Raw genomic sequence first — 72,089 nt, 5'->3', positions numbered from 1 at the left:
TGCATATTAACCCGCTGCACAGAGGAACCGAAAGTGCCCACGCGTCTATTTTTAAAGCAGGGTGGGGTTTTCTGTTTTCCGTCCTTGTTGTTTGTGCCGTCGCCGGAGATTTCAGAGGAGCCGGTGGGCTCTCATCTGCCCTTTCCCTCCCGGCAACAAGTGCCCCGCTGTAATTATTTCCCTCTGAAGCGGCGCTGCACCTGGAACAGAGGAGAAAGCAGTGGAAATTATGACCGCCAGCTACCGCGGCACTGTCATTACCATTTCCCTCTGTCTTTGCCGCTAAGTTTAGAATGAAATCAATCCAATTTCCTCAGTACGTCAAAAGACTAGTGTCAACTGAATTGGAATGGGTTTTTTTTTTCTCGGTATTGGTCATCACTTCGTAGATGTGCATTTAGACCAAGGGCCGCAACAGGAGAGTCTGAAAGACGTGGGGCCTTGCACCCATACCTTAAGTCGCACTGAATGTCTTTGTAGACATTCAGAATGGAATTGATCACAAAAAACACGTTACATTCAGAGATGAAGACTGCTACAATGTAACATAATAATTACACTACAATAACAACACACTTAAATAAACACCATGACAGCATAACACTTCAAACACTATCATAAAATAACATACCAGAGACAAACACCCTTAAAACAGAACACATTGAAAAAAAATCCACTGTAATATAACATCTAAGGGACAAACACCATCGCAGCACAACACATTAGAGAGATAAACACTTTGCATATAGGATGTCATGGCTACACTCCCTTCTTTTGCATGCTGGGTAATATGCTTTACCCTGTTGGCCATGGCTGTACCTGAAATAGCCCCATCCAATCACAAAGCCATAAATCTGAGACTGGCACCACCTGACAATGATGTAACCTTGGGTAAAGTCACCAACACATGCAGTAGCTGTGCTCAGAGAAGGTCCAGTCCAACAGGGGGCGCTGTGAAGTCCGGTCGCCACCTATGGGAGGCTGTGCTTGCGGGGGCTGTCGAGCTGATTCATTCAGACCCCACCTGAGACCAGGCACCTCCGGCTCCCGATGAGCAGACACGGCCCATTTTCTGCCTAATTAACTCCCTGGTACAGAATCTGGTGTAGAACAAATATTTACCCTCATTTATTCATGAGCCCTTTCTGAGATCTAAATTATTCAGAGGGAGGAGGTGCAGTCTCACCAGGGCTGCCCTTGCCAGTTTAGGAACAGGACTTCAAGCTCTGCCTGATACAGCAGTCTGTCTGTCTGTCTTTCTGTCTATCTGTTTCTCAGTCCACCCACTCATCTGTCTGACTGACTGTCTATCTGTCTGTCTGTATAATTAGCCTGAGGCCGTCCATAATTTCATTAAATAAATATTAGATTTATAATTTGGCATCTGGCACATTCTGCCCCCTCTCTCTAGATGCCAAATTACAAATCTAATATTTATTTAATAAAATTACAGATAGCCTCAGGCAAGGATTCATTTCTATCTTCGGCTCAGTTATCGAAAAAATAAAGGCCAAACTAAGGCTGATGGCCTTTTCTTTGGCTTCAGGTTGCTTGGCTTTGTACGTGCTCTGAGTCAGATTTACCTTTCGCACCTTTTGGCACCTTAATATGGTTTTATCCGCATTCAATGCACATGGGATAATAATCAGCGGAACGGCAGAGATACCGCACCAACCTGTGCAAGGATCTCACATCAATATAAAACCATTTACCAGGCTATGCAACTTTACAGTAAATGCACAGATGGGGAAGATACAAGTTTGGTCTTTCATTCTTTTAGAAGAAGGTTACTAGTAGCTGTAGCAGGCAATGAGAGAGTTAATGTGTTTGTTTCCTTTTTTTATCATACAGCTCTCGCAGTCACCATGCTCAGGGTTATGTTTGACAGGTAGCTTGCTTAACAGTGCCAACATGGGCGTGATGCGTGCACCAACACAAAGCCACACCGAGTGCAGATCGCTAAAACAGTACTGTGTTCAAAAGTTTGTGCGGAGCCACAGAGGGAAGAAACCATTCACTCAGGGTTAGTAACTTGAAATTAGGAGATGGTTTGCAACTACCATTTAGAGGGAAGGTCAAGCTGTGTCTTAGCATAGCCACATAATTGCAGAACTGTAATTTCATGTAAGCAAGAATCCAGCCAGCGCTGCTGTTCCTTTCTAAGCAAAGTCCTCTGAAAGCATATCCAAAATCCACCGCTTTAGGGAAAGGGGCATGCATTTGCAACAGCGCCAAGCTACCTCCCCCAGCAAGGCAAAAGGTTAAATAAAAAGATGGCAATTAAGGGAAAAGAGGACCCTCTTTCGGTTTGTATTCCGACAGGCACTCTCCCAACTCTAACTGTGAGTGGAGAAGCAGAAACAGCTCCCTGTAACCCTGCTGCTTCTTGGTAGACCCTCCGCTTCACGAAACTGTGATATTTTCTCCCATCCTGCGCATTGATGCCGTCGTCAGAGCGGACCTGGTTATGAAGGGGGCCGGGAGAGCGCGGGGCAGCGGTGCGGTGTTCTGGGAAGGGTTCTGGACGATAAATGTTTAATGGGTGTGGGGAGATGTCTGGGAGTCAGAAGGGTTGCGACTCGGCGGTACAGAGACGGCGCACGCTCACCCGTGTTTCCCGGGCCCGGGCTTTTAATCATCGGTGGCTGGGAACATCTCCTCGGCTCTCATAAATATTTCCCGCAGTCAGCCCGAGGCCGCCGTGGAAACCTCTTCCCCCCTCGCGCTCTGAAGCTCAGCTGTTCCGCAGCTGGATTTACGCCGGGCACCGGGCGAGCGAGGGAAAACGCCTCTCACTCTTCTCCAGTGTGGATGGTTGAAAAACACAGACTAACAAACTCAGACCGCGGGGCTGTTGATCGAATTTAGCTGGAGAAAAATACATTTACATTACTGTTACTGCTATCATTTTTAACACAGCTATTTAGCATGAAGGACATTTGGGTATCACATTTAGGATGACAGCCAGTTTGCAAGGATGTAACTGTTTGCAATACTCACCATTGTTACCCATGTCATTTAAGAGACATTTGATGGAATCTTGAATGATATTTCATAAATGACACTCAAAGACATCCAGAGCATGCCGAGCATTTTTTTGCTTGAAGACACCTGGTACCTGACTGCAGAATCATTTGTGTGGATGTGTGCAAGAATTTAATACGTGTGCACCTGTATGCATGGTGGACAGCCTAATAAGAGTGATATAGTTCTATAAGGTGTCATGTTAAAAGCCACATATATATTTGTATATATATATTTTATATATTGCTTTAAAGCATAATCATATGCTCGCTGGTATCGAAAGCAGTATGTAACTGGTGAGCTTTCATAAGCAGCAGAACATTGAATAACAAATGGACCAATCAGGCGGTGACATGGCCCGCGGCGCATGCGCGCCCCACCGGGCCCACCCCCCGCTCCCTCCTCCAGCTGTAATTGCAGCTGGGGGTCGCGTGACCCCGTCCCCGGGCGCAGCGACGCAGGTGTGCGGTCGGAGCTCCGCGGAGCATCCACCGCCCGCCCTTCACTGCAGCTGGCAAACAATGGCTGCGGGGGCCTGCAGAGGAGCGTCATTACCGCGGCGGGCCGCCCCCCCTCCCACTACCCCCCACACACCCCCCTCCCCTCACCACAACCACCAACACCACCGCCAAGGCGGGCGCTGGAGTCCTTCCCGCTCCCAGAGGTACCTCATTAGCACCGTGTAGGCAGCAGCAGCAACGAGCGGCAATCCTCCTGAGCTCCCTCTCCTCTCCTCCTGTCAGGGAAGAGAAAGGCTGCCGTGGTGACGGCTTTTTTTTTGGGGGGGTGGGGTTGGAGGAGTCGGGGGGAGTGTGGGGGGGGCACCGGGGCAACACAAAGCTGTCATAATTATGGTAAATAAATAAGGCAGCCCTGCACGACCTTTCCCCCCTCTGCGTGACCTCACTTCAGCGCCGGCAATATGGCTGCCACTTTATCATCCGAAATAAAGTGTCATGACTAAGGCGTCTAATAATTATGCTTAACATTTGAGTCCTTTAAACAAGAAGAATAATGAATAACAAATTAGATAGAGAAATGTATTTCATATTCCGCGAGGCTGCTTTTATTTTTTTATTCGTTTTTTGAACAGGGCCATTTTTTTCATGTGGCCTCAATCTGAGGAACTACTTAAATTTAATATAAAGGACAATTCTGTTGACGAAGGAATGATTAGAAATTGCTTCATGACAAATTTTCAAGTTCTGGTCAAAGTGCACATGAGGTGAACACAAACTTGTATGTGCATGTCAGTTGAGAAGCTGAGGGAGAAGTGTTTGGCTCAAGACTACAGTGCCTGAACCACACTGGGAATTTCAAATCGCAATTCTCCAGTCTAAAGTGCTTGACCTGATGTCCTAATGCCCATCAGTAGTGAATCATTCTTTCCTAAGCACACTGAAAGGAAGATGTCCTTCAATGCAACATTGTATTAAACAATCAATACTCAACAACAACCTGACTCAGTACTCCCAAAATGGGAATTATATACAATACCTCAATAATTCACATTACTATTTATGGATTTTTCTAAACACAGAACGTTGTATGATTATACTAAAAAAAAAATCAATGGAAGAACCTTGAGCATTACTTTTAATATGGAAATACACTACATAAAGTGCCTGATCAGAGACAGTGAGCTGACTTTTGATGAAGCAAAACACCTCAGTTACATTAGGGTTATTCAGAGGTTATGAATGAACCAATTGATGTATCCTGTTAAGCAAGACAAGTTACATATTGCATTTTGCTGACACTCCAGTCCAACTTACCTAGCAAATATTTTGTGTTTCATATTTCGTCCCTTGATACGGCAGGATATTTACTGAAGCAATTCAGATTAAGTACTTTCTCAAGGACACAGCAGCGGTGGCCTTCCCTGCTGGTGTCCGGTGCCGCAGTCAGTTCCTTCACCAATAAGCCTGCCATACTTGGGCGGCCCATTTCTGAACCAAATGGACACACACCCCTGACCCGCCCCCAACTCCACCCATTTTGTGGCTGTATGAGTGAGCAGAAACTAGGCACCATCACATTATGGACTTTATTGGGACTGAGAAGGGAAAAAGAGATGGTCCTTAAACAGCTGCAGCATACACCATGACACACACAGCTCTCTCAAACTCTGCACATTAGAGACAGCGATCTCTAATGTTACAGAGAGAACTCTAAAACTGTATACATAACAGAGAGCTCTCTCAAGTTCAATTACAGACAGCACTCTCAGTTGCTACAAGCTACAGACAGTGCTCTCAAACACTACATGTTACAGACAGTGCTCTCAAATACTACACGTTAGATACAGTGCTCTCAAACACTACATGTTAGAGACAGCACTCTCAAATGTTACATGTTACAGACAGTGCTCTCAAACACTACACACTAGAGACAGCACTCTCAAATGTTACACATTACAGACAGTGCTCTCAAGTGCTACATGTTATAGACAGCATTCTAAAATGCAACACTTAACAGAGAGTGCTCTCAAATGCACATAATACAGACAGCACTCCCAAATGCTACACATAACAGACAGTACTCTGAAATGTAACACTTTATGGACACCACTCTCAGATGCTATACATTACAGACAGCTCTCTCAAACACTGCGTGTTACAGACAGCTCTCTCAAACGCTACATGTTACAGACAGCGCTCTCAAATGCTACGTATGTTACAGACAGCGCTCTCAGTTCAGAAGGTCACCCTCTCTGGAAGGTGCATCCAAACTGGAGGGTGGAGCATAACACAATGGGCAGACAGCAGCCTCTGGCTCCACCCGCATGTACAAGCCTGGCCTGCTGTGCTGGGAAGCAGAGCAGAAACGGAGCACTGCTAAGCTATGGAGCGCGGTAACTGCAATCCCCTACCATGTGAGTTTTCCTGCCACCAGCACACCCATGAATACACTCCCTGCTGTCCTTTGTGCCTTAAGACCACAGAAGTAGACAGAGAGAGCAGGCGCTCAATATGTTTCAGAGTGTGTGAATTAACATGACCCCCCCCAGTCTCTCTCTCTCCCTCTCTATTTCTCCCCTTCTCCTCTCCTCTCTCTGCCTCTCTCCCCCTTATCGCTGTTTCTCTATCTCTCCTTCTCACTTTCTCTCTGTCTCCCCTCCTCCCTCTCTGTCTCTCTCACTCCCTCCCTCCCTGTCTCTCTCCTCCTCCCCCCGAGCTGTGTCTCCCCCTATTGCTTCCTCTCTCCTCCTCTCTCCTTCTTATCGCTCTTTCTTTCTCCATCTCTGCTTCTCTCTCTCTCTCTATCTCTCTGTCTCTCTGTCTCTGTCTTCTCTCTGCCTCTCTCTCCCACCCTCTCTATCTCTCTCCCTCTCCTCCCCCCAGCTGTCTCTCTCTCCCTCTCTCCCTCCCTCCCTCCCTCTCTCTCCCCGTCCTCGTCCTCGATGTGGGTTAGCTACGGCGGGCGGGCTCACTGCGGCAGCGCTCACAGCGGGGTGCCATGCAAATTGGGCCCGCTTTGCGCCAACCCTCCCGTCGCCGGGGCGAACATAAACGACTGCCGCGGATACAACAACATTTTACGCTGGTAGGGGCCGCTCTTAGGATGCGAGCCACGTTGTAGCAGGAGATGTTCCACAGTGAGAAAGCTTGTCAGGAAAAATAAACAAATAAAATAAAGACCATTTAAATACGCCCCACACCGGCATGCCCAGTCCTCCCCAAAATAACCGAGGTGTCATTCAAAGACCTTGTTACGTAAGACTCACACGGTTGTTGTGCTCACATTGGGGCGGGTGAATTTTCCAAGACAGTTTCTGGGTTCACAAAGATCAGACTGATGAGGGTATTCATGAAGGTGCCATTTAATGTGTCCCAGACCAGCAGAACGATGCAGATGTCAATGTCTGGGCCTACCCTATTACAGCTAAGTAACACCTTCATTTGGAGGAGCATCTCGTTTACGGTTATCGCAGGGCGACAGTGTCTTGCGTCCACCCTAACCATGCTGTATCCCACATAGCATCCCCGGGGGGGAAATGATTCATCCCATTACCGCTCTTTTTCAATGCTAAGAGCTCGTCACTCTGAGAGCTGATTAAAACGCACATAAATCACACATTTCAAACTGATTCCCCCTGCTTGGCCAGAGCCAGTGCATGTCATTAACAACGCATCCTGGACCATCAGACACTGCGTCCCTCAACAGTTAGCATGGACTTTTCTGTAATACAGCCATTTGCCATTTTGCCAAATTCTTCCCTCATAGATTCTGTATTTTCTACTGTATAAGAATATTACAAAATTGACTTACCCATTACAAATATCTACATTCTGTGTTATAAGTATTTCCTTGTTATAATCATACTTGCAACACTTACACCATATTTGGCAATATATGTGATGTCATGGCATACAGTATGTACTACACTACATGCATAAAATTGTACATTGTCCCTTTAAATATGTATATACACATTTGGCAGAGGAACTAATATTTGCACTGTTGTTGCTAAGAAGAACAGATATAGCCACCTTAAAGGCAGTCCATTTGGGTTCCAGTTACAAGCCATTGTGAGAATGATGAGTTTTTTTTCCAGTCCTTAATATCAAGGGACAAAGTACTATATTGAATTCAACTGTATTCATGCAGACCAGAATTTGTCCCTATACAATATATGGTGCATATCTTAGCCTATAGTTAAAATATATTCATTATCTTTCTGTATATTAATGTCAATTACTTGTTTAGAGGCTTAAATACATGACAAAAACAATGACCCACAGGTGCAAAAAGAATGCCCATGTTACAAAGGAGTGTCTCTCTTTAATTAAAAAAATATGAATTTAAAAGACATGCAAATGCAGCAATCCAGTTCCATTATCTTCAAGTGTTTGCTGCATAGACTGCTTAACTGTGAAGAAACATTTTACAATGAATATCAAAACATGAAAAAAAGAAAGAGGGCTGTTATTATTACATTCGTGTAACAGGACCGGATACTGTGATACACAAAATAAAGTGATGGGTGGCTACTTTGAAGTAACTGCTGCTAATTTACAAGGATCAATGAAAAATGGTTTGATGACATCCTTTTTAGATCAATAACCCATCACAGCTCTGATCATAAACCCACACGCAAGTGCACAAACATACGCAGTACATACTGCTGTGGACACACAAATGCAAAAATCGTACACAATATGCACTGCTTGCTAACAGAAACACGTGTTAACGGAACACAAAATCTGTGTTGCTATACCTCGTGGTGACTGCAGAAGCACATTTTGATGGCCACATCTTGTGTCATTCTCTCCAATTCTCACAACGTTTGTCTCCCACAGAAACCCAGATACATTTTTTAAAGAGAGTGTTATGTATATGCTGGGCACAGACGGTGTTTGAGAGCTGTATAGTTAGCACATGCACCCCTTCATTTTAAGTTTCCATCTCTCTGAAAATAACCATGGAATTTAGCAGGGCTCATTGTGAAAAAAAAAAGAAAATGGGAGAAAATCATTACCCTAAATGAAAATACAAGAATCAATGACTAAATGCTTACAGTTTGGTTTGCTATTCCAATGCACAATTCAAACCTTAACAATAGATAGCAACAGTCATGGCCTGCCTGACATTGTAAACACAATCATCATTAGCCTACCTACTGCAACATTATTATGATTGCCTTTTAACTGTAGTGCAATCAACAACTTTAGCCAGTGAACTACAATTGTTTTAAAGAGAGGGTAGTCTGTTATAAATGTAGCTAGCTACCTCTGACCTGTGTTACACAAAGTAAATTGACTATGAATTTTCCAATAATTTAGTGTCTTAAAAAGAATAAAGACAGCTAGCCATTTAACACTACATACAATGAGAAAACAATACTGGGTGTGAAGATAGCAGTTCATTGTTACTTAGTCGTGAATCAACATTTTGTTGGAAGTGGTACAAGGTGCATGTAAGGTGTTGCATGGGTAAAGCATAACAGCAGATTATTTCAGCATTTCAGGGATAAGAATAGCTTTAAATCCATCATTTATCACATCTATATGCTAAATCCAGGGAAGCATACAACTGTCTGGGGAGGTTGTCACTAAGTAAGGAATTGCTTTCCAGGTTAGCTACTCCATCATGTATGTTCCAAATTGTACTGATAATGGGGCACTGTTCATTGCACATTAATAAATACATATATTAATCTATAATCCTTAGTTTACCTCTGTGACCAAAGTGGACATTAATAGGCCTATATGTGACCTCCCTTGTGCATTTGTCATTATGTCTGCTTGATCAGTTGTGAGCAGGGTGACCAGAAAATGTCCCAAACAAATTTAGATGGACTTTGTGGAAAAAAAAAATGGCAAGAAGAAAAATATTAGATATAGGGCTGTTATGCCAACTCTCAGGGGTGGCATAGGTATGCATTGTACTGAGTGTTGCCTTAGTTTGAAACTGAAATTACTTCTTTTTTTTTTTCAGAAATCTTGGAATTCTCTGATAAAGAATTCTCTGGCACCAAAAACTATGGGGCTTTCTCATAGAGCGGATCTGACCTTTGACCCCACTTGTTGTAATATAGATGGCTTTGAGACAGGGCTAAAATGAAATACCTGCTCCAGATACTCAAGAAACGCAATATATCAAAGAGAGCCTATATAAGGCTATGTGATGGGAAACCCTGCAGGACTCGCACAGATGCACCAGGAGCGCACTGGGTTTATAGCATCGCCAGCTTGACATATTGAGTTCACTTATCAGAGAGAAAAATGAGACAAGGCTTTGAGTGGTTGCGCTCATTCTAATTTCCCAATGTGCAATGCACTGCCGGTTGGATGATTCGATTGCCTCGTGTCTCTCGTCTCTCTCCCCTCCTGCCTGAGCATATGAACAAATCCCATTCAAATTATATGGAATCAATCAATAGCGCCATCAGTAATGGTCAGTATCACTCTCTTTTGACTATGCATGTCATTTCATAGAGGCACTTTCTACTGCGTGCTGAAGACAACCTGTACACTCAATTGCAACCAGAATGACGTTTTCTGCTTATTATCCTCAAGACGATTAGCGAAATGCGGTGATGGAAATCAAACGTGGCACATGCAATGCGCGAGAATCCCGGGGCTCGCTCTCCGCAACCCCCGTCCAATCACGGAAGGAGAGAGAACGGGTCGTCCTCGAGGCCCAGCGCACCAAATACCGGCTGACCCGCAAACCGGAACAGAGAAGGCGCCCAGAATGGAGCTGCGCTCCCCCTCGAGTTCAGCGCGAGGAGACTCCCACGGCAATGAGGAGTAATATTAGAGCAGGGATCAAGAGCCCCCCCTTGTTCCCGGCTCACAATTACAGGCAGCGCGAGCGGCGATTACTCTGCAGAGGTCGACGCCGCGGCCCGGTTCTCCCCAGAGAACCTCCGCCAAAGAAGCGGAAGGCCGGATGTGCGGATGTAACGGAGGCAGAGCTAGTCTGTGGCTTTGGGTTCGGGGGAAGTTTATTAATTTGACAAATAATTAGGAGGCTTTTTTTTAAGTATTCATGGCCATCGCAGAGATGAGGTCTCAAAGAAGCTTATGCAAATGTTATAGAGTAGAAAAAGTCATTAAGAGGAAAAAAAACAACTTTCGTTTAAAGCTCTCCTTATCGTTCTTGCCAGCGTGAAGCAGAATGTCTCTATGACCCTATCATCAGCGTGCTGGAATATGCCCCAGACTATTCAACCAAAATAGCAGACCTGATCATTTTTAGACTTCCGAAATCCCAGGGGATTTGTAGGTGTTCATGGTTGTCATCAACAGTAACCAAACCTTGCCAAATTCACCAATGCAATTCTACAAGACCCACGTTCTGTACTCTGCAGGTATTTATATTTATATTATTGTCATTTAGCAGACGCTGTTATCCAGAGTGACTTAGATAAGTCACAGTTTTATCCATTTATACAGCTGGATATTCAGTGAGGCAATTTTGGGTTAAGTATTTTTCCCAAGGGTACAATATCAGTAGGGAACTGAACCAGCAGTCCGATTATGAGCCCTGCTTCTTCCCACTATGTCACACTGCTGCCCATCAGGTAACATCAGTCTCATGTTGATCTTTTTATGAAGTTTCTTGTTGGTGTATGAGCTAAATATTTATGGGTGTCTCTGCAAAAAAAAATATATAGCTAAATGTTTCATTTGCTTTGTCATGACAGTTCAATACTGCCATTTAAATGTACTGTCACTAGCCAAATAAGGGGGAGCTGCAGCTACATGTTTATCTGTGGTGTTTTACCATTTCATTTTATGGTGGTTGACACTGCTAGCCAGCTTCACTTACCCTCGCAGTAGCTATCCAGCTCTGCTTCTTTATAATACAGTTCAGTAGCTGTTGGATTGACTTTTTTTCAATCCAGCAATATATGCAGTGTGATTTGTCCATACAACACTGTATGCCTAGTCAAAAAGCAGCGGGGGATGCTTTTAGGGATGACTGTGTTCACAAATACCTAGCTTTAGAATTCCATAAGCTCTTCATTTTTAGTTACCTTGAATTTCACTCTATGAATAAGGACTCGTCCGTGGCAGCCATTGTGCCAAAAATAAAGGGGAATGTGTCTCTTGTTCAGTCTTTCACCATCCCTGATGAGTTTCCCTAGAGACAGGACTATTTCAGCTATGGAGACTGATAGCAAAATGCCTGTCTTCTCACCACTAAACAAAAGCGCGTGCTGCAAGAACTTTGAGAATTCTGAATTCAGACCAGTTCTCTGGCTTCACACCAAGCAAGGCCTTGAGAAAACATTTTAGCTTTCAATCTGTGACTTTGTTCAATAACAATTTATAATATGATACGGTTATAAATTGAAATGGGTATTCATGGGAACAGTGGAACAGTGGATATTTAAAATTGTATGCAATTTTCTCAGTTTTGTAACCCTACACTCTCCCATCACAACACATTGACTAACATGTATTAATGTTGAAATAAACATAGACAATGTACTGTTTAATGATTTATAATGTATTTATTAAAGCTTAATTAATCATTTATAACCAGACCATGGTATACAGCGCTACCCTTTGATCAAGCTAAGACCAGTTGACCCAGAGCAGCAGAATAGCAGGGAAAAGGCCCCTAGGGCTGTCCACTTTGTGCCTGTCACTAACTCAAGCTCATAACCTAACACGGGGTACCTGTCTTTCCGTCTCACTGGATCTTCATATTGCTGATGCCACATTTAATGGAGAGGCTACCAAACCTTGTAATGGTGAACCTCGTACAAGCAAAGGACCAAGGGCGGAGGTGCAGTCTTCCACATCAAACACAATCCTGTCCTGGAACGATTAACCGCAACGTCTCTGTGCGACTCTTTGATCTGTTCACACTTCCCCTGTGCAGAAACGTGTTTCAGCAGGAGTGAGTGCCACAGAGTGTCCCAACAGGACTGTAAGTTTATTTAAGACTCGCCCATTTCCTTTGTCAAGAGTAGATGTCTTGGTTTTTCCTTCTAAGTTCAATCCAGCTTTTTTTTCCCCATTCATTCCCATTACCACTTGGCTGCCTTGATGGTGAACGAGAGGTTGCATGCAATTGCTGTAATATATTGACATCCAGTGGTTATATCTGGTACTACAGGACCTTGCATTCTTATTTTGTGTGCCACATAAAAGAACATTATGATTGAACATTTTTTGTTTAAAATTTATTAGAAAGGAATTGTTATACTGGGAATCTGGAATTGGTTTGCCTTCTTTCAACAGAGGTCAGTATGACTGCTTCTCTGTATTAATTTTGTCACAAACCTGATAATGTATAACAGAGTGTTAGTGCTCCACTAAAAAGACATATAAATGAAGTGCTACAACAATAATAAAAAAGAAGTAATCTAAGACTACAGGCTATAGTGCTACAACAAGCACAAGGCCACAAGGCATAAAAGACCTGACACAACATAATCAATGTATTAGGACTAGGAGAGGGAACGATTAAAATTAGGGGCTTGATGATGCAGTCAGAGGAGGTGGGAAGAAAAACTACCAGCCACTCTGCTGGTCCAGTATTTGTGAATAGCACATACTACCACATTGGAACCAGAACAGACAGGAGACTGACTGTATGTATTGTACATATTTTATAACTTTGTTTCCTCTCAGACTTAAATCATAATTTTTTCCACTATGGAGACCACTTACTCAGAATATTTTGCCTTGAATTTTAAATGAATTCCCAGTGTAAAAATGATTTATTTATATTTTCTCCACTTCTTTCCCACTGTCTAGACATTGTTTTCAGTTTATGTTCCTTCAGTTCTCACTCAACTGATTGCAATTGGCTTATCTAAAATTGAAGACCATGTAGTTAGAGAGGTTTGATTTTGAAAATGGTCACTTAGCCCAAGGGTAAGTGGTGTCAGCTACAAAATTAATACTACAAACTCTGGCAAGATTCATACAAAAAAGTGATATAGACATGGATGGCCTCATTTGATTAGGTAACAAACTCACCCATTCTTAGAGTCTAATCTTAATAATCTTAAAATAATAATCTTAATTAATCCTAATAATCTTAAAGATTATTAGGATCTTTTGTTAGTTCTGTCCTTTCTGAGCAGAGTGTATATGTTGCACTCATTTCTGGTATGCCAGTTATATAGCCAGTTTATGGCCCCAGTGTATCACAGGTAACTCTAAGTCCAAAAAATAAATTTTTATACTTTTAGCATTCGGACAAATGGGTTTAAAAGTATTAGCCAGATTGACTTTATACCTCATGTCCTGTTTGCACCCAGTCACCCTAAACAAAACTGTGCTTGTCTTTATTTGACATGCCCTCATTGCTATTATAAGGAGCATCCTTGATACCTTCCACCTGGGCAGTCAGTATTACCCTACCTTTAACCCTGTTTTAGCTTCCAAGGCCTCAAACCCCTAGTTTAAATACCCCTCATCTACTCTGAATATACACTGGGGCAGCATTTAAAGCAGGTTTAAATGAGCTCATTAGGCTCATATTTCAGGGATCAATTTTACAGACACTCAGATTGTGAGAGTACTTTAAGTATACCTTTTCCTGCCTACAACTGAAACCATTAGCACTGAGACTGAGCTGAGATGTGTGTATTGAGCAATGATTAAACTGCCATGCTTTGGACTTTCCTAGCTGTGGGTTTGAATTCTGGGCCAGTTCTAAACAAGGTTATACTAAAACAAGGTACTTAACCTTAACATTTTCTGCAGTGAAAAGCAGCAACACCTTGTCTCATTAATTACCATTACTCTGAATGTAAAATTATGAGTCCTATGAGTTCTATGTAAAGGACACAATGACAAAGGTTATTCATTTTTTCAAGGGAGGGGTTAGGCCTCAAAGGATTGGTACAATTTCCTGAACCCACCTAGATTACCATTGTTCAGCTTCCTCAGGATTTTCACTCGTTAGAAAGTCTACTTCCTCAAGATAGAGCCCTCAACAATACAGCGCATGCAAAGACAAGTCAAAAATACACCAAAAGCAAGCAGTGTACCTGTGTTTCCTGTCAGTTTTAACAGGACAATAAGCAGGGTGGCTGGACTAATGCACTGTTGCACAAGTGAATGCATCATCTTAGATCACTAGAAGCCCTTCATGTAGTGCATTGATGATTTGTGATTTATAAAGCAGATTTTGCATTGCATTACATTCTTGTATTTGTCCATCAGGTATTGCAGGGAAAACCAGGGCCTTTTGCTGGGTAGCTCTGAGTGCAGATCTTAACATGCTGCAGGCTTTAAACAAAGCTGAGATGTAACAATTGTCTCAGATTTACTCAGGGAGTCCAGCTCTGCAGATTCCTATCTCTGCCAGGAGGCGCACGACGCATCTGACTGCCCCAGGAACGACAGGCATGCTGGGAAGGCAGTCCGACGGCGGCTCCTACCAGCTGGGGGCCGACCGGCCTCGTAGATGTCAGAGCCAGACGAGTCTGAAGCCGGGGCTTGGGTGGATTTCTTGCCTGACCACAGAGCTCGAGGAGCCCAGCTGCTGCACACACACATCATAGTCCTCAAGGTTATGTGTCTAACGCCATGAGCTTGAGACTCCTCACCAGATAACACAGTTACAGTGCATCGCCTAACATGGCACTTCCTGTGCTCACCTCAATAGATTTCTATGCATTCGCATTACTTTCCAGCACCCACTACCCAGAATCAAGCTAAATGGCAGACAGCTTTTGTATACCTGAGCAATATTTCAGTGAAGAGCAGATGACCAAAGCTAATAACTGGGGAACAATACAATCTGAGAAACACCCAACATACGATTATGACATTATGACAACATAAGATACAAGGCATTGTATTTTATGCTCTAATGAGGGTTATAGACCGAAACAGTTGCTATTAGTAGTGCTAGTTGTATAAATAGTAAAGTAGCAGAGTGAAAAAAACAAATATTTAGGGAGAAAACTCTTAATGAAACATTATGGCACTACAGCAAAAATTATACAGTGCTAGAGAACACTGTGCTACTGTAATAATGTGAATGCAATGTGACAGCCTCTTCACAGGCAGAAATGTGTGGTTGTGGTTGGCAGGTTTGCATACTGGCAAATCCGTGCTCCCCAGACGACCGAGTTGTGATTTCCTAACACGGTTCCACTCGATTTGTGAGTCAAACAGGGACCTGAGTGGGTGCACAAAGAGAGAACAGAAGCACTGTATTGCTGATATGAACTTGCAACACAATGCATTCCAGAGTCATGTGGCACAGTGTGTTTGCAATTATTGCATTGGCCAGCAGAGGGATTCTGACCAGCAAATACGCAGACACACGGGCGTGGGCACGCATGCATGCGCGCACACACACACACACACACACACAGAAAAACTCTGTCAGCTTGACCCTAAGGTGTCGTTTCCATCTCTATTCTGTGGTATTTATTGGAACTACAATATCCCTTGCGTGCTTCCACTCTGTTAGAGTGAATTCTGGATGTGAGCCGTTTTATTGTAATGGCTCATTAATACTGGAATCTCCCAGCTTCAGCAAATCCTGCTTGACTGTTATTAAAAGCTGGTTGCCATTAGATTTTTTGACCTGTGGAGGTGGACTTTTAAGCCATGGTGTAAATCCATTTATGTTTATAATGTTTACTGTGTTTCTTGAACATGCTTCATGCTTTTGTGCCTTGAGCATAATTTACTCTATAATATATAGTTGTCATTGCGGCATAGTGCGTGACACGGCCATCTTAGTGAATGAGTGGAATGCCTGGGGTGATAGGCAGTCTATTCACTCGCTCACACTGTAAACTCTGTGGCCCCATCCTTGCCCTTATGAGTCACACAGACCATCCTGGAGAGCATTATCTCATGGGAATTATTTATTATTTTATGATGGGCTGGCTGCCACCCCCTGCTGCTCCTTCCTTCTGCGAAGCCTCTGCTTTTGGGCTGTCCCATGATGTCAGTCCACACTGTGCTGCATGCTGAATGCTTCAGTGCTGCTGAATATGAATCATTATTTTCTGCTTGCAAGGACACTTTTCACTTGCGGGGAAGACAAATCTTACTTCTCTTGTGAATATAAGAGGTTGTGGAAATATATCATTATGCAAGCTATGAAAGAAACATAACTACTTTGACAAAGCACTGTGTCTGCTCTGTGTATCAAGAGCTACCTCTTCTGCTGAAGGGCCTTAATCTTAATGTAACATGTTCAGTTATCATTATTAACAGGCTATTGCTAAGCTGGGACACTTACTGAAGGAGAAGAAGGCTAAAATCTAAATATCATCCCTCGAATGTTCCAAAAACCTAACACTCCCTTTCAAAAGTAACTGATCTTAGATCAGCTGTAACAGTCACAGAGCTGGATTGAGTGCTTACACCACTGTTTCTGACATAGCACACAGTAGACTGACTGTCAAATATATCTATATCTATATCTATATATAAATATATATAATATATCTATTTATTTATTAGTATCTATTTTAAACACTGGTCCTGGGAAACAGTTTTCGTTCTTCGCGTTTTTAACATGTCGAATGACAAATAAAGAACCTTGAACCTTGAACCTATCCTTCCATTATACAATATACATATATACAACGAAAACAGTCTTAGCAAATGCAGTTAGTTCTAATTAGATCAAATCGTTTTAGCTTAACAGAAGAATGCTTTCAGTTATGTATTGTAGTTCCATAAATGTTGCAAACAATACATAAGGCAAGTTCTATAATTGTTAATCATGGTCTAATTTTGCTTGAAAAATTATTTGAACATAAAAGTTGAATGTCACTTTTCAACCTTTTAAAAGCTTCTTCATGAAACAGTAATGAACCTGAACAGAAAATAGAAAGCATTTGCATTTAACACCGCACTCCTCCTGGTGAACCAGAGTGAACCTCCATATTTGTTGTACAGCTAGAGTGTTGTGAGCAGTTACATGGTGTGGCGTGTTTCCTCTAATGCAAGCCGGGGGTGCAGCAAGCGCTCAGTGCTGGCTAGCAGACGTAACACAGATGACGAGACGACTAGTTTTGTGGACACAATGACTGCTGTTCTCAGCCGTTTTTTTTTTTTTCCCCATAATTAACAATGCCGTCTCTGTCTCTCAGACCACGGTCCATGCGGTCAGTACAGAACTGAAAATATTCTGCTGGCAGGGAATCATCGCGTCTAATTTAACTGTTCAGTACAATCCAGAAACAGAAGTATTAGACAGAGATGAACCAGTTAATGTACTTTTGCTGTACATTGCTTTTTTCTGGATTGCATGTATCACAGTTTCAAAACTAGCCTGAGGGATTATTATTATTATTTTTTTTTATCGTTTCAGGTCCTCCACTTACAGTAGGTCATCAATCATTATTTAATGTAGTATCAGAGAATCAATAAGCTTGATGTGACATAGCCTAATTACCAATAGCCTATTTTTCTTCTAAAGCAAATTAATTTTTACAACGACAAAATGTTAGTATAATCAAACAGCATTTGTACTTTAAGCTGTTCCCGTTGTGGCTATTGACGGAAATTTCACCGACAGCTACAGCATAATTAAGGAAAACGTGACGACAAAAGTTTTCATAATGGCATGAATTTAAAGTGTTGTTATGCAATGTCAAGTTAAGATCGCACAAAATAACAAAAAAAAAAACCTAATTAAAAAGTCGGAACATGAGCCAGACCCGATTGACATTTTCAACTTTGCTAGCGTTCTCCAGCTGCGGATGGGAGTGACGTCATGTGCAGTGCATTCGGTGTGACACGGCAAGAGCAGCGGAGAGGGCAATGGCTAAAGGAACGTGGAGCGGGTCCGAGACAGTCGTCCGAATTAAAACCAATACATCAAGCCTCGAAATTCGACACAACCGTCAAGCTTTGCCACAAAGTTGCTAGCTAGCTGACTTTGTAGGACGCTGGCAAAACTGGATGTAGCTGCTTACGTTTCACGTTACTGGATTGTAGAAATTTTCATTCGGAGTTTGCACTCTGCAGTAAAACATATCTCTCTTCCACCGTATAGCTAGGATAATAAGCTCTGAGCAACGCCGAAAAGGTGATTTCTGTCTACTGTCATACAAAACCGCTGCCTTTCAAGATACAGGCTTGGATATGATCGATATCTAACTATCGTTATTGCGATCGGGCATCACAGCTCGCGTGGTAAGTAAGATGATTTTTTTTTTAAATACAGCGAAAACGCACCTTGCCGAATGGCACCTGCATTGTTGTTGAAATAACAGTTGTTGCCAGTAAATATATCCAAAACGAGTATCTCGTGGCTCCTGCTAGTATATCGTAAAGATGTCATGATGTTTTCATCCATTATGACTTTGCCATATTATACAGTTATTCGGTTTGTTTTTCAAGGTGAGCCGCATCCGTGACAGAGCGTCATCATGATGTAGAAAGCCACACCCCTTTACACTGCAAACCCGGTAAACACGTTGTACTGCAATTCAGAAAGACTGTTCAAAATAAATCGTAACATGTTGTTACCTCAAAATCAAATCCATCACAGGGTTCGAGAATATGCATATTATAGATAGAAAAGAATATATTATAATGCCCTTTTTCTTTTAATAGAGATGAATAAATGTAAATGTAAAATATGACAGGTTATGTTTTATTTGAGATAAAAAAAAAAATGCCTTATTGCCACACTTGAGTAAATGTTACGGATAGATTTTACCACCTGATAACTGTACACAGTACAGACTTAAAGTGCGCTATGAAAGCATACTGGATCTGAGAATATGTCTGTATGTCTTTTTTTCTTGAAAACAATGTCCCTGACAAGTAAGGAAATGGCCTCCTGGGGCACTGTATAAGTCAGAATACAGTGTTCCCACAATGTTGTAACATTGTACACTGTGATAGCATGTCTTTATAAGAACAAAAGAGCGTTATGACCATGTCAGAGGTCCAATGCTTAGTGTTATTTGTAGTCTTGTAGAGAATTCATCTGCTCTTTGGTAAGTCTGTTTTGTAGCCGGGGAAAGGTGGTAGGTACACTCGTGGACACACTGCCTTTTCCATCTTCACATAAATGGTTCCAGAGTTTTCTTTACATGGTGCAATGGTTACAGTCCCTAGCCATGTTCCATTGAGCTACAATACCTGTGTTGATACAAGATTATTTGCCTAAAGCTTTATTTATTAAACATGACATGGCAGGTGAATGTAATCACTATGCAAACAAGGCCAGGTTATACTGGACAGGTACAAACCATTCATATTGGCCTCTTCTCCCTAGGTATAATAATTCCACAAGGCAGGGCTGCTGCCCATCAGATCTTTCTGGCTCTACTGAATAACCCATCTTTGGGCTAAGGCCAAGGCAGTCGTGAGTTACATTAAGTCAATGCAACCAATTATAGTGTGCCTGTGAAATGTAAACCTCCAGGATAGAAACAAGGTTGTGCTTTCTTATGCTTTGTAACTCCAGCTGTTCCTGCTTAATACCTGTAACCACAGTTCCCCAGGGATACCCCACTCCAGGAACACAGCCCTTTTTGGTCTGTCTGTGTATGCACGGCACTGAACAATGTAGTGTTACATCAGTAATTAACTATTGAAATTAAGTAGCATAATTTCTAATTGGATTTGTGTCTGACAGTGTATACAGTTCAATGGTAAAATGGTGACAACACAGCTTTAACCTCAAGCAAGCACCTTTGTTTAAGGTTGCCCTTCAGGCAAGATAACACTTAGCAGCTTACAGAATAGTAGGGGAAACACTATTGAAAGTGGTGGGGGAGACATTGTGGAGAACGGTGTCATAAACCTAGCAGTCAATTGGAGTGGTAGGGAAAGCACTGTTGAAAGGAGAAACACAGTGTATTTAGAATGGTGTTGGAAGCACTTTAATGTTCTACATCTATGGTTCTGGGCACCCAATGACAATAATTCAATGTGTCGTACTGTACATCCAAACAGAACACTTTTATAGCACTCAGTACATTTTGAGAGATGAGATCCGGTCATTTATTTTGCTAGATTTAGATCAGCGTACTAGCAGAGGATCAGAGATTACTTATCTGGGACAGATCCGGTCTGTCCTTGGTGCATTTGAGGTCATACAAGTCATTTCACGTAAGGCAAATCCCACTCTTTTGTGTAGGATTTTGTTTTTTAGGTTAGTACTTAACATGAATGTGGACACAGGCTCAAACTGGGACGATCCAAGCGTGTGCTCAAATATGATGGTGTGACATCACTGTGCTGTGTGGTTGTGTATTAGGCGAGACGGTCTGCCAATGTGGCACGCGTCGTCTGTAACCTCCATCTTTCAACAGATTGTAACCAGACTCAGTTATGTTTTCCTCTTGGAAGACATTGCATTACACATATGTACGGCAGAACATTGGGCTGAGGGACATGTGATGTTTCCTTTATCTCGCTCTATGGCGGGTTGATGTATGTCCTCTCAAGACAAGGAATCCTCTCACTTCTTTTCCCTTCTTGCCACAATAAAAGCCCTGTCTTGTTCTTCACTGTTGCTCATTTTCATGCGTGTGTGGATCACATGTGTATCCTACAGTGAAAGACTGTGAAGATCAACCAGATAAGAGCAGAGTCAGTCACACTGAAAGTAATATCACAGACTCAAAATTTACATATCTATGTACCAGCTGCAAGTGCAGACCTCTTCAAACAATATTTTTGGCGGCCACTACTGCTCTAGGAAAGCCAGCTTTTTGAATACATTAGTATAATGGCTTACTCCATCCAGTTGGACTGTCCCAGTGATTCCCATATCTAATAACTGATCATATTCTTGTGTCTGGGAATCAACAGGGAGAACTCGCCACATGATGGAAGGGGAGTTGTATAAATCTTCACACATGCATTAGAACGAGAACTTGACTTGTCAGAGACCCTATCACAGCCCTGGATCAATTATGCATTGCATTATCAGCCCTATTGTAGCTCTATTCCAGTTTGTTGAATAGCCTCGATAACACCGTCTGTTGCAATAACCATAATGTATGGATTGATTTGTTTCACCTGCTACATTGCCATCGGATGCGCTTCAGGCAAAGCAAATGGGCTGCAGGGACGGTGGTGCAGCCCTAATGGAGTCAGGGACAGCTAGCCCATCTTCAGACTCTTTTATGGTTTGAGTTTATTGGCTAGCATGAAATATAACCCTGGTAAGTGAGTAGTACTCACAGGCAATGTGTAAGAGCATGGAAAAGCTTGCAATATCAGAAGCATACTATGCCATACAACACTTTTCCTGTTGGAAGTTACAAAACCTGGAGCTGGAATGGAAGATTATAAAACAGTAAAAGATTAGAAATCTGATTAAAATGGAGCATTTGATAAAATGACCACTTAACCACAATACACTGATATTTAGTGTGCCGTGTTGGTTGACAGTTAAGGTTTCATGATTTGGTTCACACGACTTTGGTTTCCTGATCCCCATTTTGCACCCTATGGCAAGTGGTCCTGAAAACACCATTTTTTCTAAACCTAGTCCTCTGAGATGTGAAAAGGGCCGGTGGTGCTTCCTGCAGTTAGGGTGATCAGACTGGACAGCATCCAGAAGACGCTGAACTCACTCCTGAAACAGGATCCCGCTTTAATCTGTGCTGTTATCTCCAGGGAGGGAAAAGGAATGGATGTGTAAGCGTAGGGGGAGAGACTGGAGCCACCTGTCTCTCTGAGGTTCCCTCCCTGTTTCATCAATGAGTGCATTTCTCATGTGGAATGCTCCCTGAGTACTTCGGTGCAGCAGTATGTCGAGGTGTGGGCTGGATCTGGGCCAGACACTATATTCAAGGACTCAGACTTGGTTGCCCAGCACATAAGATGACTGGGAAACACTACTTGATGTAGTGCCTTTTCGAAAATGGCCGTTGGCAAGGTCAAAGATAATGAACAGGACCCCATCACTGCACTCAGTCTCCTCCTAGTATGGTGTCCACAAAAGCAGTGTTGCTAATGCTGTGACTGACAACTGCAGTCTGCTGTCGAGGCACTGCAGCGCCGGCCAATGAGGACGCGGAGCTCGGGTTGTGCACGCGCAATCTGCAGGATCAGCACAAAGTGAGATCATGAAATCCTGCCTATTATTGCAGAGAGCTCTGTGGAAAAAAAAAAAAAACAGTTATCTGTGAGAATCAGAGAGGGGCGGGCCTATTTTGTGGCCTCTTCCTCGCCTCCAATTCTGTGTCTGGGTCTATATTTAAACGGCGATACCGGCTGACCGTGATCCTGCCTTGTAATTTAATGCATCCCTCTCACACATCGAGAGGAGAGGGCACCGCAAGGGCGGTGCAATTTTTTTTTTTTTTAATGGGATCACTTTTTATCAGACTAGGCTATAAACTGTGGATGTGGATAGCATTCAAAAACAGATTCAGAGTCTACTCTGAGTACTCTCATTGCAAAGCTGCTTTAATGACATAAAGTTATAGATATGAATGTTAAAAAAAAAAACTGAAATTAGTCTTTGTAGATGTGTGAAATGTGTCGAAAAACCACTCGGTTTAATTTAAATTCTGACCTTAATTGGAAAACTTGGTGTTATCGTGGACAGTGGCTTAAAATTTGACCACTGCATCAAAATTAGATTGAAAGCCACCATGCGAAGGTCAGACCAGTGCTTGATACCAGCTTATTCTCAGCTCTCATCCATGCTTTAACCTTTTCGTATCTTGTTCTTTGGCCTGGGAGAAAAGGTGGGGGTGAGCTTTGAAACGCACTTCAGTGTCATCATCTGGTTGTGGAATATGGAGTCAGAAAATTATGGATAACCATGAAAATGACAAACTGGTGCAGTTATATATTACCCTTTCATTCATTTTTGTTCTTACTTAAATATGTTCATGTCCAGGGATTGCTGTGTTTAAAATAAAGCACTTGCTAAAAACATTCACTTTGTAAAACCTGATTTAAAAAGGACACGCTCTTTAATTCAGCTCTGATGCTTACGGGCTTGTTCATCCAGAAACAGACTCTTCTCAAATGTTGCCATTTCATATATGAATGTATTTTTAGCCTTAATCCTAATCTGACCTGTACAAGCTGTTTTATTTAAGACTTCATTACCAAATTGCTCTCAGTAGGTAAAATGTAATTGCAGGGTTCCGGTAAGGTCTGCACTGTTATATTTAGTGCAAGTGCAGGTGTTCATTTCCCCGCTATTTCTCAAGTAAGGCTTTGCATCATTGTCCTTATTGTTTTAGGCAAATGATATGGAAGACTGTTTTAACGGGACCATATGCATTTGTTGTTGTGCAATATTGTCAGAAATAATTGTTATTATTTATTTGCCCAGTAGACTGCCTTGGCAAGGGGCAAATTACACAGGGTACAATTCAAGGATTACACATACAGTACCAGTCAAAAGTTTGGACACACCTGATTAAGATAATGGGAAGCATGCATTCAAAGTCATTTTGAGCTAAAGACATATGCTTAAATGCTTTGTATCTTATACAAATATAAATAGTGAAGTTGATGCCTATGCATGAATTTCTTTCCACAAAATTTTTAAAAAATTTTTTGGCTACTTTGAAGAATCTAAAGTATAAAATCGTTTTGATTTGTTTAACACTTTTTTGGTCACTGCATAGTGCCATTTGTGGTGTTTTAATGTCTTATTAAAATGTCATGTCTTATTATTTTAATGTTTTAATAGTTTTAATGTCTTTACTGTTACTATAAAATGTGGAAAACAGTAAAAATAAAGAAAATCCCTTCTATGAGCAGATGTGTCCAAACTTTTGACAGGTACTGTACACTTTGTAAATGACTCTACTTTGTATGCACTGTATACTTGTATATACATTGTATGCTCTGCATATACAGTAATTATACAGGTATGTTTTGACTGGTGAGTAAATCAGTGAAGGTGAAAGGGCATAACAGCAGTGCTTTACCCTGGATGTTGAACCTGTAGCCAGATGGCGTAGTTCCAGCACTGCTGCTTTATGGCTGGTATATCATGATTCATTGCTGCTTTTTGGAAGCGGCAGATGCAGAGTAAAGGGACGGGGGGACAGGTATTCTGCAGCAGATTCTGCTGCGCAGCTTAAACAGTGGACAGACCCTGCCTCTCCCCATCCTCCGTGCGATCAGAATCAACCAACCACGCACTCCGGAGGAGATGTTCGGCCTTGAGTCTGTTTAAATGCTCCTTTATCCTACTTTATCTTACCTGTATTCTTGTGTCACTTTGCAGCTGTGCCCTGCTCTGTGTTCGGTGAGGCTCGGAGCAGCCATTTTGTCATGAGGGGTGCTAGGCTGAATTAAAATTTGATTGATTCTTGGATTTGGAGTTGCCTGCTTTAGAAGATTTGGCAGGCTTACAGAATATATCCCTCCCTGGCAGAAATACGGTCAGGGGTTTAGAACACTCCCCCAACAGACATAACTTGGCCTGTGCAGAAGGGGAAACTCTTCTTAGAATGCTACACTGCTGGTCTGAAACACTGAGCCACTCCTGTCTAGTGAAATCATAATATCCAATCACTTACAAGACTTAGCAATGCATGCTGTGAAACGTAGGTGTTTTTAGACTGATTGATTAAGTGCTCTGTCTGGCAGCATTGGTAACATGGCGCCTGTGGTCAATCTGTTTATGTGTGTGTGAGTGTGTGTGTGTGTGTGTGTGTGTGTGTGTGTGTGTGTGTGTGTGTGTGTGTGTGTGTGTGTGAGTGTGTGTATAATGCGAATGTATATATTTAGCTGTGTCAGTCTGATGGAATTAATCCTGTAATTTTGTCAAGGATTGGAATGATCTGATTTTCACTTATTTTAATGCTGCTTAATGGATTTGCATATGATGTGGATTAGTTTGTCGCATACAGCTGTAATTGGGCTGAGTTCGCCTCGCTCCCAGTTCTTTAGCTCTGAAATTCATATGGTTGTACGGGCGTGTGATTCCCCTCTCTGTCTTTCACTGTCCCCAGGTGCTTTGTGAGGACGCGGGTGTGGGGCCCTCGCCCATGGCACGCGGTGCCCTCCTCCTGTGAAAAGCTGCCAAGCTGGACGTCTCAGATCCGCGCCGTCCCTCAACAGCCCCCTCGGAACCCTGCGGTCAGTGGAAAGAGCCCGCCCACGAGGAGCAATATGTGAGCGAGGCCGTGTCGTCGGACGAGGCGCCGGGCGACATCGTCTACAGAGACGCCGGGACCATCACAGGTACGTTTGCCCCACCCCCTTCTCTCAGTCACTCTCCCTCTCTCTCTCTGCGCGCTCTGACTGGACTGGGGCAGAAGTTTTAGCAGTTCAGTGGAAACAGTGTAACACCTGGTTACAGCGGTCGTCACCCTCTTTTTGGAATGAATTAATCATTCCTCTCCCTCCTGGAGAGTCGTACAGGATTTGGGGTTAAATCATGGCACACTCTACTACTGTGAGTCATGCTTTTACTGCGCACCTGGCTTATCCTGAGTACTGCTGATTCAAGATGGCCTCCATAATGTACATACATACACATACCCACACACACATATGCACACACTCAAAGCTTTTTGTGTACTAAGGTTTTATCTTAGCCAGTGCAAGAACAGTAGAAAAAATACATTTTTATCTGCATTCCTCTAAAAAATATGTGGTCCGGAGAACTGTAGATATCAGCAGTGCCGCTAGTTTCTGTTCTTGCTTCTGTACTTCTCCCCACTGATCTTAGATCAGTTACCGTGGTGTTAATGTGTTCTACAGACTGACTTTGAGCCAGAGACCATGCCGTTGCAGCTCTTGGCCATTTCCTTAAACTGTGAAACATAAAAAATAAAAAAGAAAACAAACAATCTCTTTTTTATGGTGGTAATAAAATCCATTATTTGATTAACTGTTGTGCTAAGTAAATGTGATGAACTTATTTATTATTTAATATCATGAATAATTTGCAATGTCACCGTATGTCCCTCAGCAAATTGCATGAAAGGAAGCATTCCATGGAGATGTTGCTCCCCCTTGTGGAGTTTAGGTGAAGCTGCACTATCAAGATCATGAAATGGTCAAACGTATGCAGGGTGGTCATAAAGGTCCTGTTTATTTCTGAGAAAGTGTGAATTTCTCCATAAGACTTCCTCCCCCCCAGATGCAATTTCACCACTTCAGTTCCCTCCTGGAGAGTCAGCATCTTGGATTACACGTGAAACTGAAATGAGAGTATTATGACTGTAAATACAGTTTGGAAAGAAATCAAAGTTTTTCAGCCAAATAGATTGGGACTTTTGGCCATCTTATAGTTACCATTTACGTCTAATATGTTAAACTCTTTAGTTTACATTAAGGGAATGGCTTGGTGGTTTACAGACCGTGTGTGTCAAATTATACGAAAATGGTTAATATTCATTTTATTGCTCTCAACGATATCTGTGTTTCGAAGCAGAGGAACTTATATCTGATCTTTGTAGGTAGTTGAATAACAGAACTACTCTCATGAGATTCAGTGCCTTTGTTGTCCTTAAAAGCTTTTGGTACTTCAGGTCCTTGAAGGTCCTTCAGCTATGATCTTTTGAAGAAATACTTCATTTATACCATAGGCCTGGTTTAAATCAAAGCATTCACGTACTAACAGAACTCCAACCCCAATACACCCAAAAAACAACTCTAAATACTAACACTATGCTTCCAATTAGTTATCAGTAAGTGGGTCAAAATGTGGGGTCGTATTTTCGACGTGTTGTTTCGACGTGTTGTTCACGCACTGTATTGACCCATAGTGACCCCCCCGGGCTCAGAGGCACAGGACAGTGAGTGGCGAGGCTGGCCTGCTTGCTGGCCCGGCAGTAAGCAGACGCTGTCTAAGCGGGGGGGGGGGGGGGGGGGGGGGTGGTGAAGCTGCGAGCCCGCGTGACTGCCTCCACCGCTGGCATGCCGGGCACGTCTTGGCAGAGTCCGAATGCCGTGGGCTCTGTCTGTGCCCTTTTCCCTGGCGCAGCTCCCGGTCAGAAAAAGCCAGATGAGGGGCGGCCGCACCACGAGTCGGCGCCAGACAGCGGCGCTGCGTGCTGTTGGAGGTTATTGCTCCGTCTGCCACGCCCACACCCCCGTCTCCTCCCCATCACACACACACACACAGCTATGACGCAGTTTGGACTCTTCAGCCTGTGTCAAGATCTGTGAATCTTGTGTCATTTGCTGTTAATTTTTATACATTGGCATACGGTGAAGTAGGACATTAAAAGAGCGTTATAAATTAGAATCAATATATCCTTTCGATTTCTTTTAAATGGAGGTTTCTTGTGGAGAACAGCAGTAAGTTGCCCCAAAAGAAGACAGGTAGAGCTATAAAACTGTGTAATGTGCCTGTATTACACAGTGAGATGTGCACTGCAGTGGGTGCAGTTTTGTCACAAGGTGATGTCTTTGTCACATCTGTGTCCTTTTCATGTGAGCATTGCTGGTTGCAAATGGGAGAGCTGACCAATATTGCCAGTAGACCATGAAAATAGGGACCTCATTGCCCTTGTGACGTCAGTTTGTGGACAGTTGAAATGTGCAGCTCCCTCAAAATTTTGCACGAATCACATAAAGCCTTTACATTTTACAGTCTTAATAAAATGTGCTAATCAATGTTACAGTTGTTTACAAAATTATGTTGTGTTGCATTTGGATGTCTTGGAATGCACAACATAAGTGCAAGGTCATTCTGGCTCTCTCATTTGCCTTAATGTTTAGCCAAAAAATACTGAACCTTCCTTATCTTTGATAGAGATATCTGAGTATATGTGGTATGTTTATATGACACACTCTGTAAGTAACTATTATATTTCAGTATAGAAGCTGAATTAATGTAGACCACATAATTTGAAATTACCACTCAAATCATCAGTTAAATAATAGGTTCCAGCCTTACAAACTCAATGAACTGAAGACTGTGGTTGTAAAGGTTATGTTTGGGGCTAATGAAACAAATAGCTTTTTTAATCTGCCTATGTCTGGACAGGGTAATGACGCTTAATGGTGTTTTTGTGAAGGGAAAAGGGGCTATTTGGAGCTGTCCCCATCACTGTGGTGAATGAGTAAGACTGCACTAACATCCTCCATCATTACCTTAATGACAGGGATTTGTTTGCTTCCTTTAATCTGAGGGCATTGTCTGCGCAGTGCAGCTGCGATTCCTGGCAGGCAAAAAGCATCTTGCACACATCTTGATCCAGACTTGCATCTCTATTTCCCTGGTCCCCCTTTCTGTCTTTCTCAGTTGTGATTCTGTCTTCTCTGTCTCTTGTTCTCTGATCCTCTGTTCTTTTTCTCTCCCGCAGATGTAACAACACCCATCATCTTTTTTCTCTGGACTCTTTCACATACATGTGTAATGGCACTGATTCTCTTTCATATTTGCCTCTTTGTTTTGACCTTTTTGGATATAAATTGTCTCTCTCACCAATGTGTGAGCACAGTCAATCTGCTGTCATGCCTCTCACACAGATATGTGTAGCAATACTGATCATTTTCCTTATTTGTCTCTCACAGATGTGTGTAACGGTACTGACTTTCCTTCATATTTCTCTCTCACAGATGTGTGTAACAAGGCTGAATCTCTATTATATTTCTCTCTCACAGATGTGTATAACAAGGCTGAATCTCTGTTATATTTGTCTCTCACAGATGTGTATACCAAGACTGAATTTTGGTCATATTTCTTTTTCACAGATGTGTGTAACAGTACTGAATCTCTGTCGTGTTTCTCTCTCACAGATGTGTGTAACAGCACTGATCTTCCGGAGGTGGAAATCATCAGTCTCCTGGAGGAGCAGCTGCCCCACTACAGGCTGAGAGCGGACACCATATACGGGTATGACCACGACGACTGGCTCCAAACGCCGCTCATCCCCCCGGACGTCAGCCTCGACCTCACCACAGAGCAGATCGACGAGACGCTGAAGTACTTCTGTAAGTCCTGCTCTCCCTGTCTGCTTCCAGCAGGCCCGTAATGCAGATATAACATTGCAGTAATGTGATCACGGTGAGCTGAATTGTCTGCGTTGGAATCAATGATGTATTGCTCCGTGGCCCTGTTACTTCACAATTGTCTGGTGCTGTCTTACTGGAAGTACACAGTTACCTTTTTTTGGATGTTAGGACCGCTGAATGTCATTTCATTTATTGATAAATATCTGCTAGATTGCCAAATATTTTCTTGGTATTTGTTTTTGTATCCTGTTTGAACTACATGATGAGTTTTTAATCCTGGGTTCATAGCAGTTTTTGCCATTCTGGGTTCATAGCAGTTTTAACCATTCAGAATCAATCACTCTAACCTGACATGGAAAACCTCCAACAGCTGATTTCTGCTAATTAGGTTCATCTGATTCTAGTAAGACATGAAATGGCTGCTGAGCATTAGAAGTGCTATTTCTGTCCCTGTGCTGCTAGTTAGAATAAGGGTTTCATGTCCTTGACAGGACCTGTTCACAGACTTGTCCTTTCGTTGCTCCCTGCAGTGACTAGCACAGGAGCTTGTCTGAGCATAATTTGAAAAATGGCAGGTTCTGCTAAAACATCACTAGAACCATTAAAAACCAATGTACTGTGTTGAGCCAAACTGTTGTACCAATTTGTTTGCCCTCTGGTTCAGAGCAGATCCTTGTGATATTGATGATGAACGTTATGTGTTTTACAAATGTTATACAGTTTACAAATAAAATGGTTTAAATGTATGAGAACAGGCCAGGCTATTTATGAATTCATAGGTGGACAGACAGATAGATATTGCTTGTAAAGTTTTGTGAATATTTTTTCATTGGGTCTATCAGTACAAAAAAGCGTGTTTATAGGAAGCCAGTGTGCACTGGTAGCTTTCCAGAGGCTGACACGCATTGAGGAGGAGCAATCGAACATCTCAGTGTATGGTAATTAGAGACACCATTCAGACCCGAGCCAAAATGGATGATGCAAGAGGGGGAAGGAAGGTGAAGCATGCCGTGTGCATGTGTGAGTGGGCATCCTCAGTTCTGCACACTCGTAGCGATGGACAGATAGATGGCTGTATGCAGACTGTCCGTCCTCAGCCCTGCCCCGCCCCTCCCTTCCCCCTGCCCTGCCACGTCCACCCTGCTCCCTCCTTTCACCTCTCCCTTCCCCGTGGTGCGATGAAGCCAATAGGCTGCTGTCTGATGCTTCATAGCCTAGTGTTAATGACGCACACAACATAACCCATGTTCTCGGTGGCTAGTAGCTGTTTATATTCAGCTGCTCTATTTTAGGTAAGGTCGACTGATAATGGAGCAGGAACACCAAAGCCAAGCGTGACCAGTGTTGTATAATCAGTCAGGAAAAAAACACACATGAAGCTGCTAGCGAGACTGTCAGATGTGAGACTTCTTCAGATGCAGTACTTTTCATGTTCCTGGTGAGACAGACTCATAATATTTAATAGGATCTGAATCTGCCCTTGCTGAAAATATTAATGTTCACACGTCTGGTAGCCACGGATGATTACACCTGCCCCGCAGCTTCAGCTCCAGCGGCTGCACTGGAAAAAGAAAGTGCCTTTGTCAGCGGTCTGGCTGTGGCGTGAATGTAACGTAAATGATGCAACCTCCTTACATTTCCAACATGTGCTATTTCATCCCGCTCCCTCCGCTCGTTACTGCACACACTGCAAATCCAGCCAAAAGTAAACTGCTCGCTGAAAGTTGAAAGGAGTGGCTTATATTTATATGTCTCAGCTCTGAGCCAGTCTCCATGGCAACCAGATAGAGAGAAGGATGGGCCGTGTCCTCGGAGAGAGAGAGAGGGAGCCAGAACGAGAGCAGGGAAAGGGGGGTGGCGGCGGCGGCGGTGGTAGGGGCGGGTGGTTGTTGGTGAAATCTCGCAGGGAGGCGGGGCTATCTGTGATGCTGTGCTGTTTGATTGGTTCTCTCTCCTCCCTCCCCCCCTTCCTCTGCTGGGCGGTCCAGCCTTGACTCAACAGAGCTGCCGATCCCTGAGTCAATAGCCACACCCACCTCCCTCGACAACCAATAGTTTTGTTCAGAGTTTTATTTTTTTCCTGGGTCCCTCCCCTCCCTTAGTCTGCCTCCCATACTGGGACTGAGGTGCCAGGGATGCGACTCCATGCCACAGGGACTGTTAGTGTGACAAAAGGCATGAGGCACGCTGGATCTGACAGGAGCCCCTTTTCCGAAGGACACTGAAGATGCAGAGATTCTCGGAGGCAGATTACTACGACCTCGACTGGTACTATGAGGAGTGCACCGATGGTAAAGACGCTTGCCTCGGCTGTTATGAAAGAGGGGGAAAAGAGGCTGCTGGTGTTGAGGCAGAGTGAGAGCGTTTGTGATCGAGTCCGTGTGTGTGTGCGAGCATCACTCCCAGGGTCCCTGGGCTGCCGCACAGTGCTTCCTACCTCCGGTCCCAAGAGTGCGTTAGCAGTTGTACGTTGTCCTGTGGCCATGCTTCTTCTCCTGTGTGTGTGTGTGTGTGTGTGTGTGTGTGTGTGTGTGTGTGTGTGTGCGTGTGTGTGTAGGTTGTGGCAAAGTTTGTCAAGCTCTGAAGTTACATGATTGTGGCTTTAGCAGTGAAGGACACTGCTTTTCTGGAAGAGGGTTTCAGCTCTTAGTCATTACAGTGAATATCTGATGAAAGAACCGCCTCTGGTGCTGGCAGAGTTGTGGGGCAGCTTTGCAGACAGGCACTCTAAGAAGGTGACGTAGAATTGATTCTGATTTCTAAAAGGAGGGCTGCGCATGGTGCCAGCGGCTGTGTTTCTGGGATATCTGGAGAGTAAGAGATCAGTCCAAGGTGAGGCCCTGCTTCTCAGCTCCCAATTAGAGCAGGGTGAAGTGAGAATGAATTCATACAACGTCCTGGCTGTGCTGTAGCAGTGGGCAGCCCCCCTCCGTACATGACACGTTGTGGTTTGATTATGTCACACTTCATTGACGTGGAGTGAGCATGACTGTTTAGCAATGAATGTCTGTATAACGCAGAGTTGCCACGTGATCCCAGTGTGGGATCCCAGGTAATAAGCCCTGCGTAGCAAACCTTTAAATATCCAAATTTGGTTTTCACTTCTGAAAAAGTCTAAAGCGCACCTGTGCTTTTCGAAGGCTTTAATGATATCAGCGCATAGAAGTTTTGAATAACTGTAGGACTTGCTGTGGAGTCAGGCACCAACTGCAGGATCCTTTAAAACCAAAACTTATCAAATTATTAATTTGGTCAGCTTTAGAGGATGGGTTGAGATTGGCTGCATGACTTCTTTTAAACAATATTTTTATTGTTTAGAAGATGTAATCTGATTTTCTGATTGTTGTTCCCATGTTATTCTAACATTTCACACACATCTCAAATTGAATCCTGTCTAATCTACATATGTTTTTGGAAGCAAAATCCATATGAAGTATTGATTGGATGCTATTTGTAGTGCACAGTGTAAGAATTGGGCAGTAAGTAAGCTTCCGCTTAATAAAAACGAATTGATGGTGGAAGACGGCACAGATCTGAAATCATTCCCACGGAGCAGTTGAAAAGGAAATCGTTACCGTTTTGTTTTTGCAGTTAGCGATTTAAATACAGAAGTGGATGTTAGCATTGAGCTATACCTCGTGTTGTGCTAAACACTCCCCCGTGCCCCCCCCCCGCTCCCATATTGTATCTCTTATGAGTTCCATGGAAAATGTCACCCCCCCCGCCCTCGAACGCACAGTGCACCTCTGGTGTGCTCTGCTTAAAGGCTTCCCCCTGCTGATGTGGTGAAAGACGAGGGTGCCGTGTTTGGGAGGTGTCAGCCCCAAACTGTGCGAATGAGATGAGAGGCATGCAGGCTGACAGGATGCTTCATAACGACACGCCTGGCTGTGATGAAGCATCGCTTTGTGTTGCATGGGGTGCTGGGGGGGGGGGGGGGGATATCGATCACTCTGGCTGGCCCTGTGGAACACTGGTATGCAACGTGATCAATGTTCTCTACGGCGTGTACGGCATACAGCCATGGCCTCTCAGGGCAGGCCCATCCATGTCACCTAATTTAGTCTTTAGTTCTCGCTCGGGGTGTGGACTTTAGTGAACCCGCAGTCTGTTGTCTTTACATCGTCCTCTGTCAGTGTCACGGTGCTTCGCCAGGCAGTCGTCTCTCTGGTGTTCAGTGTCACCGGCGTCTTCGGTTTACTCGCCAAGGCTGTAACTGATGCTCGCTGTCAGGTGCCCTCCTCTGGGCTCCTCTCAAGTTACGGCAAAGTGGTCTGAAGATTGGACCGCTCTCCAGACAGAAGCAACGGGGGCTGCTGGGAATTGTAGTCTTGAGATGACTAATGACAAGTCAAGAAACCTCGCAGTGCTTCATATGGGCGTCCATTTAGCGTTATGATCTGCTGTCTAATGATTCTCATCCAAATGTGTGCTCTGCGTATAATATCTGACTGAATTAGTTTCTTCAGTGAGAACAGAACAAAGAACAAGGTGCTTTAGATTTTCCGCTCGAACTCCCAGCGATGGCTGGTCGCTTGTACCCTCATTACCAGCCTGCTCCCTTGAGCTTTGCCACTTCCATTGAAGATGAAGTGTTTACCACCTCATCTACAGCCTCCACAACAACATATGCTCTATACATTGACTGTTTTTCTTTACAGCAAGATTTGAAATGCACTGAACATTCGTCAAGTGCTTAAGGTACAGAGATCCAAATGCATTTCAATGATTTTTTCTGAATATTTGGAAAAGGGACCACTGAATTTTGGTTTTATTGTAATCCCAAAGGAAGTCAAATACGATTAGATTCAACATGCATAAATGCAGTAAATACTGAGGTGAAAAACATCTCCCCTTTCTTGGTAGGGGAGTTTGCTGGGGTTTTGAGTGAGAGAGAAGAGCTAGTTAAACACTTTACCCATATCCATTTAGGTCTTTTGCTGAGAACATCTGTTCAGTTTTGAAGGGATGATGAACCTTCTGTGTCACCTGCCATAAATACAGTCAGAGCAGCCTGAGGGATGGGAACAGCACTGAAGGTCAGTACTTCAGGCTTGCTCAACATGTCTGCCTTTGATTTATTGAAGACCTGCATTGATGAAGTGCACTGTTAGACCTGGCAAGTAAGTTGCAGTGTTTCTGTGCAGTATTATGGCAATCATTTAGTAGCTTAATAGAAAAATAACTCAGTTTCAACATGCCCAAGCCTCAAACGGTAAAGCTCCCAAACCATGCAAATATTAAGGCTGTTGAATCTCTAGTGTTCTTCCAGCACGATTACTGATCCTGTTCTTAGAGCAATACATTTTTGATCTGATGTGGGGTGACTTGGTGGAGGTGCATCCGGGGTGTATCACCATGGGAACGGGCGGGGGTAGTCCCGTCCGCAGGGGCGAATGTGACAGGCGCTGATGTCGTCTCAGCTTCAGCGTGTGATTGGCACAGTGATAGCGCTGCTGTTTCAGATCTGCCTAAACTCTTGCTCTCTGTATGTCAGCCTTAGGCAGAACCCCTCAGGCTCCCCTCTGTAACTAATATACACCTCTGTATAAAAAGCCGTGTCACACAAGCAGCGAGGTGTAACACACCTCTTTTCCTCTGTGTCTCTCGCAGTGCTATGTGCTGAACGAGTCGGCCAGATGACCAAGACGTACAATGACATAGATGCTGTCACACGTCTGCTTGAAGAGGTAAGGTTGCATCAAAAGAAAAACGCCACACGAGTAGTTGGAGTGCCCTTTCGGTAACAGCATTGGGGAGTGGTAAATCACACTGTTTTGCAAACTGAACTCCCCAACCTGCCATCTCAATGTCAGACTCCTGGCAATTCCATAACCAGTCCTGCTCCGGACACTGAAAGATTGTGTGTCCCCCCAGTTACATTACATCACATTATTGTCATTTAGCAGATGCTTAGTGACTTACATTGGCTACAGTTGTTACATGTTATCCATTAATACAGCTGGATATTTACTGAGGCATTTGTGGGTACTCTGGGGTACTTTGGCCAAGGGTACAATAGCAGTGGCCTAGCAGGGATTAGAACCAGCAACCTTTTGGTTATGAGCTCTGCTCCTTACCACTACACCAACACTGCTGCCCAGTTACGTGTGACATTTTCATTCCCTTCTGGTCCCCTAACCAAGACACCCCCTTTTGTGTGTGTCTGGCAGAAAGAGCGGGATTTGGAGCTGGCCGCTCGGATCGGCCAGTCGCTCCTGAAGAAGAACCGGACCCTCACGGAGCAGAATGAGTACCTGGAGGAGCGCGTGGGGATCATTCGTGACGAGGTGAGACCGAGGGTGTGGCCTAAAGGGGTGGGAGGGGCCAGAGGGCCGCCCCTCTCCCCCTCGCGACCTCATTGTGTCCGTCCCTCCGCCCCCCCGCAGGTCTCGCAGCTGCGGCACGAGCTCTCCATGAAGGATGAGCTGCTCCAGTTCTACACCAGCACAGCGGAGGAGAGCGAGGGGGACTCCGCCAGCTCCACTCCGTGAGCGCTCTGCCTTTCTCCCCCTGCCTCTCCGTTCCTCCTGCATTCACTCCTCCCGTCCCACCCCCACGGCCTTCACCACCTCCCCCCACACACATCTCTTCCGTGTCTGTTTATACGCTTCTGCGTCTCACCGCTGCCCCCTCCTGGCTCTGCTTCCTCTGTCGGGCTGATGCTGTTGCTTGTAGCATCTTTTCCTGTCAACATGACGATCGTGCCTGTTTTAGTAATGGTGAACTCCATTACTAAAGCAGTGCGTTCAGGCCTATTTCCAAAATTATTCTCCTGTCACTCACTATGCCGGTTCCTGTTTCTTTTTGTTCTGGCAGATTACGACGGAACAAGTCCATGACTTCTGTGCCCAGTTACTTCCCCCTGGATTCCCTGCAGAGGAAGCTTAAAGAGCTGGAAGAGGAGAACCTCATCCTGAGATCAGAGGTATTTTTGCAGTGATTGTGTCCCAGTGAGGAAGCCACAGTAGAGTCAGGGCAAATTGTGCAGTGTTCATTTGTGTATTCTGTTAGTGCCAATTACAAGGAAAGGCCTCAATTCCAAGTGATTAGAGCTCTGAATGTCCAGGTCGGTAGTTTATAATACAATGCTGCCCTTGTAGGGATGTTTGACCCAGGAGCACTTGAGATACAATGTGTGACTCCATGTGAAGGTGAGAAAGGAGTCTGGGGGACTTGAGTGAGAGCGAGTGTGACCGAGTTCCACCATTGTTTGATTCGTTCATGTCTCTGTTGACAGGCATGTCACCTGAAGACGGAGACCATCACGTACGAAGAGAAGGAACAGCAGCTGGTGAATGACTGTGTAAAAGAGCTCAGTGAGTACAGTGTTTGCGCAACGTCTATTCAACGTGTCAGAAATGCAAAGTGTGTAGGGCTTGCATTTGTCACGTTGTGAAAATGTGTTGGCTGGGCAATCACGTCTGGGACCAGGGACAGGTTGGGATTTAAGATGAAGTTCCTTGGTTTTGCAGGATGTGGTTAGTTAGAAGTACTCTGTAAAATATAATTCAATGCATTGAGATGAAAAAAAAAAGATTGTTTTAGTCCCTTCAACTGAAGCAATGTCAAAGCTATTAAAAGATGACTCAGTATTGTGGCTAAAATTGCTCATTTGGTTTTTGTTTGGATAACTGTTGTACAATAACAAAGTGTACAGTAACTATATTCTTATTATATTGGGATTTTCAATGTACTATAGCAGTTTTTAAAACCTGAGCACTTTTTAGCTGCACCTGTTTGGTCATCCTCAAAAGCAGCACCTCGCACATATTTACCTGGCAATCCAGTCATCACCAATGATATTGCTCTGTGGAACAGCCAATCGGTGGCCCTGACCATATTCTCTTGTCGTGTCTGCTTCTGTGGCACGCAGGAGAGTCCAGCCTCCAGATCTCAACCATCTCAGAGGAGCTGGCCAAGAAGACGGAGGACGCAGCCCGGCAACAGGAGGAGATCACGCACCTCCTGTCCCAGATCGTTGACCTGCAGAAGAGGTCCAAATCGGTGAGAGCCGCCTGCCGCCTCACCCTGGTCATGTGATTAGGGGTTGGTTCGCCCGATTAGCCTAAGTGAATGATAACGTGATGATGGTACCTGATTCGGTAAAGGTGAACGCAAACATGGTGCGTTCGAATATATTACCAAAATGCGTTTGGCAAAAACTGGTCACATTTTGTGATCACAACCATTTGACGCCCGAAAGCCGCCATCTGTCAGCTTGGGTATTGGTTTGTTTGTTTCCAGTCTGTAAAAATTCGTTTGTTTGGACGTATGAACCGCCTTTCTCCCCCGTAGTACGCGGTTGAAAATGAGGAACTCACTCAACATTTGGGGGCAGCCAAAGATGCTCAGCGCCAGCTCACTGCTGAGGTAAGTGATGACGCATCGGAGGATTCCTGTTTGGGATGGCTGTGTGGGGATCACCCTCTTCCCCGAAGAGGTTTTCAACCACTTTCATAATCCCTGCAATACGAAAAGAATAGGGGATTCAGGGTTTGACTCATAGCTGCTGTTATAAAACAGCTGAATGCAGTCACATTTACATTTTTTTTACGTAATCTAATTCAAAGGTGCTTGTCTGTGTGTGCGTCTCTCCCTCATGTCAACCCCCACTCTTCCTGCCTCCGTAGCTCACTTTTATTCAAATCCAAAGATGCTCATTGGCACAAAGAGCATTTGCCGCTGCCAAAGCAATGTATCTTTGTCTCTACAGCAGTCGTGTTGTCTCTCTCCCTCTCTCCCTCTCTGTCTCTCTCTCCTTCCCCCTCAGCTCAGTTCAAGCCAAACCAATTCAATTCAGTTCAGTTCAGCTCAAATAAACGGGTGTGATTCAGTCCAATTCAGTTAAGTTCAATTCAGTTTAATTCAATTTAATTCAGATCAATTCAGTTCTACTAAAGCTAAAACGAACATTCATATCCAGAATTCAAAAATAATAAATACACTACAGAAAAGACTATGAGAAACTAACAGCAGTGGATGGCTGTTCCTCAAGCTGTGAGAGGTGATGACAATTTTGACCACTACTGGGACTCTGTGTCTCTCTCCCCCTATGACTGGCATCTTTTCTGGGTCAGCTATATGTATGAACTGAACAGGGGAAAGAAACATTATCTCCCAGTTAATCAGTTTTTGTGACACTGTAGAAGAAAGTGTGTCTATGTCCCTTCCTCCCTTACTCTACATGACCACAGAGCCTGTCCTCTCTGGCTAGCTAGGTCTGTGTTGCCATTTTTCAGTGGCCAGTTGTGCTCATTAAGGCTGTATTTGGTCGGGACCCGTCTCTGCTGGGTATTCTGCCTGTGTGTGCTTTCTGTCTTTTTTCTGTTACAGAGATTTTTATCCCAGTGGTCCAGATGTGTTTCACATTTTTTAAAAATTTTCAGTCTGATTGAAAGTGTATTATTTGGGCCCTCTCTCTCTCTCTGTCTCAAACAGCTGAGGGAGCTGGAGGAGAAGTACGCTGAGTGTTTGGAGATGCTCCATGAGGCTCAGGAGGAACTGAAGAACCTGAGGAATAGAGCATTCCCCAACAGCACGCCCCGGCGCTTCCACCCCCTCGGCCTCTTCCCCATGGTGGGTGAGCCGGGAGCTCATGCCACTGCGGCTGTGTGACATTTTCTCTTACAAAAATATTTGGGTATGGTGGTAAAGGTCATGTCTTTTACTGAGGTAATGTGGACACCATGGTAACAGTGGTGAAAGTCTTGTGTCTGTTGCTAGGGTGGATACAGTGGAAAACAATGGTGAGAGTCCTGTTTCTGTTACTGGGGTAGTATGGATACCTTGCTAATAGTCGTGGGAGTCCTGTGTCTGTTACTGGGGTGGTGTGAATACTGTAGTGTAACATAATTGTGATTGGCCCCGGTGCAAATATTTTTTCACATTTGTCATGTGACAAATGGATGATAACAGTGAGAGTCCCTGTCTGTGTTCCAGGACTCGTTGGCAGCTGAGATTGAAGGCACCATGAGAAAGGAGATGCAGATGGAAGACCCAGATGTGGAGGAGCAGAAGTGAGTCTCACACTGGTGTTGCTGTAACTCAATCACACTGCCATCATTCTGAGTCTGAAACAGCAGTGAGTCACACTGCCACCTGCTGGTACGTATGGGAGAAATTCATTGTCTCATGTCTCATCTGGCAGGACCCACCACAGACGCGTGTTTGAGACGGTGAAGAACATCAACCAGATCGTGAAGCAGCGTCGCCACACCCCGTCGGTGGCGAACATCCCGGGTTCGAACCAGTCCTTCTCCTCGCTGAGCTCCGCCCTCTCCAGTGGTGCGAGCACCCCCCGCTCCGGCCGCTACCCCAGCAACGTCAGCAACGTCGTCCTCGACAACCGCTCCAGCAGCATCATCCTGGAGTCTCCGGAGAGCAGGTGGGCAGGTGTCCCTCCCCCTGCTGTGTTCCATGACCACCCCCCCCTGATTCCTCCACAGACAGAGTTTAAAGCCATCACTTGTCAGCCATTTCCCATTTGAAGGGTAACTGTGACAAAATACCAGATTTAATTTGTTGTGCTATGCCTTACCATTTAGTAGACACTCTTATCCAGAGTGACTTACATAGGTTACAATTTTTTACATGTTATGCAGCTGGATATATCCTGAGGCAATTCTGGGTTAAGTACCTTGTCCAAGGGTACAACAGCAGTGCCCCACTGTGGAATCGACCCAGAAACCTTTTGGTTATGAGCTCTACTCCTTACCACCATGCTACACAGCTGTCCCACTACTGTAGTAGTCTAACAAGGGAAGAAAGAAGAAATCTTTTTCACACAAATGTGACATCAGCTTGTTAAGCTGGACAAGGTTATTTTCTCTGGCTGAATTTGTTGACTTGGTGTCTCTCTTTTTTTTTGGCCCGTTTCCTTGCCTTTCTGTTCGGGCGCCAGCGCGGACGACTCCAACAAGAAGCCGGGCACCCCGGGCGCGCCCGGCTCCCGCGACCTGGAGCTGGCGCTGCGGCGGCTCTCCCTGCGGCGGGAGAACTACCTGAGCGAGCGACGTTTCTTCGAGGAGGACCGCGAGCGCAAGCTGCGCGAGCTGTCGGAGACCGGCGAGCTGCGCAGCGGCGCCCTCACTCCCTCCGACAGCATCATGTCCCTGGGCACCCAGCACTCCGGCTTCTCCGGCCTCTCCGGCCTCTCCGGCTTCTCCGTGGTCAGCCGCTCCTATCTGCCCGACAAGCTCCAGATCGTCAAGCCGCTGGAAGGTGACCGGCGCAGGGCCCGCCCCCTCTCCGCCCGCCTCTTTCGCTCCGTCTGCTCCCTCATGCACCACAGGAAGTCCAGGGGCGTGTCCACGCACCACTCGTACTTCCGTGACCCGCAGCCGCGCTGCTGGTTCAAGGTCACTTAAAGCTCACCTTTAAAAAAAAAAAAAAACACAGTGCCAGGATGCCTTTAAGCAGGCACATCGTTCACGTGTTGGCTCCGCATAAAGGCTAAAAGAATTAGGTTCAAACACGTATCAGATGTTTAATTTCTGGTTTTTAATGCAATGGAAGCTCTCTGTTCAGATAAAACTACCGTACAGTACAGTACAGTAGAACTGCATATACTCAGGCTATGCATTTGACTAAAAATATAACATCATTATCAGTTATGAAATGCATTTTAAATTAATCATTCCAAATGCAAGTATTTCAAGAAATGTGTTTCCGTCAGTCTGAGTAGATAATAATTCTATGAAATAATCCTATCTAATTAATAATGTGTAGTATTTTGTAACATTTTGTCAGGTTAATAGGTGTTTTGCTCCTATGATGTCCCATACCCAACTGCAAAATGTGCAGTGTCATTAGCTGGTGTTTATAAACCAGAGTGTGAATAACTGCAGCTTAATTGCTATAAAGCAGTTGTGAAACAATGTTATATAAGGGTAGGGTTAACGTTGGTGCTGAATCTGCTGAAACCAAGATCAAACTATTTTAACATGCCATGAGTGTTTCATGGTTTTTACTGCCACCTGCTGGCACCTCCTGTCATTTTTGAAAAATGACTGCACTGCAGTCTCTTGCTGTATAGGACTCTGTTGCTTGTCTTTATAGTTCCTTATAGTTCTTCTGTTCCCTTCTGCTGGCAAAAGATAAATACCAGATGTTACAATATATAAATTCTCATTGTTAATTTTTGTACACAAATAATATATGCAGGTAGTTAAGCTCAACTCATGAAATTAGTCTGTATTCATTTGGACCTTTTAGAGAGCAGAGAGGGATTGTAAATTTTCTCTGAGTTGTAAGGACTATGTTGTCTCCCTTCCAGTGCTCCACAGGTTAGGAAAACACCTCAAGAGACCACTCTGTCACTCTGTCTCTTTTTCTTTTCATGTTTCTTTTCACTGACATTCTTTTTTTTAGCTTGTGTCCATCTTGCATTTCTGTATCTCACTTTCTAACGTCTACTTTTCTCTGCTTTGCCATTCTTAACCTTATAATTCCTTTTTTTAGTTTTGATATTTTTCTCCAATAAAATTCATTGTCTCACCCTTTCTTTTTGTTTCACTCTCTCTACTTCTTGTCATGTCTGTCCTACGCCTAACCTTTTGAGTGCCAAAGTTTTACATTGTCTCTGTTCAAAAATAGATTTTAGAATCAATAAAATACAATACATCAAACTTCTATGTGTTCAAAAGGAAATGCCATTAAATGAGAGAAATCTATTTTGCAATCCTGGTGTTTTGAGGAAATGTAACATAAACAGTAGCAATGTACTGACAAACTAGAAAACTCATTGGCCTGTACATAACAGCTACTATCATTAGATAGTAGTACTCACTGCCAGTAGCATTCACAAGTGAGTGTCTGCATGTACACGAAAGAAGCTGAAAGCATTTCCTCTGCAATATCAATTTCAACATAACCCTCTTGTATTCGAATTTCACTTAATGAATTAAAATAATGAACTTTAAATAAAAACCTTCTTGAAAAGCTATGCTGAAAATATAATTAAAAAAGTCATGAGAAAATATAAATCTGTTTTGAGTGGGACCCCAAGCATACAGTACTCATCCAATGCAATAAATAATGGGAACTCGTGGTCACAGAGAATGATTCTTATCTGTATTGTTACTGAAAGCAAATGTCTTGGTTTTTTTCCCATGTGTATCTTGTACCATTTATAGCCCATTAGCCCATTAAAGAAATCTGAAACTTTATTGAATACTTTCAGCAATGACTTTAAGAGCCTTCATGACTCATGATATGAATCAGCTTTTATTGCCTATTCCTTGTATGTAACTCAAAGTGATTTGCAGTGAAAGAGTTTACCTCATCTTACCTTACCTACCACTGTTAGGCCTATGTGTTATGGATGTTATGTCTCTTCACTGACACTTCGGATTGGTCTAAAGGCACCATGTGATATAGCTGGGCCAATCATATAAGAGTGCAAATTGAGTCTGAGTAAAAAGCAGTATGCCCTAAAGTCTACATGATGCCTTTGTCCTTCTGTCACCCTGTTTCGGGACAGGCTCGGTGACTCTGCACCACTGGCAGCAGCTGGCCCAGCCCAACCTGGGTGGCATCCTGGACTCCCGGCCGGGCGTCGTCCCCAAAGGCTTCCGACCGCTGGAGCTGGACCTGGAGGAGGTGTACCAGTTCACCGACTTCGAGGAGGACGAGCCAGATGAGCAGTTCTTCCAGAACCTTCCTACCTCTGGCTCTGGCCCTCCGCTCTGCCGCAGCCGCACCTCCTCCTGTTCCTCGTCCTCCAGCAGCCTCAACAACAACCACCCTGGCAATCTTGACGCTCCAAGTAAGCCTGCCCTACCCTAGAACCACAGAGGTGTGAAATGTCTTCCTCTAGTGGCCATTTCAGAACAGACATACATAAACGAAGTTCAAAAGACTACCAGCAGAGCAACGTTAATCAACAAACTTTCTGTGCTTTATTTTTTGTGCTGTTGGTCTACATTCGCTCTACACAGTACTTGTCCCTAAATATCACAGCAATGCAGTCTTTTTTTTTTCATTTTTCCATATACATATATGGCTACCTACTGCAGGCAGACGTAATTGTTTACTGAAGCTAATCCTGCTTTTACGCAGCTATAAAAACTCCTGTGAGTGTTTTGGAGACCTGTTTTTAAAGCGTTTTCTGTTCTCTGTGTTTTCTTATGCTCTGTGGTCTGTGCAGTGCATTACCCTGGTAAATGTATGTCTCACACCAACTCTACCTACACCTTCACCACCTGTCGCATCCTGCACCCCACGGATGAGCTGACCCGGGTCACGCCCAGGTAAGTGCCCCTATACCCTCAGTCCTGGGGAAGGAGGGTTTGCGTGAGGAAAGGCATTTGGAAACATCTGTAGGATTGGAGTGTTTGGAGCAGTACTTTTTCCTCCTTTTTGTAAATGGCATGGCTGGTCTTACAGCCATGCACTCACAGTGAATTTATTCATTAATACTTTACCTGACATAACAATAAATGAGTTATTCCAGGATTGCTACCAATTTTCTTTTTACTTCTGAGTCAAAAGAGGAACTCAAGGGACATCCACTCAAACATAGCTATAGCTATAAACATAATACAATTTTAGTAAATATAATACAATTCTAGTATTCATGTAACTATAAACGTAATACAGTTCTAGTATACAATGCTCTTTTATACTGCACTATGTTATGTTTCAGAGATTTTGCCAAAAAGAAATGGGTGTTTTTTTTTTTGTCACACTGGATGGATGCAGGCAGAGCTAAAACAAAACATCCTCACAATATTGCTTTGACATTGGAACAATGGTACAGCCATATTCAGAGCACACTGAGTGCTGGGCGGACACCAGTAAGATCTGAATGTTCACGGGCTCTTTCTAGGTCATGTGACAAGGAAGAGGAGGGAGCGCTGTGTCATGTTATTCTGACTTAGATGGTCAGAGCCACTGATTCACGCTAGGGGTGAGATCCAGTCATTGCTTTGCTGTGCAGGAGGTGGTGGGGGAGCGCTTATTCCAGGCTAACAGTGCAGAGAGACTGTAAGCAGTCTAACCCCTCTCCGGTTCACCCGTCACCCGATCTAACCTCATTTCATAGATCAGACTGAGCGGTCAGCCGCTCTGATGATGAAATAACTCCTTTCGGCTTTTTTTTTTTTAACAACTAGGCATATCTGTACGCAGTTGTGTGTAACATAATGGGTGTTTGTCAGTAGCTTTTGTTAAATTACATGGAAAGTGTAACTCTCACACTCATAACCTAATCAAGCATAACATCAGTTCCTTTTAAATCGACATATTGTCAAATTATTACTTACTACTTACTTATTATTTACCTGGATATTATATATGGAAGCAAGCTATACTTTGTAGATAGGTGGGTCTGTTATGGCACCAAAATAGTGGCTAGTATGGTAGCATACCTAAACTGAGAGACGTACTTGCTGATAGTATCCTTAATAAACATTGGCATTTTGAGAGCAAAAATAGATTATTTAACCTCTTTACTGTATGTATCTGGAGTCATAAATATGAGAAATGACATATCTATAATTTTACTTTAAATAGTTTAGAGCTATACTGTGTGGTGTGTACTGTGATAAAAGCATATAGTCATGAATATGTGTAAAAAGTTAATGTTTCTTGTTTAGTTTTTTTTTCTTGAAGAGTCCTGGAATTTCAAGAATTCTTGTATTAAAAAAATACAAGACAACATCATCAATATCGATCTATGCACAGGAAGTGAGGTTTTATATGAAGTGTAATCCTGCTGTAGTTTAATCCCATGTGCCTCCACTTCTTTCCTCTCTCCCCTCATGTGATCCCAGCCTTAACACAGGGCCCACGGCCTCATGCGTTATGACCAGCAGCCTGCGGTCCACTCCTGCAGCCACACCCTGCACACCACGCCGCCTCAGCCTGGCCGAGTCCTCCACCAACCTGCGAGACTCCACCAAGACCACCAGCACCTCCCTGGGGCTGGTGCGCCTCCTTCAGGAGAGGGGGATCTCCGCGGCTGTGTACCACCCTCAGAGCTGGGACCGGGCCGGCGGCGGACTCCTGCCCCGAAGCTCCTCCTCCTCCGCCCCCCGGGCCCCCGACACCCTCCCCTCCACCCCTCCCAACTCGCCCACCAGCCAGGCCCCGCCGGCTGGCGCCTGCGCCAATGCCCCCTTCGAGTTCCAGACCTCCGGCCCGCCCTACGACAACTTCCTGGCCTCCAAGCCGGCGCGCTCCATCCTGCGGGAGGTGGCGGCGGAGTCGCGGGGCCGCGCCGACTGTGAGAGCCAGACCGACGTCAGCGTCTTCAACCTCAACCTCGTGGACAAGGTGAGGCGCCTGGGCGTGGCTGGCGTGGCCGGCCCCGCCCCCATGCTGGGGCCCCTGAGCGGACTGCGCCGCAACCGCACCTACCCGGCCATGGTCGGGGCCAGCATGGCCATGAAGGGCCCGGGGCCCCAGGGTGCCGAGATCATCCTTGCCTCCAAGCTGCCCAAACAAACTAGCCTCAAGTGACGGACCCACCCCCTGTCCTCCCCTGGTACCCTGCAGATTTTTGGACTGTGCTCTTTATTCTTCCAATGACCACTCAGCTCTGTGCCTGTTAGAAATGCTCTTTGTACAGATCCTTTTGTATAAAAGCCATTCCCCCCCAACACCCCCCCCCTCTCATATAGTCCAGTACCGTGATGTATTCTCAGACGCCATTGTAGCACATGGTAGATCAGGAGGGAGTGCCCTTGTGTAAGAATGTGTGGTACCTTTCCTTTGAAGTATTCCTCTGAATGTCCGAGAGCTTTGGAGTTCAGACACACGCCTGTAAAAGCACTTTTATTCCCGGGTCGAGTCACACGGTTGACACGCGCACGTCCCTGAAAGCTGTGGCAGAAACAGCTCCGGAACGTAACTGAAGAAATGGAGTTCCTCACACTGCTCAGATGCTCCCAGGTGGTTTAATATGCACGTACCAGAACAGCAGTGTACATACTCCTTTTCTCATTTTTAGAACCAGACACCGGCTCTGATCCTTCTCCTCTGCGTAGCTCTGCATCTCTCTCCACCCCTCAGCTATAGCTAAAATTAGCTCAGATGTCATAGATTACTCATTACGGGCTAATAAAATGCCAACGTATTTACTATCAAAGTCAGTTGCCATCACACGAAAAAATAACATATTCAGCAGGGTCCTTGTTGTTTTGGTGGCCTTGCAGGCCTTTGTAGGGCAGCCATATTGTGAGGGTCTTCGAGTGCAATTGTAATCAGAGGGATGGAGTGTCGATGCCGACTAAAAGCAATTGTGCCTGATTAATGTAGCTTGCTCTGCTGTGGGATGGATGAAGTCTGCTAGTCTGCTGAGCCCTGAACCGCAAAGACAGTTTGCACTGATATTTTAAAACGGGCATCACAAAAGGGTCCTTTGAATCGATGTGGCCTGGGCTGAAATGATACAACACATTATGTTAGGGCTTGCATCTATATATGTGAAGCACATGAAACATTCGTGCAAGTGTTTTTACTAAATATTCCAGCAAGGAATTCATCAGCCGATGCTCTTTGTATGTATGCACTCATCGCCGATAACTTGAATTTCTCTTTTTGAATGTATTTAGCGACAGCAGTTATGCCCATCACTGTACGTTGGTTTAAATTACGGGTTTTACCTCTTTTCTCTACCAAGGAAATTACGCTTCTTGTGCATCCTAAACAGTAAGTATGCAATAAGATAAATTGTGAACTTTTTCATGAAAAATAGAATTGGAGGAAGAAAAAACTTTAAATGAACCTTGTGTTAAAAACACATTAAAACGATAGCATTATACCTTCAGGAATTTTAAATACTGTTCTTTGCAAGTTATGAATAAAAACTTAATATGACTTCCCTCATTTTCTTCTGTGTACTTTTTAATATGTTGGTGCACATATATACTGTGTACAGTCCTGGCCTATGCTCAAAAATGAGATGAGTGAACCCAGTTGAAAGTTACAGTTAAAAGTGTTTCGTTATTTGGGATATTAGGTGTGGCTTTCGACCAACAGCAATGTGCTACGTGTGGAGGTCTAAAATGAGGACTAACATGAAATTAAGTCGTTGACATTTGAAAGGCCAAAGACCAGCAACTGTATCTTTTGAGGGTCAGGCTTGCAGGCACAAGTTTTAGCAGGTTTTTCTACGTGGTCCGTCATATAAGCCTCACAGAACAGTTACCTATTTTACCACAAGAGGACGCTGTTTCACAGCAGTTTTTTTTCAAAGTGGCAGACACAGCTAGATACAATATAATGTATTTTAACATCTTTGGAGGAAGGCCTCTCTGCAAATGTAAATGTAATTTTTCCTGAGTTTCTGTATCTTTTTCCTCTTTAACTTATACCACCTGCTGATCACATTATCTGTTATCACAGCTTAATATTCACTGAAGCACTTCAGTTTAAACACATTGCTCAAGGCTTAGATCTTAGGTGTGATCCTGCAACCTGTTGTTTAAATGTCTCTTACTACAGTGCCTCACTGCTTATGATCATTTAACTAGCATTACAAAGTTGCCATTGTGAACCCAACAGTTTTTTGTGTCCCCCCTTTAAGCAACCCTGTTTCTGAATCGCTAATTGTGTACTAGGCTCGTCTCGCTGCAGCAACCTCTTGAGTCTTGAGTCGAGACAGTTGCAATCCTCAGATGCACTCACACACACCCAGAGCTTTCCTCACTGCAAGTCGTGCACCGCACTATGGTGGAGTGGGTGCCCATTGGAAGACAGGCGCCGCTCTGCTGGTGTCATTGGTGCACCTTTCAGGTGCCTGGCGAATCAAAGCGTGCCTGAGTGCAGTGAGACGAGGACACCGTGGCCGACCCACCCACCCGGATCCCCAGCAGTTTGTTCCGCCGCTCTGGGCTCCCAGTCATCAACCCAAGAAATTACGAGAGTCATTTTCAGGATACCAAAAGGAATAATGAATGAATGGCTCGTAATAACGCAGACTACCTCTCATGCACAATAAATAGATGTTTTTAATGAGACCATGCTGAATAAACAATTGTAAATGCATAATATGTGTTTAATTTAGTTGATTACATACTGTGTATATAATTACTGTTACTGCATAATTACTGTTTATAATCCATACTATTTATCCGTGCACCATTTTGTATGCATTGTTAACCAAGCCCGTTAGCCTTCCCGGGAACATAACATTTGCTCAAAACAACATGAGCTTAATGTTTCTCAACTTGTCACATGAAAGATATATTACTAGAAAGAGAAAGCCAGAGACAGACGGGTAAATAAATATATAAATATTGCCTGTGCTTGCTCATTAAAACATTATCGAACTCAGGGATAGCGGAATGGGCATTCTGCTCACAAATTCATAACAATTTGCCTAAAAGTAAATTCATTACGCAGTAAATAATTTAAAGCATGTATTAGATACCAATGTTAATACTAACGTACCATAAAATGTTCCTCAATTTTATTAACACTAAAGTGTTGCCCGCCTGTACTCTCTTCAGTTTAAATTACTTGGAAAGCCATCATCCGAATGATATACTAACCCATTAAAATGTTTTATTTATTTATATATTTTTTGAATTGATCCGTATTTTTGAGCTAATTCACCGCCTTGTATTCCTTATGCCTGGATGTCTGGAGCAGCGGGGGTCTGACCCCTGACGCAGGTGCCAAGCACCCTGCGCGGGTGGCGGCCCTTCTGATCCTGGATCAGTTTCTCCTGAGGTTTCTCCCATTAGAAAGAGGATCTGCTGTGCGGAGCTTTGTACACAGAGAGGCCATCAAAGCAAGCAACCCGGTGAATGGATACAGGGGTAAGTTCTCGAGAAGGTCTGATCATAAGCATGGAATTGAAGAGATACACACAACAAAGAATATGTGTTTTATTGTGAGTATTCCACTGTCTCATGATCAGGTGCCAGTGGACGGCTGAATGTTTCAGTCAGAAGCTTTTCCCAGGGCCAATGTGTGAACACATTTTAAAATAACCATTGCAGCCAATCATATGTTTAACTGTGCATCTTACTGCAATTTTGGAGTATTTGGGCAGCAGTGTAGCATAGCTGTAATGAGCAGGGCCTGTAACCAAAAGGTTGCCAGTTCAACTCCCTGCTGGGGAACTGTTGCTGTATCCATGGGTGAGGTATTTAACCTAGAATTGCGTCAGTAAATATCCAGCTCTATAAAATGGGTAAAGCGTAATAATTGTAACCTTTGAAAGTCACTCTGGATAAGTGCATCTGCTAAATGAAAATAATGTAATGTGTTTGAGTGGAGAGATTTAGTTATGTTAATGTATTGTATTCATTCAGTTTGGATGAGTTCTGGTAACTTGCATGAACTACCAGAGTTTCCCTTCACTGTGTAAGCATGTTGTGCAGAGGCTAGTCTTCTGAGGGCCAGAAACACTGCACCCCAAAATAAATCACATCAAAACAACAACCAAAAAACAGATAGCAGCCACAACAAAGCTAGCTGCATGTTATTAACTGTGGAAAGTTTGGTCTCTTGAGAAGCAATTTTTATCAGATGCTGATGGTATGGCACCAGAAATTTCACAAAGACAACTCCACAATAATAGTTCGGCCCACAAGGTACCCACATGCACAGTTTGTACTGACAAAGCTCAGCAAGCACCTAGCAATCAGAGGAATCTTTGCCTATAATGAGACAGTAAATCCATACTGGCTTCAATATTCTGGTCTTGATTTTCTGTCTCTAACTAAGATGGGTTCTGTGCATTCATCAATATATGCCTCCGATTCTCTGGAAATGCTCTGTTGTGAACTGTAATGTTATCAGATAAACAACTTAAGTTTTTTTTTCATTGAGGAAATACATAACCCCTCAACACAGGAAGCCTCCAGATGCTAATTGTGTGCGCGCTGCCTGCTGTTGTCAATGAGCTTTGTTTTTTCTCTTTAAAACTCAGTTGACCAGTGGCCCCTGGCAAAATTGGTTGTATTTGATCTGTGTTGCGTTCTCTTGGTGAATCCTCTTTGATCTGTGGTGGAACACTGTCCCTGGTTCTCTAGTTTGTAAATAATGGGTAGATGCTTCAGAACCAGCACGCTCTGATATATTGCATACAGGGTCTATTCTCTAAAGTGATGCTGTTGTGTAACTTTCAAGGGTCTGTTCACAGCTCTCAAGGCTCCAAGGTAATGATACACTGCTGCTTGCTCTTGGGGACCAACCCCCATTATATTCAGCGTGTCCTTAAAAAGTTCAAATATTTTTAATGACATTTTCTGGATATGTAGCTGATGCGGTGCAAGCAGTGTGGTGTAGCGGTAAAGAGCAGGGCTTGTAACCCAAAACTGATGGGTCAATTCCTAGGTGGGCCACTGCTGTTGTACCCTTGGTTGAGGTACTCAACCTGAATTGTATTCAACTATGTACAGTAAATGGATGTAAAAATTGTAAGCTATATAATTTGCTCTGGATAAAAGCATCTACCAGTGTCATGTAACAAATAAGATATTGGGTCAGAATCAAGTGTAGTAACATCCGAGTCATTAAAAATGCCACTCCCTGTTACCACTTTGCTTAGCACTGAGTAAAGAGCTGGTAAATTGGTGACATTGGTTAATGGTCCTCTGACAGACTGATGTGTAATCCAGTGAGAATACTTACATGCTAATGCAAAGCCACACAAATTTGCATGAATTCCAAGTCTATTAAATGTTCATCTTGAAATGCTAATAGAGTCTGAGGCAGGCGGTCACTGAATGAGAAGGCAAGTGGATGAGCAATGAGAAATGGGATGTTATTCATGGAGAACAGTGCTGTAATTCTCTTGAACAAGAGACTTGATTTAAGGTGTTAAGTTACTTTAGTAAATATCCAGCCTATCCAGAATACTTGAAAATACATCGTACACTAATCATACACAAAAATATCACTCTGTCCATGGAGGGGGATCACATTTTTTGCATACGGTTTTTGACAAATTAAGTTGCATATGCATATGTTAAGTGATGAGGCACAGGGTAGGATGTGTTTGACTTGTGATTACAGGTGATGTTATCTGCAATGTGATCCCCATCATTTTGGAGAGTAAAGTTTCATGTAGTTATTCTCACTGAAATAAGGCAAGAGATGTCAGAAATCCTTGGATTTTCATGTGCGAATAGGTTCATTGACGTACAATCTGAATGGTGATTTAATCCCACTGTTACATGTTCTTAGCCATAGTTATATTGCAAGCTGAAGGCAATTACAATGATCTCATCAGCAATTGCACTCGTAAAGAGCATGCAAAATATTATCATAATCTGATATTCAGTCAGAGTTTATTTGATCATACTCATGTTTTACATTCATGAGGGTCCAATCTTTGAGTGGAACGATAAATACTTCTTTCACCTTTCGTTAATGCCAAATTAGGACATTATGATATTATGAATATTGTTTCATTATATTAGATTTTTTGAAAGCACAGCAAGGGCTATTAATCGTGCATTTCTGAGTGTGTGGGCTAAATTGCTTATTAAATGCATCGGCTTATTAAGAAAATCTGCCTCTTTGACATGTGCGTGCATGATGCAATAACTAAGCAAACAATATGAGGTGTTTAAACGGTTGATGATAATCAGGAGGGTCTTGGATTCTGAAGCTGGCCCGTTGAAGTGGCCTCGCTGTGTTCGCACTCCTCTGTCTGGCTGTGCACTGTGGTCCCCACAGAAAAAGAGACCATAGAGCTGTTTTACTCACCCATCTCCCGGGCAGCTACTCCGCGCTGTGCAGCCTGATTGTTGCGGTTTGGGTCTTCCTCTCTCTCACCTCCATCCATCTCCCAGCAGAGGTGAACAGCCTCCGGGCTGAATAATTCACCCCGCCTTGCGAATGCATCGATTAGTTTGCTTTCTGCCGTTATCGTTGTCCCCACCCCGCGCCAGGGAAGCACCGCGAGTCGCGGATTCATCTAAATTCATAGAGGCCCATCGATCGTGTGGTGGCGGACAGAACATTTTCATTCCGGGCCAGGAAAACTTTAAATTGATGAAACTCTATTGGACCACTCTGAAAAGGTTCTGGTCCGTCACGTGTGTGCGCTTCCTGGTTGGCGGTTGACATGGTGCTGCCGTTACTACAAGCAAAGGTGTTCCAGTAATGCTGTCCTACCGCACCTCAGAATGAATGATTCAACAGCGCTATGCTAAACATGAGTCAAGCAGGTCCACTTTCTATTGAGAGGAGTTCCACCAAGGTCTATGATATATTATGTTGTGTCTCACACGTGAAGTAGCCCAGATCAAAGGTGCCATCGCTCTGAAGTGGTCCGCTTTGCTCAGAGCTGAAATAATGGGAATGTGAATGCTAATGACCTAGCCAGGAAACAAGTGCTCTTCAGCCTCTGAAATTCGCTGTGGGTGTAAGGACAACTTTCGAAAATGAAATCACTTATATGCTTACTATTGTTATGCAACTGCGTCATGACCATCCCAGAAGAACAACATGTTTGAGGGACATACTGGCACATTGTCTCATCAGTGACATTTTCTCCAAATGACATATTCTGTCACTGGCATATATATTGCCATTGATGAGTCAACTGAGCCCTGGAACATGTTAAAAGTAATTAGTCAAAATACTCTCACATTAGTCTAACCATTGGTTTTACATTGTGAAAGCTGTACCTGTATATTGTACCAATATATTGAGCAAAACCTATTCTGGTTTGACCTAGCTGCTGCTCCTCGGTTTCAGCTGAAAGCCGTTCTGTTTGAGAGCACTCAGGACCATTATCTCTCTCTCTCTCTCAAACAAAACAAAACAAAGCAAAAATAAGTACTTTGTTGTAAGATTAGAATTTATCATGTAATTGGTACCATCATTGTACCATAATTGGTACAAATCATTTTACAGTTTTCCAGGAAACCTCATGATGAGTTTAACCATATGTAAAAGTAGAGCTGTTGGCAAGCAGTTTCCTGCTTAGTTAGATAGATAGATAGATAGATAGATGTTGCTACTGCTGGTCTAGTAGCATATTCACATGGAAGTACAAAGAATTCCCTTTTTTGTGGCGTTTGCCTGAAAATTTCACTCGAGCAAGGATTCATACATTTTCAGTGTTTTAATATTGCCTCTCATATTCATCTTGGGGTTAGCCTCGTTAATGCTAGCATTCCCTGGGGGAGGCGCTGCTGTGCTTGCTGTCTCTAATGCTAACCTGCAGAAATATTCCTGTAGCATGGCCTTGTGGGAATCTTCCCATGGCCTCCAGTGTAGGAAACAAGATGTAAATAACAGCCTATTAAAGAGTGATATATTGACAGTTTTCATCAATGAATGACAAGCACCTTATACATCCCCTGAGTCCTTCTACAGCAGTATTCCCTCTAAACTCTTTAATCAGCGTCCTGTAGTCTCTCACATATTATCTGGTTCCTTTCTCGTTATCCAGTGTCAATCCGCTTCGTAACTTTGGTAATCGATTCCTAGATCCTGTTTAGTGAAACACATTACCAAAAGGCACCACACACTTAATTTTCAAGTTCAAACGCAGGCTCGAGTCCTGTCATTTTGACACATTTTGAGTGTTCAGTCTTCCACGTTGCATCGTGCTGTGATGTTCTCTCACAGCTAACATCACTGCATGAATCCCTTTTGTATTGAGTGGTTGTCGCTTGTGTTGCTGTTGCAGTACATATTTCAGAGAAGAGAGACATTGCACTAATGCGGCAGTGTGGAGTAGACCTTGGATTGGTGCTACATCGTGCAGCAGCTGTTGCAAGCTATTATTACAAAGCAAAAAAAAAGTCTACACCAATTAAGAGGTGACAAATCTTGTAATAGTGCTTCGCTTAGCTTTCATGCTTGCTTAGTCCTGGCAGAACCCAACACTGTGATGGAAAAGTCGTATGCTATCCTGATTTATTCTCATATATCTGACAGCTTTCTGGTGACAGGACACGATTTGACTACGCATGTAAATAGTCGTAATTAAATGATTTTAATAATATTGTATCAACAATAGGAACTGAAATCAGAACAAAACAAAACAAGAGCTTTCCTTCCCTCTCCTTTTTTTCTGCAAAATTTGGCATGTGTATATATTGCATCATATAGATTTACAAACAAATGTACATCAAATACATAATAAATATAGTTTCTGAGACACTGATTCTTTCAAAGACAAAAGAAGTGGAATTGATTTCTGTCTCTCTGTACAGAGAGCCTGGCCCTTATGAGGAGTACTCGTATTCCTCCGCGCTGCGGCGGCCGAAGTCCATCCACCCCATGTAGTCCCGGTCTTTTATTCTGTGGTTGGCGCTCAGGCCACTGGACCTGCTGTTCATCGTGGAGTTTCTGCGGTAGGACCCTGGGGGGGGGGGGGGGGACAGGGAGGAGAAAGAGAGAGAAATGTCACTATCCGTGCAGCTGCCCAGAGAGGGTGCTGCTGGTACCCTAGAATATATTTGTAACATTGATTTAGACTTTAATATACATTATTCCCTATAGAAAATCACTGCAGTATAGGTATTTAAATCGATGGCACAAAGAAACATCAAAGTGATGGTATTATTTACACCTAATTCTTGATATCTGAAACAGTGTCTTTGCATGGCAAGAGGTCTGTTTCCGAGGCCTCTTACATTCCTTACATTGTCCTGAACATTGTATCTCTGTGTAGAGCTGAATGGTTTACTGAGGTAATTCAGGTACCTTGCTCAAGGGTAAAGCTACCCAGTCTTGGCATGGTTCAATTACCGCTACTACACACTGTAGAGCAGATGACCAAAAGGGATTGGACTCTGGACCTGAGTTTAGATTTCAATTCCCCATGAGACTCTTCATTTTTTGATATAAATTATTCCCTACACAATAAAATCACAGCAGTATAGATATATAAATCAATGGTGCAAAGGAACATCAAAGTGATGTAAAGTTTTATTTACATCTTATTTACATCTGTTTCTTCTGAAACAGTGACATCGTTAGAATCTTTAGGTCTTGCTCTGGGCCGCCCAGATTGTGTCAGGTGCGATTATTCTTACTGGCAAATTAATATTGATGAGTGAGGGGGATAAGTCTATTATGGTGTCATGGTAGCCCACCTACGCAGTCAGCAGGCGTGGAAAACAGTGGGCGATGCGAAATCCATCCCTTACACAGTATGCAATTTATTTCATAGGTTAATTACCCTGGCATATCCATAGGAGGGGGAACTAATCAAGGTCATTGCTAACAAGGTTTAACAGGAGAGCAGGGTCGACCCGTGAAGTGAACATTGTGTCTTGCTCTTCAGCCCAGGATTGCTCTCTCTTCCTCTGTCTTTCTCTCTTTTCACCCAGCTAACACGCACAGCGACGGTCTCGCAGCGTTACTGTGATGCGCAGCGGTGTGTCACACTTTGGCACAACGCTGGGAGAAATGTGCGAGGGAAACGCAGGAGACGGGAAGGCTTTTTTCACATCGGCAGCCCGCAGCGCTTTGTCCCAGTGGTCCCCTACGATGAACGGCCGTGACAGACACGTCCCCGCCCGCCGCGGCCGCCGAAGTCTCCCACTGAATAATTCAGGTGCGGTTCCCGCGAGCCGCTGCTTTGTACCTGTGTCCACATACATATTGACACAGTCTATTTTCCCCTGCACCAACACATCCTGCTTTACACTTCCAGTGAGCCCACCCGATAAGGGAATTCTCTGGGTGAAATCCCCGGCCTCATCAAAACAAAAGCTCAATACTATGCCCACTGTCAAGCCATGCCTCAGAGAGGGACTGGGGTGATGGCCCACTGCGCTGGCCATCGTGCCACTTCCACCCCAGAACACAGCAGGACCTCTCTCTCGCTGTGCCATTTAGTCTGGGACACACCCACCACATCCTTCCATGAGACCCAGGTCTGACAGCCCCTTAGAGACAGAGACACTACACATTGTGATCACTCATTCACTGTGCCATCCTCACGCAAAGACTCCGATATCACACTATGGCTTTAAGCATCTTAAAAAAATAAGTGTGTTCTCTTGTTTATTGTCAAGTAAGGACAAAAGTTTTAAAAAAAAAAATCCCCAGGTCGCAGCGAGGGATGCAGAGATGACACAACACCTCATATTGACTCATGGCATGCTTCCTCGCTGCCTTCATTTCCTGCTCTCACCTTCTCTCCTGTCTGCAAATGAAGAAAGTAGCCTTGGGGTGCTTGGCCCTCAGAAAAGGTATCTAACAGACTGCTCCATAGAGGCTCAAAACAGCTTTATTGATCCTGTTGGTGTTTTCTTCCCCTTTTTTAATGATTGTTTGTACTCTTCCCTTCTGCCCTAAACGCCTGATTTGAGAATACTGTGTTTGTACTGATGAAGGCTACAGTTTTCTTTGCTCTCAGCCAAAGAAAGTTAGAGCTACAGGTGTTAATGAACACTGCACTGTAATTACTTTTTAAATTCCTTTTAGCATTTAAGAATAAATAGTAATACAATAAATCACCCAATTTGTATGTGCTTTTATAGCCATAATACTAAGTTTCAATAATGACATGCGGAGATATGTTTGTTACCACCACATGTTACGAAGCTGATCAATTTTAAGCATTGGAAGCTGCTTTAGAAGCTCACGGTCACAGGAAAAGTTGTTCTGATCCATAACAGCGGAATGTAAATGTACACCTGCATACTTGCTTAAAAGCTCACTTAAACGCTGGTTTTGCATTGTCATTCTAACCCATGGCAAAGGTGGAGATGTTAAGGTCCATGAAAAATGTAGCAGCATACTGAGTATCATGAGAGAGGGATTGGATGCTGTTCCATTACTTTGTGGGTTTTCCCAAGGCTTCTCCACAAAGTGTCATCAGAACACATCTTTGTTTTGGTCCCACCACAGTATGGCCATTACTGTGCACCACAGCCATCCACCCTTTGGAAACCCATATATGCACTTTCCAGGAACTCATCTTGTACTTATGTTTTTTCATTACAAGGAGACGGCTGCTGCTCCACTTAAAAACTCAGCTATTTACATGTGTTCAGGACTTGGTGCATTTGCTGCAGCATACCAATTTATACAATAAGTGTTGTATTGTATTGTGCTAAGTAATTACTGAGTCCATGTTCAGCCCAGGAAGCTTCAGATTATTCAAAGGATGTCTTGTGGTCTCATAACTCATTTGCTTAACTCTGCACTATTCCCAAATTCACACTGTTCAACAGTGAGCTTAGAATGACAGGTGCTGGCGACAAGGAATTCCCTTAAATTATTTAGGAAAAATAGTACATGCAGTCTTTATTCCTAGAAACAGCACGGCATTGTACAGTATAATTATCAGAATTAGGATTGTTTTACAATGGAGGGAAATTATGTGCATGTTGTGTCGAGCCGGTTAATTTACATTGTCAAAGGCAACAATATGTGCATGTGAAAGCCCCATTTCTTTAGTCCTCATGTCAAACCAGTGGGGTGACGGGGTCGTGGTTAATGCAGCTACCATCCAGTGAACATCTGACGGTTTCTTTTTTTAATCATCAATGGGGGGGTGGGGGGGGTGGCAGAACCTGGTTGGAGTGGCGTGCGCAGAAATAATTATGATAGTGAGATGGAGCCTCATTATAAAAATAATGGTCTCCATAGTAAATATCAAAAGGCCTTTGTTTCTCGTTCCCACACTCTAGCTAGGTTCTAAAGATGGAGCGGTGTGCCCACATAATGGCAAAAAAACACCATTGTAATTCACGGTATTGTGCTGTATGAAAGGGATACAGGTTTTAAACTTCACCAAACACAGGGGGAAAGCTTGTGAAGCTTTGAGGTTCAAACCTGAGGGTGCCCTCACCAAAGCAATTAAGTGTGACGTTTCGTGAAGCAGCAATCGATAACAAGCCAGACACCAACATCTTCAGTACATGTATTATGAGTTATTGGTGATCTTTAGTTTTGTAGAAATCATAATGTATCAAAGGCACATCATCCCTGCAGAAAGTTACAGTGCTTGACCTGACACAATATACTGCAAATGCCTGCCCCTACATCTCTTAAGTGGCTGAAATAAATTAGATTTATGTTTTTAATATTGGTACCTGAATTACATTCTGTATATAGTGGCAGAAAGCAAGGTGTATTTTTTGGCTGTGGAATCAAATACTGATTTGCAAAGGGTCAGCTGATGTGAATAAAATGGCTACATTTTCATATGGCTGTATAATGGCTAAACTTCTTTACAACTGTACAACTTTTGTTCCCTGATAGACGTGTTTCTCTGACCTGCCTGCCTCAGCTTGCTGACAATATTCTCCCCCTGCCAACTGACTGAGATTTATTCTTGCCTTTGGGCTGAAATTCAAGCAAACTTGCGATCATTTGATATCCTCTGGTGTATGAGAAATGTGCCATTTTATTTTTCAATATCCCAGCCGATTAAAAATGCATGGCAGCTGTGTTCTATCATTTATTCGCCCGTCTTCTACAATACCTTTCTACTGCGTTATTCAGGAGAGAAAACAAACTACTCCAATAAAAAAATCCTGTTGTTGCACTGCGGTTTATTTTTTTTACACGCAACCTGCAACTTTAACACAAAGGGCCTGATTGACTTGTCTTTATATATTTAGTTCTAAAATTAAATTTTAGCTTTTATTATCAAAAGTTCATTTCTGTTAGCTACAAAACCCTCAGTTATAATAGATCACAGAGCCCAGTAGTGTAGTGTTTTTTTTTTCCTATAGTTAAACAAGATTATAAAATATTACAGCAGGTATCAGTTACACCAATCTAGACATCTATATAACACTTCTGCTATAATGGAATTTGTTCTTTTCTTTCTTCAGGCTATTACGATTGCGTTGCCCTCAAGATTCAATGATATATGCCAACGTTCTCCCTGAAGAAATCGCTGATGTTTATGAATCTTGTTATGAGGGGAAAGGCAAGGAAAAAAATGACACATAGCGATTGGCAAACTGCAGCTGAGGCTGATCACTGGAAAATCAATGACCCTCCAGAGCTATGCATGTATCAGGTTTTTATTTTCTGTAATACACTTACAGCTGCCTGTCTGGCAGCTGGTCTTCATTTTTGAGTGCTCATTAGCATATATAAAAAATACACTAGTGCAATATAAATCACATTGTTTATACTGAAAGAACACGGTAAGCTAGCCTTGGTTCTAAAAGTAGTGAGATGCCTCACCCAAAGTTCAGCTGTTTTTTTAGGGAAGGTGTTTCTAAACTTTTCAGCATCTGGTCTATAGGGGGCTGGCTATTGCGTCAACAACAGACTTGATACATTAAAGCCTTGCTCCAGGGCAGAGGTGCTTCTTTCCATTGTGTTGCAAGAGCTTTGTTCTTAAGTACGCAAACGCCCCGTCAGCCTTTCAGCTAAAGCCATGATGTTACAGCACAAACCACTGCAAATGTGCTTTCAAGCAGTCCGCAAGTCATTAAGACAAGTGGTTTTTGAGCGAAATATGTTTTACACAGCATGTCACCCTGAATGTGTTATTATTAACTGTTTCAGCCTGGTCAAAGACAGGGCTTGGCTATTAGATAATCTTGAGATAAGGTCTTCAATGAGCGAAATGTTGAATTATCGCAAAATTACTGAATTATACAAAACAGCGCCTAGGGGGAGGAGAGCTCATGCATTACATACACATTTCCGATAACTTGTCAAAACCTGTACTTGATGTCTACTGCCTGTCTTCAAAATGTAATTACAGTAGACGAGGAGTCAATAGGGAGGGAGAAAGACACAGATGGACTCCTTTCTAAGCTGTCAATGCTTTCTCTTAAAGCAGTGTGATGAAATGACTGGGGGGGAAGAAGCTCCTTTCCTGTACAGACCATCAATAATTCTCTCTGAGTAGGATCTGTAGACACTTCCAAGCGCTGCTTGGCTGCCAAGTACTTCTTAGTTTTACTGTAGATTAGCTACATTTGTTTAAGAAAGTACAAAGAGGTGCGTAAGAGCAGAGCAAAACCTCTGATCTGACAGCAATGCTTCATGAACGCAAAAGGGTCGGGGCTTATTAGCGGTCGTAGAGAAGTGGGAATAGAGGGGTGGGGATTGGCTGCCGCTGACGCAATGCTTCCGTGGCTGCGGGACGGGGGTTAAGCTGCTCACCTTTCCTGGACATCAGTCTGGCCAGCAGCTCGCTGAGGCTGGCCCCCGCGTCCGTCCCTTCCTCCAGCTGGGGGAAAGGCTTCACGGGGCTGGCGAGGGGCGCGGAGCGGGCGGGGCGGCGGTGCTCTGGCAGGCCGGTGTCCGGCTGGGGCGCCGCCGGTCTGCCGTCGTCCCGGGAGGGCGCAGCGCGCGGACGCCCCAGGCAGCTGCTGGACAGGGCAGCCAGGAGGATGCAAATACAGATCCCACTGTTCATTGCTGCGGGGGAGGGGACGGACGGAGGTCAGAGGTCAGCGAAGCATCAAAATTCAAACCCCAATCATTAAAGCACCTACTGTGAGGTTTACACTTCATATGGAAAATCATCAGTTGCGTCATCATGAAAACTATTTGTTAAAAGCATAAAAATGATAAAATAATAAAAATAATTCCACTGCATATACAAACAAGGAGCAAATGGGAGGCTTGCCTAATGGAAAAAAGAATTTATCTACATCTCTGTCAATCGGATTCAATATTGATATACAGCAAGTATTATATTTCAGATTAAAAGTGGAACAGCTGATGTATTAATTAAGAAATCCACTTGCTCCTGGCTCTGCACAGACTCATGAGATAGCACATGACTTCTCTATCGACACTATCCCAGAAAAAACATCACTCAATGCACCCCATAGTCACCTACAAACACTCACATAAGACTTTGTCTATGAGGCACTCAAAGACCTTTACAAATTTCAGACAAATACTGCTTCTCTCTGTAAAGGTGGAGAGATAAAGTCCTTTAACTTTCACACAATTTGAAAAAAATAAACATTTGGTGTCTACTCCAATGATGAAGAATTCATTGAGTTCATTAAATATCCAGTAAGAATGATTGCATACCATACAGCATGTTTAAATGTCATATGATATTCAGTGGTCAAAGACAACATGAATATCCAGTCCAAACCTTGAAGCTGGCTTGTATTAATATCAGTTCATTCAAGTCAACCACATTCCGCAATAAAGAAAATTATTGAAGGTATTTTTGATTTAATGAAATAAAAAAAGGAACCAACAAAACTAAATTATTCTATCAGTCAACAGTTTTTAAAAAAATATTTTATCTAACAATGTGTCTTATGAGCATCAATTTATTTTTCTTTCACTAATTACATTAAAAATTCTGTATAAACTTAGCACTGTATAATACACTGTATGTATTACATTATTACATTTGTGTCACTGTAAATGATGCAGGTTGTAACAGAAAAGGCTCTGCTTTCCTCCAGGAAGCTGATCAGATTGTATTGCATTGCTTCTTTCCAATACTCTTAAACTGAGCTGTAAACTTATAGGACACATTTAATTCCATCTTTTTTTGTGAAACACTTTCACAGGCTAGAACACCTTCACCCCACATCTGTGGAAAAAAGTCACACTGGACTTAACCTAAGAGGAAGTCCCTTTATGACAGGAATAAAATCACTTATCTGCAATTTAAAAAAAAGTCAAAACATCTCAGCTCATCAACAACCTGTGTAATCTTATTTAATCATGGCTGATTATGAAAAATCAGTTTTAAAGCACTCGAAGGGACAAGCGCACATATACAGACGCACACGCACATGCACAAAGTGGTGTTCAGTTTAAGAAGCGGTCCTGTGTGGAGAGCCTACCTTCAGGACGTGCAGAGCGGAGCGGCGCGGAGCGAAGGGTGGGCTGAGCAGGGACGAGGATAACTTCTCAGAGAGGCGGGAGGCTGGCCCTTAAATACCCGCCGTGCGGCTACACGTCCTGCCGTCTGTTTGCACAGCGCTGACGCAGATGCAGGGGGGAAGAGGGCTGCACACGCACAGATGCGCCACGCGCCGCTCGGGGCATGACAGATTACCGTCACTCCGGGGAGCGCGGTTGCAGACACACCCACCCCCCCCCCCCCCATCCCCTCAAAACGCACACATATACACACACACACACACCTCCCCCGCTCATACGATAGCAGTCACGCACACACACACACGCGCATACACAAGGACCCACCAGCCCCTCCTGAGTCCATGGGGGGGCCGGAAGTGCCGCAGCGGCTCCCATTGAGAAAAATCCCTCATCCTCGTGGGATGTCTCTCTCACTCTTTCTCTCTCTCTCTCTCTCTCTCTCTCTCTCTCTCTCTCTCTGTATTTAGTTGATTGGATGTGAATAATTGACTGTTGACTAATGAAAAACACAATTTTGTGTAAATCCTGAAGTGTCATGCTTTGTAAGGGTCTCAGTGGGATTGTCTTAAATGAGGGTCGAAAAAGTATAAGTAATAGCAGATATTTGTGTGTGTGTGTCTGTGTGTGTGTGTGTGTTTCATGACAGGTGACCAGAAGGTATAACTATGTAACGTCCATAAGCCACAACTACCCCCATGCGACCAGGCATTAAATACACTTTTTAAATTATTATCATTCCCCTTGAAAGATCATGGTCTAGACATTTTGCAAGGAGACAGAAACCCCCTTTGGTGACAAAATTGCTTGTGAGTGATAATAAGCTCTATACAAGTGGAGCACTCCAGCAGAGGTGAAAAAAACACTGACAAGGTTAATTAGACTGGCATAAATTTCAATTGGGCACAGAGGATCCTTTGCTTCCTCTTCAGTGTCAAATATAGCTGTTAGTACTGTAACTCAGATAACTTCTCATCCATAACCATGTAGCGCGAGCACAAAAATGAGTACAGAGCATTTAAAGTAATACACACAAGAGGCACACCAGTCAAACAGAGGATATGGTCGGATTCGTAATCGGTCACAGTGGTTTTTTTGTGGAAGTAAATTGCGTCAAAGTCTGTCAGGTTTTTAATGAAAGTAAGAGCAAGATGACTGTTGCAAATAGGGGTGAAGGAGTAGTGGCAGCACATCCACTCTACTCTAAGCTTAAGTCCCTGTTGTGGGAAGCACAATAAGGACAGCAAAGTCACTGATTACCTTCTCTTGCCCTTTGACGTTCCACCTCAACACATTGTTCCAAATGCACCAGGGTTCACCCAGGCTCTCCCATTGGGACTGTACCCTTGCTGTAACTGCTGTTTTATACAGTTAGTTTATCAAGAGTGCAGGTAGAATTTTGACTCACTCACACTCAATAAGTTACTTGCAATAAATTGGACTGATAGTTCTGCCTTTTAATGATTCACATTATCATTCTGTAGTACCCTGGACAACATATGAGCACATTTGTAAGTTTGATTTGTAACTTGTAACAAAATTCATTTGTTAAGATGATCATTATTGGAGATGTCTGCCTGTATGGTGAGCTTATCAACAACGGCAGTATGTTAGTCTTCAGAGTGGCTTCATCTCTTCAGGTAAATGAAGCAGGATTTGTGCATTACTTCCAGAACCACAGGGTGGAGTGGGGATTTTATGATCGCCTTTGTTGATCTATGGAACTGGAAAAAAAATGGACGGATCTGAATGAAACTTGGCATAATTAAGGAAGAAATTATTGAATTTCAGGACTGTTACAGGTGGATTAGGTGTCTGCCACTATAGCTGTTTTTATTTTGCTCATTGTCTTTTACACTATAACAATTGGTTCCTGTAAAGCTTAGAGCAGGATTTTTACGAAAGTATTAGCAAAATTGATCTGTAATGATTACTCTTTTCATGCTCCATTTACATAGTAAAGGTAAGGACAGATAATCAGAAACACTGCCGTGCTAACTGCCCAGTTTTATCACACACTGGCTATTTTACAATGTCATAATCAGAATACAGCAGATTATTTTAAACAATTTGTCATATGGAGAGGTTTTCTTACCGCTTCAAGGAATTACCCTGCTGTTCTTTGGTGTCTGTTTACAGTTCAGTTTATCATGTAAATTAGGTAGTAGATATTTTAAGGGTATGTTCTGATTGTTAAAGCCAAGGGGCCATCAGTCAGGGTTATGTTTCAGTCTGATATGACATGTCAAAATACAAAATAAGCACTTTTCAACACTTTAATGTTTTAAGTAACTCTGGCAGGACTCTAAGAGTGAAGACCACAGATGACATGACAGAGATATCAGCAACAAGAGTGGTTAGGTATTTCAAAAAAGAGAAAAAATATTGTTCTCAAGATAAGGCTCTCATTTCCTTGAGGTATTTAATAATTCTCCAGAAGCAGCTCCACCAAGACTTTGTACCCTCAAGTTATTCTCCCCATTTTCCCTTAAGCGCTGTGTATTTCAAATGTTTAAAAACTGTAAATGTTTAATTTTTTTTTTTTTCAGAAAATGTGTACAGTATGTCTTACATCTACTACAGAATGTTGAAAATTCTAAATAAAACATTTTATTTGATTATTTATTTATAATTGAAATGTATACTTAACTTAAATGGTGGGGGAAATCATATTAACATAGATATTTAATGTTGCATTTCTCACCCCTCAGTCCAACATGTACAGAAGATTCTCATGCTATCTGATTATATCATTGGGAGCACTCCTTTAATACGCTGGTGTATGCCATTTGTCTCAGCTGAGCATTTTTTTGTAAGCAGTTGAGGTGACCTCACTTCCTGTAAAAAAAAATGGAGGTAGGCGTGTCTATCAACCCTGAGGAGGCCAAGGCTTACAGGAAGGCCTACTTGTAAAGGTCACTCCAGAGAGCTCATCTCATCTAGCCTGCATTCAGCCATATTGCTTCTCTTGTTTTCCAAACCAACATAGAATTGTAATTGCAATTGCAGCTCCTTAGTGTTTCTATAAGGTCTACATGGACTGCACTCCATTTCAGTAAGGTCATATTGGCAGGGCTGGCCAGATCCAATACACATCTTCATTTGGCCATCTCCCTCTTTACAAACAATCAAGGTCTTGTGAACACAGATCATGTTAGGTAAGGATTTTGCCTTTTTCATGACATTTTGTGACAACATGGCAAGGTTGTTTAATTCTAAAACTATATTTGCTTTTAAAAGCCCATATGATCATTGTTCTGAGGAAAATGTTTGTTTACATGGAATGCTTTAAAACAGGTTGTTCATAATTAGCCATCTTTAAGTAAGATTGCACAACCTGTTGGTGATCTGATCTGGTATGTTTTGACGTTAAATTGCAAGTGAGTTTATTCCTGCCATAAATGAATATCCTCTTGGGTTAGGTCCAGTATGACTCTATCCATGTATCTGAAGTGGAGATGTTTTATGTGAAAGTATTTCAGGAAAAAGATACAAATAATGTTTTTATTTTTGTAAGTGTTTTTATCTTGACCTGTCCTAGGGATGTAACTGGTAGAGCTTTGAGATGTAGTGGAGATTGTAGTGGGGGGTGGCATTGTAAATCTTCAAAACCAAAATTTAAAATTGTATAATGTACAACGTTTTAACTAAAATATTATAATGATAGATCCATGATGCAGTGATTTCGATTAGCTTGACCCTTGAAATCCAGACACAAAAATGGTAAACATTTCAGTTAATATCTAACATCATAGTTTCTGTGATTATAAAAAATATTCATTAGGTAGTAAAAATCAATTTGTGGTAAATTTGATTGAAAATTAGGTGCTTTTAGTGCAGCTGTGGTTTAATGGAATCTCGTACTATTCACGAAGGGACGACTCACAGACAAGCACCCTCAGACGAAATGAATCCAGGGAAGTCTGCATGCATGTGCACTCAGTCAAAGGGCAAAATAATAAAAATAAAGAAGGAAACCAGGCTAAACTTGCTGTCTGGTATGCGCTGAGAGACTGCTCAACTGAAATGTATTGCTAATATTTTAGATTACTTAAATATCTTACTTTTTCCTCAGGAGGTTTTACTGAATGCCCCAGTAATTGCTATAATTCTACGGAAAAATTATTCCTGCGCAGAGGAAATTATGCAGTTGAATATGTTGCAGTCGAAGATTAGAAAGCAGTATGGAACTTAACGTTCATGATACTAATTAAAAACTGTAAACATAATATGGGTAACATGAAATAATATGCTTTGACAAATGTTTTAATTACTGAAATTGTGTAATAAATGCAATTATCACATCAGGGTTTCTGTTACCATTAAATTGCAAATTCATTTTCATTGCTAATTTTGAATTTTTACAATTAATTTGAATTTATGTTCACTTCTGCATGTTTCTCATATTGCAAATGCATTATATGATTACATTATGTGTATATTTGTACAATATGTTTATTTAAAGAAAATATACAGCCAGTAAATGTTTGCCTTCAACCACAGTAAATTCACCTTGTTCTATTTTATATAAAAGGACTAAATATATTACTGTTGTTTTTTTGTATTTATGGTTAAATTGTGGTAATTATTCCCCACATTAATTTGGTTAGAGTACTTCACTTGCTATTACCAGTACAGGTCCCGAGCCATGCAGTAGCCCAGAAGCGAGCAGGAACAGTATGTGAGGAAACGTTTTTTGGTGCAGCGGAGACAGATTAGATCTGTCCCCATGCCAAAATTCTGGGAACCTCTTCCAAAAATGATTTGGACATTAATTAAATCTCCAGAGGAAACCCAAGCCGAACGCTTTACATGGAGCATTTTATGAAAACGTAAGTTACATCATTATGAATACTTTCTGTCTTCTTTCAAATAATGCCATGTCCTGCATAGCATCTCTACATAGCAGATGGTTAAAATGCAGTGCATGCTTGAAAAGCCAATTATTATTATTTTTTTTACCTTGTTTTTCCTGGAAATATTTAGTATTTAATAAAAATGTAGTATTTAAAAAACACTTGAGACTCTATATCATGTTCTCAAGGCTGAGGTTTTTAAGTATTTTACTTCTCACAACAGAAACTCACATTCCCACTCATTCTGAGTTGGCCCAAGAACATGGGCGTACCACCGTGTTCACATTCCAGAGTTTGAAGACAAGCGACCAGCTGAAGGACCTCTTGAAGCAATGTGGCAATTTGTATATGTGTGAACACAAGCCAAAAATAAAAACAAATTGCCATGTTGACCGGAGAGGCAATCCAACCTAGGCAATCAGACTTTTCCTGTAAGACTAACCACAGCTTTTAGTGGTGAAAAGGCTTTTGTTTGGCTCAGGCCAGATTCAGTTCTCCATTATGTAATCAATACCATGTCACTGGCTGGGGTTAATATGTCAGTCTGGGGGTATTCAAGCTGAGGGTTTGTATTGCCACTGAATTTCCGCATGTATACCTGACACTGAACCCATTCCAGCAGTGTCATTATTCAGCTACCCTTCAACTGCTCCAGTTGAGGTTCACACTGTTTACAACTGTCCATGTCTAATCTAGCTTTATAACTAAGGGAACAAGAAATATGCTATGCTACTATGCTACTGCATGTTTACATCATTCTGTGCACATTTGTGACAAGTGGCAAGCGATGAAAACTAAGCCAATTAGGCCTGAAGATGGGTGGCATGGATTTTTTCATTTCTTGCAATAACGCAATAAAACTACAAGCTCTAATTGTTAACACAAGGTGTATACAAATAACAACATACTGATTTGTCATTCAACAAGAACACAATGGATATGCCTACTCCCGCTTGGTCATGTTTTGCATCACAATGGAATCTGATCTGACAGTATTGGTTATTGAAGCTACATCACTAATACAATTCCCTCTGAGACCACTGCTAGCTCACCTTGATCAACAGCACCGCACACAGAGATCAGGACACATCACTCAATGTCCATACATGTGATGCCAAGTGAGTAAAGAAAATTCTAGTGGCCACGGTGAGCTCACTGAACTCAGTTTCATGGTGAAATTCAACCCTAACTACCCACACAATCGAAAACCCTTCACCAATGAGTGCTGATATAGCCAAATGGTAGAAAGGGAGAAAGTAGCCAACGCTTGTAACATGAAACTCATAACACATGACAAAAAAAATGGGATGTGGGAAATTTCCTCGACTCAGATGCCCACCACAAAGGGCTTCCCCTCCAGAATAAAAGCATAGTCTCCTCCCTCTGCTATTTTATTCCTCCAGATGCAGCCACCATTCTTATGGTGCTTCCAGTTCAAGCGATAGCTTCTCTCCAGTTTCACTTTCCACAACTGGTTGCACTAATGTCAGCAAGAGACCTACAGGTACCACACTAACTAATGATAACAGAATGATTACAGAACTGCTACAATGCCTTAGGAGCTGCACTGTGACAATGGGATCACGCACACAGTCCTCTGTTGTGTCACTACTGGACCTTCTCCTCCCTTTGTGAGAGGAAACACATGCCCGTCACCTCAGTGGGCATCTTTTTCCATCACTGTAACCTCTTGTCCTCCACAGGAACAGGGAGATGGCAGGCGCTCATAAAACGCTGGCCAAACAGCATCAACCGGATACAGCATCTCATACGCTCATTGAATGCGTCGCGAGAGATTGGCTCTGCTTCTCTCTCCCTAATGCTGTCATTCTCTGCTGCCGTGCGATGGCCGCTTACTGCTGCCAAAGGCACTTTTAGACATGCCCGTCGCTGGAAACTGGAGCAAGGCCTGCCAGGTTCGCCATACTCGCGTCATATCGTAGCTTAAGAGAACACGGTGTCCCCAGATCGCTGCAGACATGTGATAGCTCCAGTGGTTTGGTTCCATCTGCAGCTGAAAATCATCATGCTGTTAAGATCATTTCCACTTACAGCGAACAGCAGATGAGGGCAAAATGTAGGTGAGGAGGGGCTGAATGCAGGTAGCTTCAAACATAGTTGGATATCTAGCACTCACCATAACCAGGGCATGGTGACATTTCATTCGATGAAGTAGATGTGTTTATAGAATGGCCATATGATAAATATATACTGTAGTTATTGGTAATGAGATAGCTAAATATATGGCGACTCAGCAGCTAGCCATCAGCAATGGGCTTGCTGTAACCAGAGTCCCTGTATTACATAGATAACTAATTAAATATAAATAGCTAGCCAGCTCACACAGCAGGTCCTCTGGCTGGCTCAGAAAGATTTTCTTATCACGGGAAAGCATAGTCCTGGAGCTGAATGATAAATATCTAATTTATGACATGGTAGGCCAAACCAAAATAGGGAAAGTCTGTAGGTATTGAAGTAAGTACCCTCTACTATGTATCTCTCTGCTGGGCAGGCTAACTCACTCCTTTTTCTTTGCAGCTGCCAGTTGTGTTAAGCCCATACACATCTGGCCTGTGTACACACATACACAGACACATGTAGTTATAGATATAGAAATAGATATAGATGTAGCAAGTGTGGCAAAGTGTCACCCAAGAACAAGGCGTATATATGCAGCCAAGGTCGTTTCGTCAAATGAATTATTTCTTCATCAAAAAGGCATCTGCGTAATTACATACATTTCTGTTCATTTGCGACGGCTTTAAGCCAACCTCAGCTTTCTGCCAAGCCAGCATTTCAGATGTGGCTGGCCCTTCCCCCTGGGGGTGGGGAGGGGTGATTGTGTTTATTGAAAAGATGCTTGGCCTCAAAAGGCACTTCAGAAAATGAGTCCTCTTTGGCTTAATTGGTCACTTTGAAGGGGCACCTGTTCCCCAGTTTTCATCGGGGGGAAAAAAAGTAAAAATGCACAAAAAGATAGGAAACACTTCCTATGACCTAATGGCAAAGATGCTCCTAAATTTGGGAATCTATTTTAAGACCGAGATGGTTCAGACATGATGAATGGTTCTGCATGGAAAATTCTTCCCCGTTTTCACTGGATGCTTAGCAAAGTATGCATCTGAGACACAGTCTTTTCTCTTGTAAAATTTAACACTGAGAAAATGTTCTTGTAAGACAACATTTTTAATCACAGTCTTTACAATTTGACTTTCATCTCGATTTCATTTGACAGAAATATATGGAACTACATTACAAATGTGACTTTTCTTGAAGCCTTAAATGACAAATGGTTTTTAATGGGTTAAATGAATAATGAGTTGTGCTATCACCACATTATCCAAATAAAGCAACATGTATAACTGATTCTACTGTATTAAAATATATAATGTTGTATAATACTAATACTTATATCACATATATATGTATATTATATGCTATATGGCTACCTTCAAAAGTTGATATGACTTTTGAGTTTGTGTGCTTTATTTATTATATAATTCTGGAGGATGTATTGCTAGTCATTCAGCTTTCAGCAGTCAGCTAAAATATGTTATATTATTTGGTAATGAGGCTGGACCAGTCATGCTACTTGAACGCAAAAGAATTGTTTAATGGAAGGTTAAAATGTAGGATCATTGATTGGACATGACTAATTCGTCTGACTTACCTTTTACAAAAACAAAGCCTGTTTGCCTTCCTGACACATTCGGAAGTCTTTTTCATGCAAGGCCAAATTTTAAGCATGAACAAGTGCTTTTAAATGGGCTGCTCAAATATCAGTATCCAAATTCATAGTAAATTGATATGGCAGCCTCATACAAATTAACCTCAATAGAGGATTTATTTTGTGCTTTTTCAGAATAGTGGACAATATGTGTACCATTGGTTTCTTTTACAATTCCATGGATGATGGAAACTCACTTTTTAAAATGTGTATATATGCTAATTTTGACCTTACTTGAAATATATCAATTTTTTAGATAATTTTCATATATCCGTGTATATAACAGGGGGCAGGAAATCTATTTTTGATAGAATGGCCTTAAGGAGTATCTGAAGATATTCTGGTGTTTGTGTGTTTACACGTTAGTGTACATACATATATGTATATATACAATATGTGTAGGGAATTCCAATATTTTGTACATTTCCAACACATTTAAAACCCAGAGGTCAAGAGAGCTAGGAGCTCCATATAGCCCCCATTATTATTCTCTCATCAACCTCAGGCAAAGTACAAGATGGCATCAGGTTTCAGATCCGTGCATTTTAAAACACAAAGGTTTGGCAAGAACATTTATGCACTCAAAAGACTGAGGAACTGAGGTTTATTCAGTAACGGGAGGGAGATATGCAAGTGGAAACAGGCAGGAGAGGTGATACTGTAGGGACAAAGACATCAAACAGCCGAGTGTAGGCAGTGTCACATGCTAATGATGACAGAGCTTGGGGAGAATGGATTTTGAGGGGGTTTACTGAAGTCCCCCGGAGAAATCTGACTGTACGGACGCTTATAATTGGCCCAGGTGGATGCGGGGATTTAAGAGGTATCACGAAGCATTGGTTTGACTTAAACGGTCGGAGCACCCCGAACGCTTCCGCGCCATCAGAAGCTGCAGACTTGGCTTACAGTGATATTAAGAACTATTTTCATATGTGTTTCTCAGGGCAGTGCGTTATTACATTAGAGAGGGTCAGATGTAATGTGAGTGAGGCTGGTGAACAAACTGGAAATTGCACTGCCGCAGTCTGTAAATTGGTAGAGCCTTGTCATTTTTGGGTTGCTGCGAGGAGAACCAGTCCAATATGGAATTGCTGTAGGAACTAAAACCAGTGTCCTATCAGACAGACAAAAAAAAAAATGCAATCGGGCTCGCAACAAAACCTGGCTACGAGCCAGGTTGGACTGAACCAGATACAAATGCAGCAGGGTCTATAACAGCCGAGTGGACCACCTCAATTTACAGAGAGACAGCAAGGAGCTAGCCGCTGTGGAGCAGGGAAATAAGTAACTTTCAGAAAATGAAGAGGAAAGATTTTTCGCTCACAGAGCATGTCCCACGGAGTACTGTTCTCACCTGCATTGCAAATGCGGTGGGTGTGAGAATGCTCCCTTTAAAGTGTGCAGAGGGCGCTGAATGTGCAGAGTGCCAGCAACAGAGGGACCGTTAGT

At 43.0% G+C, this 72,089-nt stretch overlaps 2 protein-coding genes across 3 annotated transcripts; one reads left to right on the top strand and one right to left on the bottom strand.

The window, feature by feature from the left end:
* Nucleotides 1-25,470: 25,470 nt before the first annotated feature.
* On the top strand, nucleotides 25,471-46,910 carry LOC118796500 (trafficking kinesin-binding protein 1-like). 2 transcript variants are annotated; one of them, XM_036555417.1, is made up of 16 exons: nucleotides 25,471-25,613; nucleotides 29,127-29,321; nucleotides 34,956-35,032; nucleotides 35,516-35,632; nucleotides 35,732-35,832; nucleotides 36,162-36,270; nucleotides 36,583-36,661; nucleotides 37,219-37,349; nucleotides 37,641-37,715; nucleotides 38,784-38,921; nucleotides 39,285-39,361; nucleotides 39,493-39,729; nucleotides 40,246-40,565; nucleotides 42,826-43,110; nucleotides 43,492-43,594; nucleotides 45,119-46,910. In XM_036555417.1, the coding sequence occupies exons 3-16, from the start codon at nucleotides 34,982-34,984 to the stop codon at nucleotides 45,804-45,806; spliced, it is 2,511 nt and encodes an 836-aa protein (XP_036411310.1). In that variant the 5' UTR covers nucleotides 25,471-25,613; nucleotides 29,127-29,321; nucleotides 34,956-34,981; the 3' UTR covers nucleotides 45,807-46,910. The 2 variants fall into 2 exon arrangements, with proteins under 2 accessions (XP_036411310.1, XP_036411308.1); XM_036555415.1 differs by lacking the exons at nucleotides 25,471-25,613; nucleotides 29,127-29,321 and adding an exon at nucleotides 31,527-31,633.
* A 7,460-nt stretch (nucleotides 46,911-54,370) lies between these two features.
* LOC118768927 (cholecystokinin-like) lies at nucleotides 54,371-62,072 on the bottom strand. The gene is made up of 3 exons (XM_036515904.1): nucleotides 62,021-62,072; nucleotides 60,360-60,617; nucleotides 54,371-54,627 (listed from the first exon to the last, which is right to left on the bottom strand). Exons 2-3 carry the CDS (start codon nucleotides 60,613-60,615, stop codon nucleotides 54,491-54,493), a joined length of 393 nt encoding a protein of 130 aa, XP_036371797.1. The 5' UTR covers nucleotides 60,616-60,617; nucleotides 62,021-62,072; the 3' UTR covers nucleotides 54,371-54,490.
* Between the last annotated feature and the right edge of the window lie 10,017 nt (nucleotides 62,073-72,089).

This window comes from Megalops cyprinoides, chromosome 21 (assembly GCF_013368585.1).
Source record: "Megalops cyprinoides isolate fMegCyp1 chromosome 21, fMegCyp1.pri, whole genome shotgun sequence".
NCBI classification, from domain to species: domain Eukaryota; kingdom Metazoa; phylum Chordata; class Actinopteri; order Elopiformes; family Megalopidae; genus Megalops; species Megalops cyprinoides.
Note: the sequence above shows the minus strand (reverse complement) of the source record. Positions and strands in the feature narration are given on the sequence as shown.

What these genes read in the sequence shown, in the direction of transcription:
- LOC118768927 (XM_036515904.1), bottom strand. Translation starts at nt 60,615, where the DNA reads ATGAACAGTGGGATCTGTATTTGCATCCTCCTGGCTGCCCTGTCCAGC. An exon ending in CAGACTGATGTCCAGGAAAG is followed by an intron (nt 54,628 to 60,359) that starts GTGAGCAGCTTA and finishes CCCCCCCCCCAG; the next exon opens with GGTCCTACCGCAGAAACTCC.
- LOC118796500 (XM_036555415.1), top strand. Translation starts at nt 31,570, where the DNA reads ATGCAGAGATTCTCGGAGGCAGATTACTACGACCTCGACTGGTACTAT. An exon ending in ACCTCATCCTGAGATCAGAG is followed by an intron (nt 36,271 to 36,582) that starts GTATTTTTGCAG and finishes CTCTGTTGACAG; the next exon opens with GCATGTCACCTGAAGACGGA. An exon ending in CCCTCGGCCTCTTCCCCATG is followed by an intron (nt 38,922 to 39,284) that starts GTGGGTGAGCCG and finishes TCTGTGTTCCAG; the next exon opens with GACTCGTTGGCAGCTGAGAT.